We start from the raw sequence: 72,089 nt of genomic DNA on the forward strand, positions 1-72,089 counted from the left end.
CGACGCCAGCACACGAGAGAAGGAGCGCTGGGCTGAGGGGAGGAGCCGCTAAACCAGGGAAGGCTGCCTCCTCTGGCTAGTGATTAACCCCCAGGGATGGACAGATGGACAGTCTGATGCTGCCGCTCTGAAGATAGTAAAAAAAGAATAAATAAAATCTTAAAAAATTAAAAAAACAAGAGATATGGTATCTCTGTTTCTACGAAGTCCATTGGGTCCACAGGGTTGACCTTGGGGTATAGGTTGGGAACCAAATCCGGGCACCACGCAGTTAAAGCTTTTAGCTCCCAGGATGCACTTGGGTCCACTCTCCCTATAACCCCACCCCCCAGCCAGAGGCACCTCAGTTTGTAAGTAGCCAAAGGCCGGAGGAGAGAAAAAGAGAGAGAAAACTGGAACACTCTAGAACCATACTCACAGAAAAGGAGACGGGAAACCGGTGACCAGTAACACAGCCCATATGAAGCCAGGTGCGTCAGGGTGGGCGCCCTGTGGACCCTATGGACTTCGTAGAAACAGAGATAACAAAGGTAAGTTCTTACCATATCTCTTGTTTTCTACTTCAGGGTCCATAGGGGGTCCACAGGGTTGACCTTGGGGATGTCCCAAAGCAGTTCAACCAAGGGTGGGGACGCTCCTGTGCTGAGAGGAGAATCCGTCGCCAAAAAGGAAGCATCCTGAGAGGCAAAGGAAACCAATGCCTAGAACCTTAAAAAGGTATGGACAGAAGACCACGTGGACACCTAGTAAGGCAAAACAGCCGAGGCGCCACAACGAGCCGCCCACGAGGGTTACATGGCCCGAGAAAAAACAAGCCTCAACGACAGAAATGCCTACCCATGGGTAGGCCCCTGAGGAAGACATACGAGGCCATCCAGCCAACATTTCATTATAGGCCGGCCATCGTTTCCTGTGAAAACCAGAAACCGCAGACCACCAATAAGGAGTCCGATTACCATAATGAACTTGAACGGATCATATAAAGCCAAAGAGGCCGGACCACAGTCAATGAGGCCACACCAGCCGAGAAGACTGGGGACTGAATGGCCGTACCATAAGTTCCAGAATAATATGGAACCTAAAAACCACTCTGAGAAGAAATACAGGGCGAGAGCAACTCACAACCCTGACATGATGCCCTCCAGAAGAGGGAGCCACATGAGAACGCTCCCAATTCAGACACTCTCCTGGTTGATTTAAACACACAGAGAGAGAGAGCTTAAACAATAGACCATGTAATGGCTATCACAACCAGCGGTTCCATTGACTGTCCCCGGAGGGAACAAAGAACCACTACTAACTCCCCAGGAGTCCCTAGGGAGGACAAGTGGAGGCATAATCCAGAAAACACTCCAAAGGATGAACTGGATACCAGAGCGGAGCAATTCCATATCTTAACCATACCGACAGTGTAGAGATCCGCCCTGTCAGGAAGGCCAGGCCAAGGGTGAAACCCAAGCCAGCTGGAAGGAATGCCAGAATATCTGAAAATCCTGGACACCGGAGGATCGTATCGACAGGTACGATACCATAAGAATTATGTATGCCACAGTCCGTGGCAGATCCCAGCAAAGTCTGGCCTATCTGCTCTAAACATCTCAATGAAGACAGAGCCAGGGAAGCCCTAGGACCACAGTAGGGGCGCATTCAAAGACAAACGATCCAGGTCCAGGGAAAAACAAGGACCCTGAGACAACAGGTCCAGATAGTGAAGCAGTAGGAACGGAGTATCGATGAGGAGACTCCGAAAATCTTAGTACCAGTGATGTCTGGGACGAACTGGAGCCCCCAGAAGGAAAGCCCCTCCGTCTCGAATTAAACTTCCGAAGACCTCGAGGAAGAAGGGAGACCGGAGGACACAGGTACACAAAGTGGAAGGAACACTTCACTGACAAAGAGTCACTGAAGGTAGCTTCAGTACTCCTGGAGCTGGACTGTAACACCGGTAATGTGTGATCAAGCCAGAAGGCCATGAGGATCAATCCCCTCAGGGAGGCCCCCTCTGCTCACCAGGAGTTGAAACCTCTCTTGGAGAAGAGACTAGTCCCCGGGATGCACGTCGCGACGGCTGAGGAAGCCCGCTTCCCAATGGAGAGCTCCGGGAATAAACACTGCAGAGTTGGCCAGGAGAAGACCCTTGGACTATGTCGGAATGGATGACATACCTGACATTGCCACCCAACTACCAGTGTTGCCTAGATGGAAGTCACTGTTGTGACACTGTCGGACTGAACCTATTCAGGTTTACCGTGACATATGTGTTAGGCCAGAGTGAAGGTCCAAGACAGCCTAAAGTATCAACAAGTTAAGTGGCAGGGCAGAAACGACAGACGTCCAACTGCCCCGAAACGAATGCGGACCAGACACTGTCTGTAGCAAAGAACACCCTGGACGAGATGGCCATAGCCACCCGGACAGAGACCAACTCGCCTCCGGAGAAAGTATCATCGTTCGAACAGCGATCCGATGGGAAAAACTCGATCCATCTGGAGGGGAGTCAATTATGGCAAGGCCTGGAATGGAACTGAGCACATTCCACCCTACCAAAAGGTAGACACTCTGGTAGACCGCGCATCACAAAGAGTAATGACATATGTCGAATGCGTAGATATCCGCACACTCCAAGTTGAAGAGTGGAGATCTTGTCTTACGCCAGAAAAATTCTCAGAGTCTGAGTATCCAGCAGTGCTCCCAGATGAAGAAAACCCTGTGAGGGATGTAGGGAGGACTTTTTCTCCGTTGACTAATTATCTGTGCCGAGAAGAAGCCACGGTTATCCTGACCCGCGGGTAAAGTACCTTGGTGATCCTGCTAAAAGCAGGAGACCGTCCAGAGAAAGGAGCATTCGGATACCCTGAACAGGTGAACTGTCAGAAAATCCATAAGGCTGGTAAACCCCGGTGGAGTTGAGGACAGTCCCGAAACTTACAAGTGTTGCTGTGGCACAGCAAACCTGAACCCATGCTGATGAGAGGTCTCTGTACGTACCTGTAGGTACGTATCCTGAATACTCAGATATACCCTAAAATCCCCAGGTTCCAAACGTCGGATGATGGAGCATGGACGATTCCACCCGAGTCCAGGCACCGTTGGAATCTGATTCAGGGATTTGAGACAGAGTATAGGCAAAGGAGGACCAGTCGGTCACCGCCCCAGAAAGAAAGTAGAACAACCAGTCCCTCACTGAGATAGTGAGGTTGGCCGAAATAGCTCTGCTTACCACAAAGACTGTATAGCTTTCTGGGATTGTAAGGCCCTGATCAGTTCTGAAGAAGGGCCCGTGTAACAATGCCTGTGAGGAGGCTGCCTGAGCAATGAGGCCGTTGAGAATCAGTACCTCACTCTGGAAATTCCCCAGATGTAGACCTGTCCCGTCAGGCTGAGGGTATATCCTCAGGTGTAGAAACAGGGTCGTCCGGAAGTCCAGGACTGCTCGGTACTGGATATGGTGGCCCCCATGGAGGCTGACAGCCTAGGAAAAAACAGGCCTTTAGGCTGACCCTGAGGACAAAAAGACTTAACAGAGTTAGTCCGAATGTATTGGGAGTAGCTAAAGACGGTATCTCCCCATTAGTGATACTGCCAATGATGCAACGATCTTGTCAAGGTCAGGACCAAACAAGATCTTCCCCATGGAAGGAGTGTGCACCTCTGCTTTCCCATAACGCAGCCATAGGGTACTGCGGCGGATACAGACGCCGCCGAAACCCTGAAAGTTAGAAGACCGGCATCCCATGAGGTAATCCCACATATTACCACTGCATATTTTATGTGAGCGGCAAAAGATATTTGAACCTCAGACGTGTTGGAGGGGAAAAACGTCACAAAAGCATCACCATGCGATGGCCATGGTAGAACGGGCAACAGGCCCTGAAAACGAGTACATTGATTTCAGGCAAAGTTACCACCTACGGATCCGTAAAATCCGTCCAGGCCGGGATGGGAGGCGTATTAATGCCTGTAACCCGATGATTAACATACAAATCCATCCCAGAAGGGGATTTCCATTACTTGTGAGGACCCTCAGGGAATGGGAAACAGGAGGCCTTTGTGACTCCTCGTATCTGGCGACAGCCAGACTCCCGCTATGAGATCCACCCTTGGGCAGAAAACGGGAGATGTATGATACAGGTGCAGGATCGACTTTCTCTATATCCAGAATGAACCTGGCTACCAGCCCCAAAGCAGGGATAATAATACTTGAAATCGGCTCCCCCCATGTGAGAGGGAAAGAGTCGAATACACCATCCAGTTCACAGCAGAGCCACTGGGAAGTAACCACAGGGCGTATATCACGCCATTTAGTATTTCGTATAAAACGACATCCACCAGGGTGGCCGTTGTGGTAATCCCTGCAAGGGGAATGACAGACCGATGTGGTATCGGAGGTAATTCATGTACTGTGAAAAACCCCGGCGGGGAGCGACAGTCTGTTGCACAGGGGTAAATTGCAAGAAATTGCGAGATACCCCGAGTTCAAAAGGGCAGCATGGTGAAGTAACTCCAAGCGAGTGACGACAATGGGGCCCGCCTGGCGATCCTCAAAGGAGAGGATCCTGAGAAATAAACCGCCCTTTAAGGGGGTCGTGCAAGGGGCCCCGCACCAGATGGTGCCGCATACAGAAACCTTTCTGAGTTAAAATCCTCCGCACTAATTCCTGCAGGCTATGACTTGCAGGATAGCAATAATGGGTGCAGTATCGTGTGCAATCTCCTGGTCAGATATATCTGACTATCTTGACGGAAATATTAAGCAGCGCCATACCGGTCCTGACTGACGCTAAGATTAGCTGCAGGGAACCATTATCAGCGCATGCAACTCACAGTTCCATCTAAAATATGGCAACGTGCAGCACGCAACAGTATGTGACAAACCTCACAAATATTAACAAATATATATATGTGAGGTCTCAGAACCACCCCAGGTACACCTGTATTAGGGCAGATAAAGAAAAGGGATAGATATACACTGACAGGTGAGAGAAAAAGCAGACAGTCAGCACTAGCATAAGTCACATACAATGCAGACATATATACTGTACATACATTTGCATGACATATAATATACTGCACAATGTCGCTACATTCAACTGCCCAGATTCAGTGTCTGGGAAGGCTATAGCGCTGTGTACACTCACCAAATGGTCAGGTACGCAGGGGGACTGGGCTCACTGACATCCTAGGAGTTCTGCAGCACCACCGAGAGATAATGGCCGCTGGAGACCTCAGAAGAAGCGTGGCCCGCGGAGGAAGCAGCTCAGCGACGCCAGACTGTAGTATTGAAAGGCGCGCTGAGCTGAGGGGAGGAGCCGCTAGACAGGGAAGGCTTCCTCCCCTGGCTAGCAATTAACCCCCCGGGATGCCGGCTCCCGCTGCCGCTATAATCCCTGGTGGGCTGTGGACACGCGGGGTATGCCTCCATGGAGGGGGAGCCCGCCGCCACCACTAGCGACTCCGGTCTGTCCCCAGAGACCGGAGGCATAAGGCTGCATATTCACACGTGGATCACCGCAAGCAGTGACCACGCGACTTACCTGTCCCCGTCGATCCGGCAGCAGCCCAGGGATTCCTCCAGAGCCCGGCTAGTACAGACTCTGGGGTCCAGCTGCGATCCCCAGATCTGTACTGGCGTCGCAGCGCCGGCGGGGTGTAGGAGCGGCAGCTCAGACGTCCATTGGACAGTCTGATGCTGCCGCTCTGAAGAGTAGTAAAAAATAATAAAATAAAACTCTTTTAAGCTTAGGGGCTGCTAAGCAGCCCCCCTGCAGTAACGGTGACCCAACTCCGGCCGGGCACCAACTTAAACTGAGGTGCCTCTGGCTGGGGGGTGGGGTTATAGGGAGAGTGGACCCAAGTGCATCCTGGGAGCTAAAAGCTTTAACTGCGTGGTGCCCGGATTTGGTTCCCAACCTATACCCAAAGGTCAACCCTGTGGACCCCCTATGGACCCTGAAGTAGAAATAAAGCTTAGGGGCTGCTTATGCAGCGCCACTGCCCAGGGTGACCTGACTCCAGCCGGGCACCAACTAAAACTGAGGTGCTTGTGGCTCGGGGGCAGGGTATAGATGAGGACAGACCCAAGTGCATCCTGGGAGCAGCAAAGCTTTAACTGCGTGGTGCCCGTGGATCCAGATCCAGCTACACCCCAAGGTCAACCCAGTGGACCCCCTATGGACCCTGAAGTAGAAATATAGTTTTCATTATTATGTTCATCTTCAATAGAGTAAGGTTAGGTTTGGGCTGTGCCAGAGCCACAGGGATGGAGCAACATTAATTGGTGAAATGAACGGAAAAACCTAAATGTACAGGGAGTTCAGGCATTTCTGTTACATCAATACATTCAGTTGTATTCCCAGCGGCCGTTTGACGGCACAGACACTCTCCAAGCTTTCCACGCGGCCACATCGTGACATTATACAGCGTCCGGCAGGAGCCAATAAGGCCAATGACCCCAGGGCCAGTAACAGACCAGGCAGCAGCCAATTGACACCTGCGGAACAAAGTCTCTCTTTATTTTTCCTCTGTTACAGATAAATAATTTGCTTAAAAAAACAAAACAAAGAAACATACTCCATATATGTCGCATCAGATGAGGCGCGCGCAGGAAGATAAAGACATGGCACCCCGGTGGAAGAAGAGTGTTCGCCACGTCTCTCCCGATAGGCCTCAGAGCGCCTGGAACGGCGACAAGCTCTCACTGGCCACCAAGTGTCCGGTCTCACAGAGCAACGCATTGTACGGGTCAGACAGGAGTCTTTAGCTGATGACTATGGCGACACTTTATTATCCGTAAGCTCCCTCTAATACTCCGCTTATGGGGAGCGCGGCGGCTCAGTTCCCCTTGCGCGGCGGCTCGTCATCGCTTAGTCTGGATTTCAGATGCTGTTTGTAGGATAAGATGTCTCCCGTCCACTTGGTTACCGCTCGTTTCTCACACACCCAGATCTCCTGAGCCACCTGTCACAATACGGAAAGAAAACAAATTAGTGTCACCTCCTGGTCAGCCGGGCGATTCCCACCGACCCGTCACCAATCGGCACCTCACCTGCTGAATCAGCCGGAAGTCGTGGCTAACTAGCATCATTCCTCCCTCAAACTCATTGATGGCATCTGCCAAGGCATCGATGGTCTCAATGTCCAAATGATTGGTCGGTTCATCCAGGAAAAGCATGTGAGGATTCTGCCAGGCCAACCAAGCAAAGCAGACTCGGCACTTCTGTCCATCTGAGAGGTTGCGGATGGGACTCACCTACACACAAAACACAGAAGACGAGATGTGGATGTAACTATCTGTAGGGCTGCTAATCCCATAACGGGGTGATAGGGTCAGTACCAGGACTGCTAATCCCATAACAGAGTGATAGGGTCAGTACCAGGACTGTTGGGCTGCTAATCCCATAACGGTGTGATGGGGTCAGTACCAGGACTGTTGGGCTGCTAATCCCATAACGAAGTGATAGGGTCAGTACCAGGACTGTAGGGCTGCTAATCCCATAACGGAGTGATAGTGTCAGTACCAGGACTGTAGGGACCGCTAATCCCATAACGGAGTGATAGGGTCACTACCAGGACTGCTAATCCCATAACGGAGTGATAGTGTCAGTACCAGGACTGTAGGGCCGCTAATCCCATAACATAGTGATAGGGTCAGTACCAGGACTGCTAATCCCATAACGGAGTGATAGGGTCAGTACCAGGACTGCTAATCCCATAACCGAGTGATAGGGTCAGTACCAGGACTGTTGGGCTGCTAATCCCATAACGGTGTGATGGGGTCACTACCAGGACTGTAGGGCTGCTAATCCCATAACGGAGGGATAGGGTCAGTACCAGGACTGTAGGGCCGCTAATCCCATAACGGAGTGATAGGGTCACTACCAGGACTGCTAATCCCATAGCGGAGTGATAGGGTCAGTACCAGGACTGTAGGGCCGCAAATCCCATAACAGAGTGATAGGGTCAGTACCAGGACTGCTAATCCCATAGCGGAGTGATATGGTCAGTACCAGGACTGTAGGGCTGCTAATCCCATAACGGAGTGATAGGGTCAGTACCAGGACTGTAGGGCCGCTAATCCCATAACGGAGTGATAGGGTCAGTACCAGGACTGCTAATCCCATAACGGAGTGATGGGGTCAGTACCAGGACTGTAGGGCTGCTAATCCCATAGCGGAGTGATAGGTCCAGTACAAGGACTGTATGGCCGCTAATCCCATAACGGAGTGATAGGGTCAATACCAGGACTGCTAATCCCATAACGGAGTGATGGGGTCAGTACCAGGACTGTAGGGCTGCTAATCCCATAACGGAGTGATAGTGTCAGTACTGCTAATCCCATAACGGAGTGATATGGTCAGTACCAGGACTGTAGGGCTGCTAATCCCATAACGGAGTGATAGTGTTAGTACCAGGACTGTAGGGCTGCTAATCCCATAACGGAGTGATTGGGTCAGTACCAGGACTGTAGGGCCGCTAATCCCATAACGGTGTGATGGGGTCAGTACCAGGACTGTAGGGCTGCTAATCCCATAACGGAGTGATAGGGTCAGTACCAGGACTGTAGGGCCGCAAATCCCATAACGGAGTGATAGGGTCACTACCAGGACTGTAGGGCCGCTAATCCCATAACGGAGTGATAGGGTCAGTACAAGGACTGTATGGCCGCTAATCCCATAACGGAGTGATAGGGTCAGTACCAGGACTGTAGGGCCGCAAATCCCATAACGGAGTGATAGGGTCAGTACCAGGACTGCTAATCCCATAACGGAGTGATGGGGTCAGTACCAGGACTGTAGGGCTGCTAATCCCATAGCGGAGTGATAGGTCCAGTACAAGGACTGTATGGCCGCTAATCCCATAACGGAGTGATAGGGTCAATACCAGGACTGCTAATCCCATAACGGAGTGATAGGGTCACTACCAGGACTGTAGGGCCGCTAATCCCATAACGGAGTGATAGGGTCAGTACAAGGACTGTAGGGCCGCTAATCCCATAACGGAGTGATGGGGTCAGTACCAGGAATGTAGGGCCGCTAATCCCATAACGGAGTGATAGGGTCAGTACCAGGACTGTAGGGCCGCTAATCCCATAACGGAGTGATAGGGTCAGTACCAGGACTGTAGGGCTGCTAATCCCATAACGGAGTGATAGGGTCAGTACCAGGACTGTAGGGCTGCTAATCCCATAACGGAGTGATAGGGTCAGTACAAGGACTGTATGGCCGCTAATCCCATAACGGAGTGATAGGGTCAGTACCAGGAATGTAGGGCTGCTAATCCCATAACGGAGTGATAGGGTCAGTACCAGGACTGTAGGGCCGCTAATCCCATAACGGAGTGATAGGGTCAGTACCAGGACTGTAGGGCTGCTAATCCCATAACGGAGTGATAGGGTCAGTACCAGGATTGAAGGGCTGCTAATCCCATAACGGAGTGATATGGTCAGTACCAGGACTGTAGGGCCGCTAATACCATAACGGAGTGATAGGGTCACTCCCAGGACTGCTAATCCCATAACGGAGTGATAGTGTCAGTACCAGGACTGTAGGGCCACTAATCCCATAACGGAGTGATATGGTCAGTACCAGGACTGTAGGGCTGCTAATCCCATAACGGAGTGATAGTGTTAGTACCAGGACTGTAGGGCTGCTAATCCCATAACGGAGTGATTGGGTCAGTACCAGGACTGTAGGGCCGCTAATCCCATAACGGTGTGATGGGGTCAGTACCAGGACTGTAGGGCTGCTAATCCCATAACGGAGTGATAGTGTCAGTACCAGGACTGTAGGGCCGCTAATCCCATAACGGAGTGATAGGGTCACTACCAGGACTGCTAATCCCATAACGGAGTGATTGGGTCAGTACCAGGACTGTAGGGCCGCTAATCCCATAACGGTGTGATGGGGTCAGTACCAGGACTGTAGGGCTGCTAATCCCATAACGGAGTGATAGTGTCAGTACCAGGACTGCTAATCCCATAGCAGAGTGATAGGGTCAGTACCAGGACTGTAGGGCCGCTAATCCCATAACGGAGTGATAGGGTCACTACCAGGACTGCTAATCCCATAGCGGAGTGATGGGGTCAGTACCAGGACTGTAGGGCTGCTAATCCCATAACGGAGGGATATGGTCAGTACCAGGACTGCTAATCCCAAAACGGAGTGATAGGGTCAGTACCAGGACTATATGGCCGCTAATCCCATAACGGAGTGATATGGTCAGTACCAGGACTGTAGGGCCGCTAATCCCATAACGGAGTGATAGGGTCAGTACCAGGACTGTAGGGCTGCTAATCCCATAACGGAGGGATATGGTCAGTACCAGGACTGCTAATCCCATAACGGAGTGATTGGGTCAGTACCAGGAGCATCCAGGCATTGCGGTAATCACCGGTGATTGTGGCCCCACCCCCGTGTGAAGTCATGTGGTGGGGGTGTGGCCTGCACCGCGACCGCAAATACTGTTATATAAACGGTTCCCCAACCCTGCTCTATGTACACCATACATCTTCCATCTTGGACAAATTGGCATCGAGAGCCCTGAGGTCCAAGTGAGTGGGTTAGAAAACAGCCTTATTGGGAACTAGAAATAAAAGTGCACAGAAGCCCCAGTGTCTCTATGGGGGACAGAGATTACCAAGAGACCTCAGACAAGTGCACAGAAGCCACAGTGTCTCTGCGAGGGACAGAGATTACCAAGAGACCTCAGACAAGTGCACAGAAGCCCCAGTGTCTCTATGGGGACAGATATTACCAAGAGACCTCAGACAAGTGCACAGAAGCCCACAGTGTCTCTATGGGGACAGATATTACCAACAGACCTCAGACAAGTGCACAGAAGCCACAGTGTCTCTGCGAGGACAGAGATTACCAAGAGACCTCAGACAAGTGCACAGAAGCCCCAGTGTCTCTATGGGGACAGATATTACCAAGAGACCTCAGACAAGTGCACAGAAGCCCACAGTGTCTCTATGGGGGACAGAGAGAGAGACCTCAGACAAGTGCACAGAAGCCACAGTGTCTCTATGGGGGACAGAGAGAGAGACCTCAGACAAGTGCACAGAAGCCCCAGTGTCTCTATGGGGGACAGAGATTACCAAGAGACCTCAGACAAGTGCACAGAAGCCACAGTGTCTCTGCGAGGGACAGAGTACCAAGAGACCTCAGACAATTGCACAGAGGCCAGTGTCTCTGCGAGGGACAGAGATTACCAAGAGACCTCAGACAAGTGCACAGAAGCCACAGTGTCTCTGTGAGGTACAGAGAAAGAGACCTCAGACCAGTGCACAGAAGCCACAGTGTCTCTGCGAGGGACAGAGATAGAGACCTCAGACAAGTGCACAGAAGCCACAGTGTCTCTGCGGGGAACAGAGATTACCGAGACCTCAGACAAGTGCACAGAAGCCACAGTGTCTCTGCGGGGAACAGAGATTACAGAGACCTCAGACAAGTGCACAGAAGCCACAGTGTCTCTGCGAGGGACAAAGAGAGAGACCTCAGACAAGTGCACAGAAGCCACAGTGTCTCTGCGAGGGACAGAGAAAGAGACCTCAGACCAGTGCACAGAAGCCACAGTGTCTCTGCGAGGAACAGAGATTACAGAGACCTCAGACAAGTGCACAGAAGCCACAGTGTCTCTGCGGGGAACAGAGATTACAGAGACCTCAGACAAGTGCACAGAAGCCACAGTGTCTCTGCGAGGGACAGAGAGAGAGACCTCAGACAAGTGCACAGAAGCCCACAGTGTCTCTGCGGGGAACAGAGATTACAGAGACCTCAGACAAGTGCACAGAAGCCACAGTGTCTCTGCGAGGGACAGAGAGAGAGACCTCAGACAAGTGCACATAAGCCACAGTGTCTCTGCGAGGGACAGAAATTACCAAGAGACCTCAGACAAGTGCACAGAAGCCACAGTGTCTCTATGGGGGACAAAGAGAGAGACCTCAGACAAGTGCACAGAAGCCACAGTGTCTCTGCGGGGACAGAGATTACCAAGAGACCTCAGACAAGTGCACAGAAGCCACAGTGTCTCTGCGGGGACAGAGATTACCAAGAGACCTCAGACAAGTGCACAGAAGCCACAGTGTGTCTGCGGGGGACAGAGATTACCAAGAGACCTCAGACAAGTGCACAGAAGCCACAGTGTGTCTGCGGGGGACAGAGATTACCAAGAGACCTCAGACAAGTGCACAGAAGCCACAGTGTCTCTGCGGGGGACAGAGAGAGACCTCAGACAAGTGCACAGAAGCCACAGTGTCTCTATGGGGGACAGAGAGAGAGACCTCAGACAAGTGCACATAAGCCACAGTGTGTCTGCGGGGGACAGAGATTACCAAGAGACCTCAGACAAGTGCACAGAAGCCACAGTGTGTCTGCGGGGGACAGAGATTACCAAGAGACCTCAGACAAGTGCACAGAAGCCACAGTGTCTCTGCGGGGGACAGAGAGAGACCTCAGACAAGTGCACAGAAGCCACAGTGTCTCTATGGGGGACAGAGAGAGAGACCTCAGACAAGTGCACAGAAGCCACAGTGTCTCTATGGGGGACAGAGAGAGAGACCTCAGACAAGTGCACAGAAGCCACAGTGTCTCTATGGGGGACAGAGAGAGAGACCTCAGACAAGTGCACAGAAGCCACAGTGTCTCTGCGGGGACAGAGAGAGAGAGACCTCAGACAAGTGCACAGAAGCCACAGTGTCTCTATGGGGGACAGAGAGAGAGACCTCAGACAAGTGCACAGAAGCCACAGTGTCTCTGCGGGGACAGAGAGAGAGAGACCTCAGACAAGTGCACAGAAGCCACAGTGTCTCTGCGGGGACAGAGAGAGAGACCTCAGACAAGTGCACAGAAGCCACAGTGTCTCTGCGGGGACAGAGATTACCAAGAGACCTCAGACAAGTGCACAGAAGCCACAGTGTCTCTGCGAGGGACAGAGAGAGACCTCAGACAAGTGCACAGAAGCCACAGTGTCTCTGCGGGGGACAGAGAGAGACCTCAGACAAGTGCACAGAAGCCACAGTGTCTCTATGGGGGACAGAGAGAGAGACCTCAGACAAGTGCACAGAAGCCACAGTGTCTCTATGGGGGACAGAGAGAGAGACCTCAGACAAGTGCACAGAAGCCACAGTGTCTCTATGGGGGACAGAGAGAGAGACCTCAGACAAGTGCACAGAAGCCACAGTGTCTCTGCGGGGACAGAGAGAGAGAGACCTCAGACAAGTGCACAGAAGCCACAGTGTCTCTGCGGGGACAGAGAGAGAGAGACCTCAGACAAGTGCACAGAAGCCACAGTGTCTCTATGGGGGACAGAGAGAGAGACCTCAGACAAGTGCACAGAAGCCACAGTGTCTCTGCGGGGACAGAGAGAGAGAGACCTCAGACAAGTGCACAGAAGCCACAGTGTCTCTGCGGGGACAGAGAGAGAGACCTCAGACAAGTGCACAGAAGCCACAGTGTCTCTGCGGGGACAGAGATTACCAAGAGACCTCAGACAAGTGCACAGAAGCCACAGTGTCTCTGCGAGGGACAGAGAGAGACCTCAGACAAGTGCACAGAAGCCATAGTGTCTCTGCGAGGACAGAGAGAGACCTCAGACAAGTGCACAGAAGCCACAGTGTCTCTATGGGGGACAGAGAGAGAGACCTCAGACAAGTGCACAGAAGCCATAGTGTGTCTGCGGGGACAGAGAGAGAGACCTCAGACAAGTGCACAGAAGTCACAGTGTCTCTGCGAGGGACAGAGAGAGACCTCAGACAAGTGCACAGAAGCCACAGTGTCTCGGCGGGGGACAGAGATTGCTAAATATGAGGACATAAGAGACCTGGTTGTGGTTCCCTAGGCTGCGATAAATGGTGGAACAGCCCATGACCTCGTGGATCATCACCAGATTGCAGGGAGGGTGACACGACATCCATGCAGCCTGTAAGAGGAGGATCTGAACGCCGCCTGCTCCGGCTGACCACAAAGGTTTCTTCCATCATACTTAGTTCAGGGGCTTCTGCAATAAGCCAGATATAAAGCTGGACATAGTAACAGGGGAGGCGAGACACATTTTGGAGCACAATATTGTGCTGGCCACTATCTGAAGATCACTTACACTAGGGCCAATCTGTCGGCCACAGGGTCACCCAAGAGCTTCCCTATCAGATTACACATCACAGATGACTATAGTACGAGCTGCTCAGCCAGTGGGGACACCCTCAGGGGACGAGAAGACCTGACCAGCTGGGATCACATAGGTTATCGGGACGCTGCCCGGGTGCGGTGTATAGCTGGGTATGATGCAGCCTAGACTGGCACAAGTCACAGAGGTGCCTAGGACACTTACTGATACATTCCCATATGGTTTATTACCCATCACATTGTATAATCCTCTGACTTAGGTCACTTATGTTTCCTTACCATCTATTCCACCTCCACAATAAGAAACTTCCCAGCATACCACTGCAGACAGCATAATAGCTGTACAAAGGCCTGCGGCACCCCCGTATAACATGGGGTCTACACAGCTCTCACCTGCTGCACACCCGTATAACATGGGGTCTACACAGCTCTCACCTGCTGCACACCCGTATAACATGGGGTCTACATAGCTCTCACCTGCTGCACACCCGTATAACATGGGGTCTACACAGCTCTCACCTGCTGCACACCCGTATAACATGGGGTCTACATAGCTCTCACCTGCTGCACCCCCGTATAACATGGGGTCTACATAGCTCTCACCTGCTGCACACCCGTATAACATGGGGTCTACACAGCTCTCACCTGCTGCACACCTGTATAACATGGGGTCTACATAGCTCTCACCTGCTGCACCCCGTATAACATGGGGTCTACATAGCTCTCACCTGCTGCACACCCGTATAACATGGGGTCTACACAGCTCTCACCTGCTGCACACCTGTATAACATGGGGTCTACATAGCTCTCACCTGCTGCACCCCGTATAACATGGGGTCTACATAGCTCTCACCTGCTGCACCCCCGTATAACATGGGGTCTACGTAGCTCTCACCTGCTGCACCCCCGTATAACATGGAGTCTACGTAGCTCTCACCTGCTGCACCCCCGTATAACATGGGGTCTACGTAGCTCTCACCAGCTGCACCCCCGTATAACATGGGGTCTACGTAGCTCTCACCTGCTGCACCCCCGTATAACATGGGGTCTACGTAGCTCTCACCTGCTGCACCCCCGTATAACATGGGGTCTACGTAGCTCTCACCTGCTGCACCCCCGTATAACATGGGGTCTACACAGCTCTCACCTGCTGCACCCCCGTATAACATGGGGTCTACATAGCTCTCACCTGCTGCACCCCCGTATAACATGGGGTAACCGGCCAGAGGGTCTACGTAGCTCTCACCTGCTGCACACCCGTATAACATGGGGTCTACGTAGTTCTCACCTGCTGCACCCCCGTATAACATGGGGTAACCGGCCAGAGGGTCTACGTAGCTCTCACCTGCTGCTTTCCAGTCAATCCATATCTGCCAATGATCTTCCTCATCTCCTCCTTCTCCTTTATATCGGGGTAACACTTCATCATGTATTCCAGGGGAGAGAGGTCCAGTTCCAGCTGCTCCGTTAAGTGCTGATGGTATCGGCCGATCTTCACGTGAGAATGTTTTCTGATCATTCCATCTGTTGGCAGCAACTGTACAAAGCAAAGAAGATGAGAAAGGACAATAGGAGTGACCGGTCGCTGCCATACTATAACGTGGTGGGATCACAGTGACCGGTCGCTGCCCGGCTATAGCGTGGTGGGATCACAGTGACCGGTCGCTGCCCGGCTATAGCGTGGTGGGATCACAGTGACCGGTCGCTGCCCGGCTATAGCGTGGTGGGATCACAGTGACCGGTCGCTGCCCGGCTATAGCGTGGTGGGATCACAGTGACCGGTCGCTGCCCGGCTATAGCGTGGTGGGATCACAGTGACCGGTCGCTGCCCGGCTATAGCGTGGTGGGATCACAGTGACCGGTCGCTGCCCGGCTATAGCGTGGTGGGATCACAGTGACCGGTCGCTGCCCGGCTATAGCGAGGTGGGATCACAGTGACCGGTCGCTGCCCGGCTATAGCGAGGTGGGATCACAGTGACCGGTCGCTGCCCGGCTATAGCGTGGTGGGATCACAGTGACCGGTCGCTGCCCGGCTATAGCGTGGTGGGATCACAGTGACCGGTCGCTGCCCGGCTATAGCGTGGTGGGATCACAGTGACCGGTCGCTGCCCGGCTATAGCGTGGTGGGATCACAGTGACCGGTCGCTGCCCGGCTATAACGTGGTGGGATCACAGTGACCGGTCGCTGCCCGGCTATAACGTGGTGGGATCACAGTGACCGGTCGCTGCCCGGCTATAACGTGGTGGGATCACAGTGACCGGTCGCTGCCCGGCTATAACGTGGTGGGATCACAGTGACCGGTCGCTGCCCGGCTATACCGTGGTGGGATCACAGTGACCGGTCGCTGCCCGGCTATACCGTGGTGGGATCACAGTGACCGGTCGCTGCCCGGCTATAGCGTGGTGGGATCACAGTGACCGGTCGCTGCCCGGCTATAGTGTGGTGGCATCACAGTGACCGGTTGCTGCCCGGCTATAACGTGGTGGGATCACAGTGACCGGTCGCTGCCCGGCTATAGCGAGGTGGGATCACAGTGACCGGTCCTCACATACAGGATTAGAATGTGATTTTTGGTTTTGTCGGCCTCCTTGGTTACTATGGGGTAGAATGGTTTTGGTTACCGGTGGAGGGCGGGAATACTCATTACATAAAATATCCTCACCTCTCCTGTGAGTAGTTTCAATAAGGTGGATTTTCCTGCCCCGTTGGGACCCACAAGGGCCACACGAGTATCCAGGTCTATTCCAAACTCCAGGTTCTTGTAGATGAGAGGCTACATGGAGGGAGAGGGAGAGGGTCATACGTGGTCTATCCTACATCAGGGAAAGAGCCGCCATCTCTCAGGGACTTACCCCGTCCGGAGTATAGCGGAAGCTGACGTTCTGCACCATGATCACTGGAGGAGGAATCTTTCCACAGGACGGGAAGAAGAACGAGAGCGTCTGCAAACAGAAGAGGAATCCGGTTCGGTCACACGAGGCAGAGAAAGGATTATAAATTACTATATACAACCCTGATCTTGTGACATAATCCTGTGTCTATAGCTCAATATACGGTAAGAAGTCATGTTACATGTAACGGTCACTGTCTCCATATGTAGAAGACATGAGGATAACATGTTCCTCCAACAGCACGTGTGACAGAATCAGATGTCATTAGTAATTATATCATCGTATACAGGTAGCATCACATAGGAAACCTGACACGGCCGCCAGCTGTTTCATCCAATACAGACTTCTGGTAAACTACAAGGTGTCCGATTGTTTCCTTTCCTAAATCTCCATAAATCAGGTGGAACGTCATAAAATGCCGAGATGGAGCTTACACTCTATGGGCCTGATTCAGACCCACTCGCGAGCGGCTGTCCGCTCGCAAGTGGGTCGATGTTATGGACTGAGCATGCGCACGACGGAGGGAGCTCCGTCGTGCGCATGCGCCAGACGCGACGAGCGAAGGAAAGTCCTTCGCTCGTTGTGTCCGATCAAAGGGGGCGTGCTGTCAATGTTGATTGACAGCACGCCCCCTTTGGTGGGCGTGCCGGGGGCGTGCCTCCCTGACGGGGGCGTTCCCACGGGAACGCCTCCCGTCAGAAGCCGGCCCACTGACATCACTAGTGATGTCAGTGGGAGTGATTTTGGCTCTGATAGAGCCAAAATCACTCCGGAGCTTGCGGTTGAAAACCTCAACCGCAGGCTCCGGCTCGCAAATTCGATGGTCGCAATGGTCTAGACCATCGCGACCATCACAATGCACGCTCGTATAGCCTGTGGGTGGTGACCCACAGCTATACGAGCGTCCAGGAGGACGCTCCATGAAAATGGAGCCCGGCCCTCATTCAGAGCGTGCGCTCTGCTCAGAGCGTACGGCTCTGAATGAGGGCCTATGTTCCCTATCACATGCTTACACACATACACACACACACACACACACACACACACTATGGTCAATTTTTTTTTTTATGGGGAGCCAATAACCTACCAGTATATTTTTGGAGTGTGGAAGGAAACCGGAGTCCCCGGAGGAAACCCACGCAAACACAGGGAGAATATACAAACTCCACACAGTTAGGGCCATAGTGGGAATCGAACCCATAACCTCAGCGCTGTGAGGCAGTAATGCATTACTGCCCCCCAATATCCAAACACTGAGGTCCTAGTGTGATCCCTACACATCCCTCAGACCATCCCCCCCATCCATACACTGAGGTCCTAGTGTGATCCCTACACATCCCTCAGACCATCCCCCCCATCCCTACACTGAGGTCCTAGTGTGATCCCTACACATCCCTCAGACCATTCCCTCCATCTAAACACTGAGGTCCTAGTGTGATCCCTACACATCCCTCAGACCATCCCCTCCATCCATACACTGAGGTCCTAGTGTGATCCCTACACATCCCTCAGACCATCCCCTCCATCCATACACTGAGGTCCTAGTGTGATCCCTACACATCCCTCAGACCATTCCCTCCATCCAAACACTGAGGTCCTAGTGTGATCCCTACACATCCCTCAGACCATTCCCTCCATCCAAACACTGAGGTCCTAGTGTGATCCCTACACATCCCTCAGACCATCCCCCCATCCATACACTGAGGTCCTAGTGTGATCCCTACATATCCCTCAGACCATCCCCTCCATCCATACACTGAGGTCCTAGTGTGATCCCTACACATCCCTCAGACCATCACCCCATCCCTACACTGAGGTCCTAGTGTGATCCCTACACATCCCTCAGACCATCCCCCCCATCCATACACTGAGGTCCTAGTGTGATCCCAACATATCCCTCAGACCATCCCCTCCATCCATACACTGAGGTCCTAGTGTGATCCCTACACATCCCTCAGACCATCACCCCATCCCTACACTGAGGTCCTAGTGTGATCCCTACACATCCCTCAGATCATCACCCCATCCCTACACTGAGGTCCTAGTGTGATCCCTACACATCCCTCAGACCATCACCCCATCCCTACACTGAGGTCCTAGTGTGATCACTACACATCCCTCAGACCGTATGTCCTATCCATATACCGAGGTATCACTGTGATCACTACACACCCTCAGACCGTATGTCCTATCCATATACCGAGGTATCACTGTGATCACTACACATCCCTCAGACCGTATGTCCTATCCATATACCGAGGTATCACTGTGATCACTACACATCCCTCAGAGCGTATGTCCTATCCATATACCGAGGTATCACTGTGATCACTACACATCCCTCAGAGCGTATGTCCTATCCATATACCGAGGTATCACTGTGATCACTACACATCCCTCAGAGCGTATGTCCTATCCATATACCGAGGTATCACTGATCACTACACATCCCTCAGACCGTATGTCCTATCCATATACCGAGGTATCACTGTGATCACTACACATCCCTCAGACCGTATGTCCTATCCATATACCGAGGTATCACTGTGATCACTACACATCCCTCAGACCGTATGTCCTATCCATATACCGAGGTATCACTGTGATCACTACACATCCCTCAGAGCGTATGTCCTATCCATATACCGAGGTATCACTGATCACTACACATCCCTCAGACCGTATGTCCTATCCATATACCGAGGCATCACTGTGATCACTACACATCCCTCAGACCGTATGTCCTATCCATATACCGAGGTATCACTGTGATCACTACACATCCCTCAGACCGTATGTCCTATCCATATACCGAGGTATCACTGTGATCACTACACATCCCTCAGACCGTATGTCCTATCCATATACCGAGGTATCACTGTGATCACTACACATCTCTCAGATCATTGCGAGCCAGACACTGGAATAAACACAATAATGGAGAAGAGGATGGGGAGCACAGGATGGGAGGCTACCTTGTCATTGACAACCTTCTCCGTCAGCCCAGAGGACATCATCTTCTGCAGCGTCTTCTCTTTACTCTGTGCCTGACGAGCTAATTTAGCGCTACCGTGACCAAACCGTGCAATGTAATTCTATATACACCAGGGAAAAGAAAAGTGAGTTAATTGATATAGCTCCAGTTTCTTCCCAGGCATACCCCAAGTCACATGCATGAAACCCCACCTTCATATGTCCCCAAGCAACATGCATGAAGAACCCACATGTACCCGTGTCCCCCGCACAGCGTGCATGCAGACCTGCCTTCCCGTGTCCCCCGCACAGCGTGCATGCAGACCTGCCTTCCCGTGTCCCCCGCACAGCGTGTATGACCTGCCTTCCCGTGTCCCCCGCACAGCGTGTATGACCTGCCTTCCCGTGTCCCCCGCACAGCGTGTATGACCTGCCTTCCCGTGTCCCCCGCACAGCGTGTATGACCTGCCTTCCCGTGTCCCCCGCACAGCGTGTATGACCTGCCTTCCCGTGTCCCCCGCACAGCGTGTATGACCTGCCTTCCCGTGTCCCCCGCACAGCGTGTATGACCTGCCTTCCCGTGTCCCCCGCACAGCGTGTATGACCTGCCTTCCCGTGTCCCCCGCACAGCGTGTATGACCTGCCTTCCCGTGTCCCCCGCACAGCGTGTATGACCTGCCTTCCCGTGTCCCCCGCACAGCGTGTATGACCTGCCTTCCCGTGTCCCCCGCACAGCGTGTATGACCTGCCTTCCCGTGTCCCCCGCACAGCGTGTATGACCTGCCTTCCCGTGTCCCCCGCACAGCGTGTATGACCTGCCTTCCCGTGTCCCCCGCACAGCGTGTATGACCTGCCTTCCCGTGTCCCCCGCACAGCGTGTATGACCTGCCTTCCCGTGTCCCCCGCACAGCGTGTATGACCTGCCTTCCCGTGTCCCCCGCACAGCGTGTATGACCTGCCTTCCCGTGTCCCCCGCACAGCGTGTATGACCTGCCTTCCCGTGTCCCCCGCACAGCGTGTATGACCTGCCTTCCCGTGTCCCCCGCACAGCGTGTATGACCTGCCTTCCCGTGTCCCCCGCACAGCGTGTATGACCTGCCTTCCCGTGTCCCCCGCACAGCGTGTATGACCTGCCTTCCCGTGTCCCCCGCACAGCGTGTATGACCTGCCTTCCCGTGTCCCCCGCACAGCGTGTATGACCTGCCTTCCCGTGTCCCCCGCACAGCGTGTATGACCTGCCTTCCCGTGTCCCCCGCACAGCGTGTATGACCTGCCCTCCCGTGTCACCCGCACAGCGTGTATGACCTGCCCTCCCGTGTCCCCCGCACAGCGTGTATGACCTGCCTTCCCGTGTCCCCCACACAGCGTGTATGACCTGCCATCCCGTGTCCCCTGCATAGCGTGTATGACCTGCCATCCCGTGTCCCCCGCACAGCGTGTATGACCTGCCTTCATATGTGATATCTGATCCTGCTCCCAATTAAATCTCTTCATCTGATTCTCCTCCAGCTCCACGCGGGTTTTCACGTACTGATCGTAATTGCCCTGTGAGGATTATAAGATAAAGGGACCATTTATCAAAGTATATTTCAGGTATCGTCCTTTAAAACACTCATTTTTGGGGGTTTACCTCAAATATTAAGTATCCTCTGGATGTATGAAGGATGGACCACAGCTCCGATACCGGCTGTATACATTACCGCTGGCAGCCGCCTTTCCCATAGGTCTCTATGGGGGATGCGATGCTGCCAAATGTATCAATATCCGAAATGTGCTGCACCCAGATACCGGCTGTATACATTACCGCTGGCAGCCGCCTTTCCCATAGGTCTCTATGCGGGATGCGATGCTGCCAAATGTATCAATATCCGGAATGTGCTGCACCCAGATACTGGCCCCCGCAGCTGTCATCTGAAGATGGCGTTAGCCGCTGTAGCCTGTGCGCTACACCACGCATAATCAGCCGGCGGAGAGATCGTCCAGAACCCTGCCCGGCTGTGGTGGCTGTGCATTCGCAGCACCGCCGCACAGCTCTCCAGAGACATCGCAGGGGCGGGCGCCTTTCGGAGCCCGTGTCTCTGCATGCCTCGGATGATACATCCGGCCGATAGGATCGTTCCTGGCATGCGATCAGGGGCGGCGTTACAGGCACGCGATCAGGGGCGGCGTTACAGGCACGCGATCAGGGGCGGCGTTACAGGCACGCGATCAGGGGTGGCGTTACAGGCACGCGATCATTGACCATTTTACGGAATATCAGGACATTTATCCTTAAGGAATATAACTAATTAATCCATCATTCATACTTGTTTTTACTATAGTTTTGTGTTTATATATTTAATTTTATCTCCTTTTTCTTTATTTTATGTATAGTATATATTTGTTTCTGTGGAATATGAGACATATTTGTATATATATATATTTTATGTATGTTTTGAACTGCGTGCCTTTTTCTAATTGCCTAGAATGCACAGAGACTAGTGCAGCAGGTGTATAATAATTACTTGATGAAATGTGTTGCAATTACAGACCCTATATAACCCTGATAAGCACGGCACAATACTCGTGCCCTCCTTCTGATGAAACTGGGAGTGATTGTCCCGGAGAAACGCGTTAAGACATATGGACTTCCATTTATGCATCTACCACGCTGCTATTTGAGACGCTGTGTCCTTGGTTAATCCCCTTCCCTTCCTCCGATCGGGCACTAGCATTTTGGATAAACCTAGCCGCTACCACCGGCTGCCGTCCACGAAGATTACCGGACAGCTGGCTCTCGCTATTTATGCATTGAACCCTGCTGTTCACAGACGGAATCATACGGAGGCAGGCCGCATTACACGGAGGCAGCCCGGCAGGCCGCATTACACGGAGGCAGCCCGGCAGGCCGCATTACACGGAGGCAGCCCGGCAGGCCGCATTACACGGAGGCAGCCCGGCAGGCCGCATTACACGGAGGCAGCCCGGCAGGCCGCATTACACGGAGGCAGCCCGGCAGGCCGCATTACACGGAGGCAGCCCGGCAGGCCGCATTACACGGAGGCAGCCCGGCAGGCCGCATTACACGGAGGCAGCCCGGCAGGCCGCATTACACGGAGGCAGCCCGGCAGGCCGCATTACACGGAGGCATTCCATCTGGTGGGTTGCAGATCCCATTACGTGTAGCAGCTCAGTAGTACAACTGATTCTCACACAGAAGCCATTGCACACCTAATTCTTATTATCTATGCGATCATTGATAACTGGGGGCAATAGAGAGGACTATAAACATACAATGATTACTGCACCGATGCGCTGTCGCCACCTACAGGCTGATATGTGAAACACACTCACCGTGTAATATTTCAGTTTCCGGTTGTGCAAGTGCATAATGTTCGTACAAACTCCATTAAGGAAATCCTGAGAATGAGACACAAGGACCAGGATTCTGCGGAAACTGGATATAAGAGGAGAACTGGTCTGTATACTGCACTGCTATACATCCTCAGGGTTATGGTGTATATATATATAATCATCCTGTATACTGCACTGCTATACATCCTCAGGTCTATGGTGTGTATATATAATCATCCTGTATACTGCACTGCTATACATCCTCAGGGCTATGGTGTGTATATAGTCATCCTGTATACTGCACTGCTATACATCCTCAGGGCTATGGTGTGTATATAATCATCCTGTATACTGCACTGCTATACATCCTCAGGGCTATGGTGTATATATATATATATATATATATATATATATATATATATATATATATATATAGTCATCCTGTATACTGCACTGCTATACATCCTCAGGGCTATGGTGTATATATATAGTCATCCTGTATACTGCACTGCTATACATCCTCAGGGCTATGGTGTATGTATATAGTCATCCTGTATACTGCACTGCTATACATCCTCAGGGCTATGGTGTATGTATATAGTCATCCTGTATACTGCACTGCTATACATCCTCAGGGCTATGGTGTATATATAGTCATCCTGTATACTGCACTGCTATACATCCTCAGGGCTATGGTGTATATATAATCATCCTGTATACTGCACTGCTATACATCCTCAGGGCTATGGTGTATATATAGTCATCCTGTATACTGCACTGCTATACATCCTCAGGGCTATGGTGTATGTATATATAGTCATCCTGTATACTGCACTGCTATACATCCTCAGGGCTATGGTGTATGTATATATAGTCATCCTGTATACTGCACTGCTATACATCCTCAGGGCTATGGTGTATATAGTCATCCTGTATACTGCACTGCTATACATCCTCAGGGCTATGGTGTATGTATATAGTCATCCTGTATACTGCACTGCTATACATCCTCAGGGTTATGGTGTATATATAGTCATCCTGTATACTGCACTGCTATACATCCTCAGGGCTATGGTGTATGTATATATAGTCATCCTGTATACTGCACTGCTATACATCCTCAGGGTTATGGTGTATATATAATCATCCTGTATACTGCACTGCTATACATCCTCAGGGCTATGGTGTATATATAGTCATCCTGTATACTGCACTGCTATACATCCTCAGGGCTATGGTGTGTATATAGTCATCCTGTATACTGCACTGCTATACATCCTCAGGGCTATGGTGTATATATAGTCATCCTGTATACTGCACTGCTATACATCCTCAGGGCTATGGTGTATATATAGTCATCCTGTATACTGCACTGCTATACATCCTCAGGGTTATGGTGTATATATAGTCATCCTGTATACTGCACTGCTATACATCCTCAGGGTTATGGTGTATATATAGTCATCCTGTATACTGCACTGCTATACATCCTCAGGGTTATGGTGTATATATAGTCATCCTGTATACTGCACTGCTATACATCCTCAGGGTTATGGTGTATATATAATCATCCTGTATACTGCACTGCTATACATCCTCAGGGCTATGGTGTGTATATAGTCATCCTGTATACAGCACTGCTATACATCCTCAGGGCTATGGTGTGTATATAGTCATCCTGTATACTGCACTGCTATACATCCTCAGGGCTATGGTGTATATATATAGTCATCCTGTATACTGCACTGCTATACATCCTCAGGGCTATGGTGTATGTATATAGTCATCCTGTATACTGCACTGCTATACATCCTCAGGGCTATGGTGTATATATATATAGTCATCCTGTATACTGCACTGCTATACATCCTCAGGGCTATGGTGTATGTATATATAGTCATCCTGTATACTGCACTGCTATACATCCTCAGGGCTATGGTGTATATATAGTCATCCTGTATACTGCACTGCTATACATCCTCAGGGTTATGGTGTATATAGTCATCCTGTATACTGCACTGCTATACATCCTCAGGGTTATGGTGTATATATAGTCATCCTGTATACTGCACTGCTATACATCCTCAGGGTTATGGTGTATATATAATCATCCTGTATACTGCACTGCTATACATCCTCAGGGCTATGGTGTATATATATAGTCATCCTGTATACTGCACTGCTATACATCCTCAGGGCTATAGTGTGTATATATAATCATCCTGTATACTGCACTGCTATACATCCTCAGGGCTATGGTGTATGTATATATAGTCATCCTGTATACTGCACTGCTATACATCCTCAGGGCTATGGTGTATATATAGTCATCCTGTATACTGCACTGCTATACATCCTCAGGGCTATGGTGTATATATAGTCATCCTGTATACTGCACTGCTATACATCCTCAGGGCTATGGTGTATATAACAAGAGATATGGTAAGAACTTACCTTTGTTATCTCTGTTTCTACGAAGTCCATAGGGTCCACAGGGTTGACCTTGGGTTATAGCTGGAACAGGATCCATGGGCACCACACAGTTAAGCTTTTAGCTCCCAGGATGCACTTGGGTCCTCCTCTATACCCCGCCCCCGAGCCACAGGCACCCCAGTTGGTAAGCAGCCTAGGCCGGAGGAGAATATGGAACAGAGAGAAGGAAGACTGGAACACACAAGAAACCATACTCACAGCAATAGGAGACGGAAAACCGGTGACCAGCCACACAGCCCATTTGAAGCCAGGTGCGTCAGGGCGGGCGCCCTGTGGACCCTATGGACTTCGTAGAAACAGAGATAACAAAGGTAAGTTCTTACCATATCTCTTGTTTTCTACTTCAGGGTCCATAGGGGGTCCACAGGGTTGACCTTGGGGATGTCCCAAAGCAGTACAACTAAGGGCGGGGACGCTCCTGTGCTGAAAGGAGTACCCGGCGCCCAAAGGATGCATCCTGAGAGGCAAAGGTGTCAAACGCATAGAACCTCAAAAACGTTTGAATTGAAGACCAAGTGGCCGCCCTACACAGCTGAACAGCAGAAGCGCCACGTCTAGCAGCCCAAGAGGGACCCACAGAACGAGTGGAATGAGCCTTAACAGAGGCTGGCACAGGTAAGCCCTCCTGTGCATAAGCCTCACAAATAACGGAACGAAGCCAACGGGCTAACGTTTGTTTGTTGGCAGGCCAACCCCTGGGCAAAAACTCAGGACGAGTGCGGAGCACCGCTCTGTCCTGGTGAAAAATTAGGAAAGGAGGGCGACAGGAAAGCGCCCCCAATTCAGACACCCTCCTGGCCGAAGCAATTGCCAGGAGAAAAACCGTCTTAAATGTCAGCCACTTGAGCTCCACCGCCTCAAGAGGCTCAAACGGAGGACCCTGCAGGACCCGTAGCACCACCGCCAAGTCCCAAGGAGCCACCGGAGGCACAAAGGGAGGCTGGATCCTGATAACACCTTGGAAAAAGGTGTGAACGTCTGGTAGTATTGCAATCCGCCGTTGAAACCACACGGACAAGGCGGACACATGAACCTTCAGAGATGCAAGGCGTAAGCCGAGATCCAATCCTGACTGAAGAAATTCCAAGATCCTAGAAACTCGGAACACCTGAGGATCATAAAGTCTGGACTCACACCACTGAAAGTAAGTGTGCCACACTCTGTGATAAATCCGTGCTGAAGCAGGCTTGCGTGCCCTGAGCATCGTACCAATAACCGAACTGGAGAAGCCCCGAGACCTCAAGACGGCTGTCTCAAGAGCCACGCCGTCAAAGACAGCCGACCCAGATCCGGGTAAAGGCAGGGCCCCTGAGACAACAGGTCCCGACGTTGAGGAAGAAGGTACGGAACGTCGATGGAGAGGCTCCTCAGATCGGAGTACCAAGGACGTCTGGGCCAGGCCGGAGCTACCAGCACGAGCATGCCGCCGTCCTGCTTGAATTTCCGCAGAACCCGAGGAAGCAGGGATATCGGAGGAAACAGATACGCCAGGTGAAACGTCCATGTCAGCGACAGCGCGTCCACCAGACTTGCACCTGCGTCTCTTGTCCTTGACCCGTAAACGGGCAACTTGTGATTGTGACGGGAGGCCATCAAGTCCAGCTCCGGCAGCCCCCACCTGTCCACGAGTAGCTGAAACACCTCTGGGTGAAGCGACCATTCCCCGGGATGCACGTCGTGACGGCTGAGGAAGTCCGCCTCCCAATTGAGGACTCCGGGGATGAAGACCGCCGAGATCACTGGAATGTGACCCTCCGCCCAAGACAGGATACGAGACACCTCCGACATCGCTGCCTGACTGCGAGTTCCGCCTTGGTGATTGATATACGCCACCGTGGTGGCGTTGTCGGACTGCACCTGTACCGCCCTTCCGTGAAGAGCGGGGCCGGACGACTGCAGGGCCTTGTATACTGCCCGCAGTTCCAGGATGTTGATGGGGAGAAGTGCTTCTTCCGCTGACCAACGACCCTGAAGCGACAAAGAGCCGGTCACTGCCCCCCAACCCCGGAGACTGGCATCCGTCGTGAGCAGGACCCAGTCCGGGACCCAAAATGGGCGCCCCTCGACCAGATGAGCTGTCTGAAGCCACCAAGCCAAAGATAGCCGAACGTCCGGAGACAACACCAGCACCTGAGAGCGGATCCGGTGAGGTAACCCGTTCCATTCTGATAGAATCAGCCCCTGCAGGGGCCGGGAATGGAACTGGGCAAATTCCACCATGTCGAATGTCGACACCATGGACCCCAGAACTCTCATAGCCGAATGGACCGACAGGCGGCAACGGCTCAGGCAACTGCGTATCCGCAGCTGTAGTGAGGCGACCTTCTCCGGAGTCAGGAAGATCCTTTGCTGACGCGAATCCAGCAGGGCTCCCAAATGAACCATCCGCTGTGATGGAATCAGGGAGGACTTTTTCCAATTTATCAACCACCCGTGTGCTTGCAGGCAAGCGATCGTCAGGTGGAGATGTTGAAGCAGTACCTCCGGGGAGCTCGCCAGCAACAGGAGGTCGTCCAGGTACGGCAGCAGCCGTACATTCTGGTTCCGAAGATGTGCGGCCATGACCGCCATAATCTTCGTGAACACCCTCGGTGCCGTGGAGAGACCAAAGGGTAGCGCCCGGAACTGATAGTGGTGTTGAAGGATAGCGAACCTCAGATACCGCTGGTGTGAAGATGCTATCGGAACATGGAGGTAGGCGTCCTGGATGTCCAGGGACACCATGTAATCCCCCGGTTCCATCGCCAGAATGATGGAACGTAACGTTTCCATCCTGAACTTGGGAACTCTGAGGAATTTGTTCAGAGACTTCAAGTTGAGGATAGGGCGATGAGAACCATTGGGTTTCTGCACCAGAAACAGAGACGAATAATACCCCGTCCCTCGTTGTGATAGAGGAACGGGAACAATGACCCCTGCTTTCAGCAAGGACTCTATAGCCTCCTGAACCTGTAACGCCTTGGTCTTGTCCTGAGAAGGACTTGTGCAGAAAAACTGGTGGGGTGGTCTGTGCCGAAAAGACAGGGCGTACGCCTGGGAGACCACTTCTCGCACCCAGGCATCCGTGGTGGTATTGTGCCAGCACTGGGCAAATAGAAGAAGTCGGCCTCCCACTCTGAGGTCCCCCAGAGGGAGGCCCGTCCCATCAGGCCGCAGGTTTATCTTCCTGCTTGGAAGAAGGGCGCCGAGCACTCCAGGCTTGCTTCTTGGGTTTAGAGGCCGTCTTACTCGCAGACTGTCTCGGGAAGGACTGACCTTTCGCCTTACCCTGAACCCGAAAGGAACGAAAAGCCGAACTCCGAACCTTAGCAGGCAGTGCCGCCGAAGGGAGGAAGGCCGACTTGGATTTAGCCAGGGTGTCCACTATTTTGTCCAAGTCCGGACCAAATAGTAATTCCCCATTGAAAGGTAAGGCCTCCAGACCTTTCTTTGAATCAGAGTCCGCTCTCCAGGACCGCAACCATAAGGATCGGCGGGCAGACACCGCTGCAGCCGATACCCGCGAGGTCAGCAGACTAGCATCTAAAGAAGCTTCTCCAATGTAAGAAGCGGCGTCCCTCATTTGTCCCAACAACGCCCGCTGGACATCCGGAGCGTCGTCCGGGAAGGTATCTTCCAATGCATTGGCCCACCCCTCAATGGCCTTGGCCACCCAGGAAATGGCCATGGACGGTCGGGCCACCGCCCCGGAGAGGGAGTAAATAGACTTTAAGCAAGTCTCAACTTTCCTGTCCGTGGGATCCTTCAGCGAGGATATCGACGGTAATGGTAAGGTGGCGCCCCGAGTTAAACGGGTGACATGGGAATCCACCGCCGGTGGAGTTTCCCATTTTTTACAATGTGCCTCAGGGAAGGGGTAATTAGAAGCCAACCGCTTCTGAGGAAGGAATCTCTTACTGGGCGCCTGCCAAGCTACCGCCATATGATCCGTCAACTGATCAGACAGGGGAAACACCGCAGAAGCCACCTTAGTTTTTTTGAAACTAGGAAACTTCGACCTAGGAACCGGTGCCTCATCCTCTATAAGAAGAATAGCTCGCACCGCCCTAACTAGTGCTCGCACATTAATGGACGACTTGGTATCCATTTCCTGGACCGAGGCGTCCGAGTCAGTGTCATCAGGGACCTCCCCATCATCTGAGGAACCCTCTGAGTCCGATACCTGAGCAGCCCGTGTCATGAGTGGGCGTTTAGAAATCCTAGAAGGCATGTCAGTCTGCAACATTGACTGAAAAGCCGAGGAAGCGGCCGCCAAATTTTGCACGGAGTTGGAGAGCACATCCACCCATGGTGGAGGCGTCGCCATAGGGGCCTGAAAAGGTACCACAGGCTGCTGCGGCACAGGGGAAGCCTGTATATACATAGGCAACCCCGCATAGGGACCAACTGATTGAGACCCAGGAGGACTCCGCAATAACTGCGGGACACCCGGGGAATGGGGGATGGTCGGCTGGGGCACCGCCCTAGTAGGGAGAGCAGTCGGGACCGACAGACGGTCCGCAATAGACACCAGCACTTGAGAAAACATCGCCCACGGTGGTTCCTGCGCCAGAGAAGGTCTGGATGGGCCAGGAGCCACCTGGCATCGACTACACAGGCCATCCTGTGACAAATCCTCCCTATCTACTCCTGCAGAACAGCGTCCGCAGGAGGCCAACACCGGAGCCACTGAGCGCTCAACCTCCTCGTCTGACATGACAGAATATATTATATATCTGGCACCAGGGTAGAAGTAAAACGCACTCACCGGTGTGCTGAACAACAGCCCACAATATGGCACTGAGTAGCACACAACTGTATGTGACGGACCTCACAAATACGTGATCTATATAAGTGAGGTCAGTAGAAACGCCCCTCCCCCACACACCTGCAGGGCTTGTAGGAGAAGTAAAGGGATAGGTATAAGCTGACAGTAAGCGGAAAATAAGCACAGACAGGCAGCACTAGCAAAAAGTCACATACCATGCAGGAAGATATACTCACTGCACCTTTACACTACAATCAACCTGCCCAGATTCAGTGTCTGGGAGGGCTATAGTGCTGTGTACGCTGTCCTTAATCAGGGGAGAGGTACACAGGGGGACCGGTCCGCGTGCTCCCTGAGATCTGCGCTGCCACTGGGAAAATGGCCGCTGGAGACCTCAGAGGAGGAGTGGCCGAGGAATCTGCAGCTCAGCGACGCCAGACTGCGTGCTGAAAGGCGCGCTGAGCTGAGGGGAGGAGCCGCTGACAGGGAAGGCTTCCTCCCCTGGCTGGCCATTAACCCCAGGGATGCTGGCTTCCCGCTTGCCGGTTATCCCTGGTGGTCTAGTGGTCCCACGGGTTATGGGGGGGGGCCCGCCGCCACTGCCAGCAGCCTCCGGTCTGTCCCCAGGACCGGAGGCTAAAGGACTGCATTTAAGGTATTCCGCGCGCCGCTGCTAGCCAGCGACGCGCGGCTTACCTGAATCCCCGGCGACTCCGGCAGCAGTCCTGGGAGGTAGACAGAGTCCGGCTAGTACGGACTCTGCCCTCCCGCCGCGATCCCCAGATCAGTACTGGCGTCGCGGCGCCAGTCGGGGATCAGAGCGGCAGCGTGGGCGTCTGTACAGACAGCCCTTCGCTGCCGTCTGTAGTAAAAATAGATTAAAAATAAATAAAATTTAACTTAAAATAAAAGCTTTTGGGGGCTGCTCCTGCAGCCCCCCTGCGCGGTGACCGACTCCGGCCGGGCACCAGCTTACACTGGGGTGCCTGTGGCTCGGGGGCGGGGTATAGAGGAGGACCCAAGTGCATCCTGGGAGCTAAAAGCTTAACTGTGTGGTGCCCATGGATCCTGTTCCAGCTATAACCCCAAGGTCAACCCTGTGGACCCCCTATGGACCCTGAAGTAGAAAAGTGTAATAACGGTGCTGTGACGTCACCAATCAGTAAACGGCTAGAAAGCGCAGTGAGTCCCCTGTATAAGCCGCGGGGAGCGGCTCAGGCGGATCACGTTACAGAAAGGACACGTATGGTTACTAACGATTTGAGTTCTTCCTCCAGCCAGACACAGGCCTCCAGGTCCAGGTGATTCGTCGGCTCATCGAGAAGTAACATGAAGGGGCGGATGAAGAGGGCTCTGAAGAAGGGAGGACAGAACACGAGTGACACAATGCTTGCATGGTATAACAGCGGCAGAAGTAAGAGACCAGTACCTGGCAAGGGCCACCCGCATCCGCCAGCCTCCACTGAAATCCTTCAGCTTCTTCCGCTGCATGGCTGGGGTGAAGCCGAGGCCATGCAGGATCCGAGATGCCCGCACCTCAGCCTTGGCAGCATCCAGTTCTTCCAGCCGTTCGTAGAGCTCCAGTAGCTTCTCGCACTCAGCTGGTGAGAAACGCGCAGGGTCAGAACATGAAGGTCGGGGAACAGAAAGGCATTTCTAATGGAGATACCTCCTACCGTCTACATGCGCCAGCCGCTCAGCCTCCTTCTCCAGCATGGTCCGCTCCGTGTCCACCTCCATCACACAATGCAGAGCAGTCTTGTCACTGGGGGGCATCTCCCGTGTCAGGTGATATATATCGATGTGTTCTGGTATCGGCACCTCACGGCCGCCCACCGCTGACAGCAGCATCGATTTTCCTGGGGAGGAGGAGAGGGGCAGTGATGAGATTATATGGTTTGTGACGAGATGGGCACAATGCGGCAGAGGGTCATTGTCTCCAGTAGTAGGAGGGTATCACTGCCAGCACCAAGCTCCTGCTCCTCAGACACTTTACTTGCTGGGCAGCATTCAGCTGCTGGCTTCCCTAAACCTTTCCTGAGCACTAACTATGGAGCTAACACAGGAACATGGTTCTCACCAGTGCCATTGAGCCCGATCAGCCCGTATCTTCTGCCGGAATTCAGCTCCAATGTGGTGTCACTCAGCAGCTCCTGCCCGTGGAAAGTCAGGGACATATTGATGATGTGGACATCGGTACTATTCGGGTGTGAGGCAAGAACACCAGTAACTGCCCGGGCAGCGGCCTTCCGAAGCTCAAACTCCTCCACCTGAGGAGCCTCATCATATCCATCTGGGAAGAGAACGTTGATATAAGCAGCAGCCAGCAGGATTCCAAGTGTGCAGTATCGCTCATTGAGAGAACTAACATAGGCACACAATACCCCCCTGTACAGGTCCCAGCTGCTCTAACCCAACCTGCACCACCCACAGGACCTACAGAGGAGCATCCGGAAGTATCGCTCATTGAGAGAACCCACATAGGAGCACAGTACCCCCATGTACAGGTCCCAGCTGCTGTAACCCAACCTGCACCACCCACAGGACCTACAGAGGAGCATCGGGAAGTATCGCTCATTGTGAGAACTAACATAGGCACACAGTACCCCCATGTACAGGTCCCAGCTGCTCTAACCCAACCTGCACCACCCACAGGATCTACAGAGGAGCATCCGGAAGTATCCCTCATTGAGAGAAGCCGCATAGGAGCACAGTACCCCCATGTACAGGTCCCAGCTGCTCTAACCCAACCTGCACCACCCACAGGATCTACAGAGGAGCATCCGGAAGTATCCCTCATTGAGAGAAGCCGCATAGGAGCACAGTACCCCCATGTACAGGTCCCAGCTGCTCTAACCCAACCTGCACCACCCACAGGACCTACAGAGGAGCATCCGGAAGTATCGCTCATTGAGAGAGACCGCATAGGCACACAATACCCCCATGTACAGGTCCCAGCTGCTCTAACCAAACCTTCACCACACACAGGACCTACAGAGGAGTATCCGGAAGTATCGCTCATTGAGAGAAGCCGCATAGGAGCACAGTACCCCCATGTACAGGTCCCAGCTGCTCTAACCCAACCTGCACCACCCACAGGACCTACAGAGGAGCATCCGGAAGTATCGCTCATTGAGAGAAGCCGCATAGGAGCACAGTACCCCATGTACAGGTCCCAGCTGCTCTAACCCAACCTGCACCACCCACAGGACCTACAGAGGAGCATCCGGAAGTATCGCTCATTGAGAGAGACCGCATAGGCACACAATACCCCCATGTACAGGTCCCAGCTGCTCTAACCCAACCTGCACCACCCACAGGACCTACAGAGGAGCATCGGGAAGTATCGCCGAGTAGTGACCAGGTCCAAGGTAAGAGGCGTAAACAGGTTGTGTAGATTCTATATAGATAGAGGAGAGAGTTCTAGCGATCAGGGTTCGGTGCAGCAACATAAAGATGCTCAGAGCACAGGTGCATCACAAACTCACCGCTGCCTACGGGGACAATACACCACCCCCCCGCCACCTGTCTCCAGATCACATCAAGCGCTCCATACAGGGTCTCCTGCCTCTCACCACTCTGGTGGAGGAGTGCGCCGACGCCATTTAGAAGTGCCCGCCACTGTCACTGTATGGGGCAAGCAAGAGGACACTCACCGGCAGCCAGGGTGCCATTGGACGGCTGCACATCTGGCCTCCTCTGGGACGCACTCTCCATTCTCCTTCTTGGGCCTCTGACGAGCTTTTGCCGCTTCCTTCTTCTTAGCTGCCTTCTTCTTTGCCAGGTCAGAGGGCATGTCTGCGGTGCCGGGGTCAGATGATAGAACAACCTGCAGATGGCATACAGAGACCACTGCTCATACCGGGAGCAACCACCTGACTCAGAGGTCAGAGGTCACTCTGCCCCCCCCTCATACACGTCACCCGTTACACTCTGACCCACCCTCATACACGTCACCCGTTACACTCTGCCCCCCCATACACGTCACCCGTTACTCTGCCCCCCCCATACACGTCACCCGTTACTCTGCCCCCCCCATACGTCACCCGTTACTCTGCCCCCCCATACGTCACCCCGTTACACCTCTGCCCCCCCCATACACGTCACCCGTTACACTCTGCCCCCCCCCCTCATACACGTCACCCGTTACACTCTGCCCCCCCATACACGTCACCCGTTACACTCTGCCCCCCCCTCATACACGTCACCCGTTACACTCTGCCCCCCCCCTCATACACGTCACCCGTTACACTCTGCCCCCCCATACACGTCACCCGTTACACTCTGCCCCCCCATACACACGTCACCCGTTACACTCTGCCCCCCCATACACGTCACCCGTTACTCTGCCCCCCCCCCATAGCTCACCCCAATACCCGTCACCCACCCTACTCTCCCCCAATACCCGTCACCCACCCTACTCCCCCCCCCCAATACATGTCACCCACCCTACTCTCCCCCCGTATCCGTCCCTTCCCCCGCACCCGGCCTCAGTCGGTCCCTGCTGCCGGTTTCTCACCTCTCTCTCCCGGCGTCTGCCTCACACTATCCCCCACGTGCCGCCGGCTCTCTGACCAATCAGCGTCCTCCTTACTTCAGAGCCAGCGCAGTAGGCGCTCTGCATTCTGGGAGCTGTAGTTTTATTTTCCTTCTCACTAATCAGGATAACTGTGACGTCACTACAACTCCCAGCACCCACCGCGACTGTAAGGCTAAGTACGTCATGGCTGTGGCGGGAGTGTGTGCATCCAGAATATTGTCCCTCTCACTGTCACTCACACCAGTCCCAGCCCCCCTCTCCCAGTGTCACACCAGTCCCAGCCCCCCTCTCCCAGTGTCACACCAATCCCAGCCCCCCTCTCCCAGTGTCACCCTAATTACAGCCCCCCTTAGTGTCACCAATCCCAGCCCCCCCCTCTCCCAGTGTCACACTTATTACAGCCCCCACTCTCCCTGTGTCACACCAATCTCAGCCCCCCTCTCCCAGTGTCACCAATCCCAGCCCCCCTCTCCCAGTGTCACACTAATTACAGCCCCCCTCAGTGTCACACCAATCCCAGCCCCCCCCTCTCCCAGTGTTACAGCCCCCACTCTCCCTGTGTCACACCAATCCCAGCCCCCCTCAATGTCACACCAATCCCAGCCCCCCTCTCCCAGTGTCACACCAGTCCCAGCCCCCCTCTCCCAGTGTCACACCAATCCCAGCCCCCCTTAGTGTCACCAATCCCAGCCCCCCCTCTCCCAGTGTCACACTTATTACAGCCCCCCTCTCCCAGTGTCACACCAATCCCAGCCCCCACTCTCCCAGTGTCGCACTTAATTACAGCCCCCCCTCAGTGTCACACCAGTCCCAGCCCCCCTCTCCCAGTGTCACACCAATCCCAGCCCCCCCTCTCCCAGTGTCACACTTAATTACAGGCCCCCCCCTCAATGTCACACCAATCCCAGCCTCCCTCTCCCAGTGTCACACCAAGCCCAGCCCCCCTCTCCCAGTGTCACACCAATCCCAGCTCTTCCTCTCCCAGTGTCACACCAATCCCAGCCCCGCCTCTCCCAGTGTCACCCCAATCCCAGCTCCCCCTCTCCCAGTGTCACACCAATCCCAGCCCCCCCTCTCCCAGTATCACACTAATCCCAGCCCCCCTCTCCCAGTGTTACACTAATCCCAGCCCCCCTTCTCCCAGTGTCACACTAATCCCAGCCCACCTCGGTGTCACACCAATCCCAGACCCCCTCTCCCAGTGTCACACTAATTACAGCTCCCCCTCTCCCAGTGTCACACCAGTCCCAGCCTCCCTCTCCCAGTGTCACACCAATCCCAGCCCCCCTCTCCCAGTGTCACACTAATTACAGCCCCCCTTAGTGTCACCAATCTCAGCCCCCCCTCTCCCAGTGTCACACTTATTACAGCCCCCACTCTCCCTGTGTCACACCAATCTCAGCCCCCCTCTCCCAGTGTCACACTAATTACAGCCCCCCTCAGTGTCACACCAATCCCAGCCCCCCCCTCTCCCAGTGTTACAGCCCCCACTCTTCCTGTGTCACACCAATCCCAGCCCCCCTCAATGTCACACCAATCCTAGCCCCCCTCTCCCAGTGTCACACCAATCCCAACCCCCTCTCCCATTGTCACACTAATTACAGCCCCCCTCTCCCAGTGTCACACCAATCCCAGCCCCCCCTCTCCCAGTGTTACAGCCCCCATTCTCCCTGTGTCACACCAATCCCAGCCCCCCTCTCCCAGTGTCACACCAATCCCAGCCCCCACTCTCCCAGTGTCACAATTACAGCCCCCCCTCAGTGTCACACCAGTCCCAGCCCCCCTCTGACAGTGTCACACCAATCCCAGCCCCCACTCTCCCAGTGTCGCACTTAATTACATCCCCCCTCAGTGTCACACCAGTCCCAGCCCCCCTCTCCCAGTGTCACACCAATCCCAGCCCCCCCTCTCCCAGTGTCACACTTCATTACAGGCCCCCCCTCAATGTCACACCAATCCCAGCCTCCCTCTCCCAGTGTCACACCAAGCCCAGCCCCCCTCTCCCAGTGTCACACCAATCCCAGCTCTCCCTCTCCCAGTGTCACACCAATCCCAGCTCCCCCTCTCCCAGTGTCACACCAATCCCAGCCCCCCTCTCCCAGTGTCACACAAATCCCAGCCCCCCTCTCCCAGTGTTACACTAATCCCAGCCCCCCTTCTCCCAGTGTCACACTAATCCCAGCCCCCCTCGGTGTCACACCAATCCCAGCCCCCCCTCTCCCAGTGTCACACTAATCCCAGCCTCCCTCTCCCAGTGTCACACTAATTACAGCCCCCCTTCTCCCAGTGTCACACTAATCCCAGCCCCCCTCGGTGTCACACCAATCCCAGACCCCCTCTCCCAGTGTCACACTAATTACAGCTCCCCCTCTCCCAGTGTCACACCAGTCCCAGCCTCCCTCTCCCAGTGTCACACCAATCCCAGCCCCCCTCTCCCAGTGTCACACCAGTCCCAGCCTCCCTCTCCCAGTGTCACAAACGTGGAATTTAGGAGCTGTGTTCCCGGACTGGGCCTTGGATCTGTATTATTTGGCGCAGACGCTCGCTGGAGGAGGCTTGGCTTAATGAAGTTTCTCCGCATGAGAGGGTGCAGCGAACTGACAGGAGTTTGAGGAATGCGGCAGTAATGAGATAGCTAGGAAGCTACGTGGAGCGGCTGGATAGCCTAGGGTAGACGTTGGTAGCTGAGTGGCTATGTGGAGCGGCTGGATAGCAGTGGGTAGACGTAGGTAGCTGAGTGGCTACGTAGAGCGGCTGGATAGCCGTGGGTAGACGTTGGTAGCTGAGTGGCTACGTGGAGCGGCTGGATAGCCGTGGGTAGATGTTGGTAGCTGAGTGGCTACGTGGAGCGGCTGGTTAGCCGTGGGTAGACGTTGGTAGCTGAGTGGCTACGTGGAGCGGCTGGATAGCCGTGGGTAGACGTTGGTAGCTGAGTGGCTACGTGGAGCGGCTGGATAGCCGTGGGTAGACGTTGGTAGCTGAGTGGCTACGTGGAGCGGCTGGATAGCCGTGGGTAGACGTTGGCAGCTGAGTGGCTACGTGGAGAGGCTGGGTAGACGTTGGTAGCTGAGTGGCTACGTGGAGCGGCTGGATAGCCGTGTGTAGACGTTGGTAGCTGAGAGGCTACGTGGAGCGGCTGGATGGCCGTGGGTAGACGTTGGTAGCTGAGCGGCTACGTGGAGAGGCTGGAGCGCAGTGGGAAGGCTACTTAGCTAAACTAAGAAACTAGTTGCACTGGCAACTTGTGTGAGCATTGGGGATCCTTTTATAGTGGACACTGGGAGCTGACAGGCTGAGAGAGAAGGAGAAGGCTCCTCATTGGTGGAAGTGGGGTCACATGGGCAATCCAAGATGGCCGCGCCCATGGACCGGAGGACAGCGCTTCCTGGAGGTAGTCAGCGGGGACCAGCGGTGAGCAGGAGCCGGCGTGGGAGCAGCACAGCAGCGGGACCCTCCAGAGGACAACAGCGTACAGCGCGGGAGCCGGAAGACAGCGCGGGTCAGCGCCCGCACAGGTAAGCGACGGGGTCTGATTCTGGGGTCTCCAGGCCGGCGTGTGACAGTACCCCCTTCTTGGTTTATGAGGAAATTTCACATGGAACGCTTTGACCAGACGGGGTGCATGGACATCGGAGGCATTTATCCAGATTCGTTCCTCCGGACCATAATTCTTCCAGTCGATAAGGTATTGAAGACGGTTGTATCGACAACGGGAATCTAAGATTCTGTCAACTTCGAACTCCTCTCCCTGCTGTGTTTGAACACTAGAAGCTTTAGGCAGGACCTTCTGAAATCGGTTTAAGACTAGTGGTTTTAAAAGAGAAATATGGAAGGAACTTGGAATGCGAAGAAATGGAGGAAGCTTTAACTTGTAAGCCACAGGATTCAGGACTTTGATGATTGGGAATGGACCAATGAATCGCGGAGCAAATTTCATCAAGGGTACTCGGAGTCTTAGGTTTCGGGTAGAGAGCCAGACCATATCCCCAGGTCGGAAATTTGGAATCGCTCGTCTTTGGCGGTCAGCAAATCTCTTGTACCGGGCTGACGTTTTAGTCAGAGAGGAACGAACCTTTTCCCTGATGTTGGAGAATCGTTGAAGGGACATTTTGGCCGCAGGCACATCTAATGTGGGAAGAAGAGGGAAATCTGGCACTCAAGGATGTTGACCAAAAACTGTAAAAAAAGGAGTTGAGCTGGTGGATGTGTGATAATGATTATTGTGGGCAAATTCGGCCCAAGGAAGAAGTTCAATCCAGTCATCTTGGGAGGAGGAGACAAAAGTGCGCAGGAACTGTTCCAGGTCTTGATTGACCCTTTCGGTCTGACCGTTGGTCTGGGGATGATAAGCGGTAGAAAATTTGAGTTTTACCTGAAGGGCTGAGCAGAGTGACCTCCAGAACTTCGCTACGAACTGTACTCCCCTGTCGGAGATGATCTCTTGAGGAAGGCCGTGGAGCTTGAAGATCTCTTTTATAAAGCTCTGGGCGAGTAGAGGTGCAGACGGAAGCCCAGTAAGTGGTACGAAATGAGCCATTTTAGAAAAACGATCCACGATAACCCAAATTGTGTTGTGGCCCCGAGATGGAGGAAGATCAGAGATGAAATCCATAGATAGGTGAGTCCATGGCTTAGAAGGAATTGCAAGAGGTTGGAGTTGACCGTGTGGAACCCGCCGAGGTATCTTGTGTTGGGCACATTTGATGCATGAAGACACATAAGACCTGACGTCCTTTTTCATCGAAGACCACCAATAGGACCGCTGGATAAATTCTAGGGTTTTATCCATACCCAGGTGACCAGAGAACCGGGAAGCATGAGCCCAATGCAGTAACCTCTTGCGGAGTTCCGGAGCGACGAAAGTCTTCCCAACCGGGGGTATAGAAGATAGTTGAGTAGAGGCGAAGGAAGCGGAATTCAAGATTGGTTGGGGCTGCTCCATGGGTAGATCAGGGTTGCTCGTCATGGAACGGGAGAGTGCGTCGGTTTTGAGGTTTTGTGAACCGGGGCGATAGGAGACTTTGAAATTAAATCTGGAGAAAAACATTGCCCACCGGGCTTGACGAGGGTTCAAGCAATTTGCAGATTTAAGATAAAGGAGGTTCTTATGGTCAGTAAAAATGGTAATGGGGTAATGAGCTCCTTCTAGAAGATATCGCCATTCTTCGAGGGCATGTTTCATGGCGAGTAACTCTTGATCTCCAATGGTGTAGTTCTTCTCTGCAGGCAAAAACTTCCGGGAAAAGAAACCACAGGGATGAAGTTTTTCATCTTTAAATCGCTGGGAAAGCACTGCACCGACACCTTCAGAGGATGCGTCCACCTCCAGGATAAAGGGCCGGGTGGAGTCTGGTTGCTTTAAGATGGGAGCGGAGATGAAGGCTTGCTTAAGAAGTTGAAATGCAGAGGTAGCTTCGACGGGCCATATAGTTGGATCTGCTCCCTTGCGGGTGAGGGCTGTAATCGGAGCTACCAGAGTCGAGAAACCTTTTACAAACTTGCGATAGTAATTGGCAAATCCTAGGAATCTTTGTATGGATTTTAAGGAAGAAGGAAGAGACCAATCAAGAATGGCTTGTAGTTTTGACTAATCCATTTGAAGGCCTGTTCCGGAGATAATGTATCCCAGGAATGGTACACTTGAGACCTCAAACAGACACTTCTCTAATTTGCAAAACAGTTGATTGGACCGCCACCTCAGAAGGACTTGTTTGACCTGGTCTCGATGAGTTTGGAGGTCTTGAGAAAAAATCAAAATGTCGTCTAAGTAAACGACCACACACTTGTACAAGAGGTCCCGGAAGATTTCATTGACGAAAAACTGGAAGACGGCCGGAGCATTACAGAGGCCGAAGGGCATAACGAGATACTCGTAGTGCCCATCCCTGGTGTTGAAGGCCGTTTTCCATTCATCGCCTGGACGGATACGAATTAAATTATAGGCTCCTCTTAGGTCGAGTTTGGAAAAAACTGTGGCTCCCTTGACTCTATCAAATAACTCTGTAATGAGAGGAAGAAGGTAGCGATTCTTAATAGTTATTTCATTAAGACCCCGGTAGTCAATACACGGGCGCAAGCCACCATCTTTTTTTTTTACGAAGAAAAATCCAGCCCCTGCTGGAGACGTGGAAGGTCGAATGAAGCCTTTATTTAAGTTTTTCGTAATGTACTCCAACATGGCCTGAGTCTCAGGGAGAGATAGAGGATAGGTTCGGCCCCTAGGAGGATTCTTCCCGGGAATCAGATCTATGGGACAGTCCCAATCACGATGGGGAGGTAACAGGTCTGCGCTCTGTTTGCAAAAGACGTCCTGAAACCCATCGTAGGCTTTGGGCAGGTCTGTAGAATCCCGTACAACGGAAGATCTGATAAGTATTACCCGCTGAAGGCAACCTTTGAAGCAATTGGAACCCCAGGAAATTATTTGCATGGTGGTCCAATTGATTTGAGGTGAATGTCTCTGTAGCCAGGGTAATCCGAGGACTAAAGAATGAGAGGCTTTGGGAATCACTAGGAAGGATAGTTGTTCGGAATGGAGCACCCCAATGGTAAGTTTAAGTGGTGTTGTACGATGGGTGATGGTTCCACTAGAAATGCGACTACCATCGATGGCGGTTAAAGTGATGACTCGAGGCAACGCTTCCATGGGGATTTGATGCTTCTGGACAAATTCAGTAGTGACAAAGTTCTCTGCCGCTCCGGAATCCAGGAGAGCTAATACAGCTTTGGAACCTCGAGGACACTTTAAATGAGCCTGGATGGTGGAATCAGACTTCCTTTGTGATTCAATGGCAACTCCTAACTTAACCTCTCTTTCATAAGTTAGGAGGAGGCGTTTCCCGGACGAATGGGACAAGTTTTAACTAAATGTTGAGGAGATCCGCAGTACATACAGAGGTTCTGCCTCCGCCTTTTCTGACGCTCCTCAGCCGATAAATGAGAGCGGTTGACCTGCATGGGTTCTTCGCCCAGAGGAGGAGAGGGTAAGCGGGAAACTGGACGTGGCCTTCCACGATCAAATCTGCCTCTTTCCAAGGCACGCTCCCTGTGACGGAGATCCACCTTGTTGCAGAGGGAGAGTAACCCATCCAAACTGGTTGGAAGGTCACGGGAAGCTAGGTCGTCTTTGAGCCTTTCAGAAAGGCCACTCTAGAAGGCAGCGATGAGGGCATCCTCGTTCCAATTGAGTTCTGAAGCCAGAGTCTGGAACTGGACTACGTATTGGCCGACGGTCCTGCTGCCCTGACGGAGGCGTAGAATATCAGCTGATGCGGAGGTGGTTCTTCCGGGTTCATCAAGGATTTTGCGAAATGTAGCAACAAATTCGGGGTAGTTGGAGAGCAGGGAATCCGACTTCTCCCAAAGGGGCGAGACCCAATCGAGTGCTTGGCCACAGAGTAGAGAGATGATATATGCCACCCTGGTTCTGGCCATCGGAAAGTTGGCGGATTGTAGCTCGAATTGGATTTCGCATTGATTTAAAAAACCCCTGCATAATTTGGGGTTGCCATCGAACTTGCTCGGAGGGGAGAGCTGAAGACGAGCAGGAGGTAGAACCGGAGGAGCAGGTGACACCACAGGAGGAGAGGCTGCTTGGGAGCCAGCGGGAGCGGGATGAGCCAGTAAGGACTGGATGTTGTCCAGGCGTGACGACATATCTTGGATAAATTGAGAGGTCTCCTGTCTTTCCAGACGGGATAGTACATCCTGCGAGGCTTCTATCCCAGATCCTTGACCACTTGCCGAGTCCATCTGGCCAGTGCAAGCTGTCACAAACGTGGAATTTAGGAGCTGTGTTCCCGGACTGGGCCTTGGATCTGTATTATTTGGCGCGGACGCTCGCTGGAGGAGGCTTGGCTTAATGAAGTTTCTCCGCATGAGAGGGTGCAGCGAACTGACAGGAGTTTGAGGAATGCGTCAGTAACGAGATAGCTAGGAAGCTACGTGGAGCGGCTGGATAGCCTAGGGTAGACGTTGGTAGCTGAGTGGCTATGTGGAGCGGCTGGATAGCAGTGGGTAGACGTAGGTAGCTGAGTGGCTACGTAGAGCGGCTGGATAGCCGTGGGTAGACGTTGGTAGCTGAGTGGCTACGTGGAGCGGCTGGATAGCCGTGGGTAGACGTAGGTAGCTGAGTGGCTACGTGGAGCGGCTGGTTAGCCGTGGGTAGACGTTGGTAGCTGAGTGGCTACGTGGAGCGGCTGGATAGCCGTGGGTAGACGTTGGTAGCTGAGTGGCTACGTGGAGCGGCTGGATAGCCGTGGGTAGACGTTGGTAGCTGAGTGGCTACGTGGAGCGGCTGGATAGCCGTGGGTAGACGTTGGTAGCTGAGAGGCTACGTGGAGCGGCTGGATAGCCGTGGGTAGACGTTGGTAGCTGAGAGGCTACGTGGAGCGGCTGGATAGCCGTGGGTAGACGTTGGTAGCTGAGTGGCTACGTGGAGCGGCTGGATAGCCGTGGGTAGACGTTGGTAGCTGAGTGGCTACGTGGAGCGGCTGGATAGCCGTGTGTAGACGTTGGTAGCTGAGAGGCTATGTGGAGCGGCTGGATAGCCGTGGGTAGACGTTGGTAGCTGAGCGGCTACGTGGAGCGGCTGGAGTGCAGTGGGAAGGCTACTTAGCTAAACTAAGAAACTAGTTGCACTGGCAACTTGTGTGAGCATTGGGGATCCTTTTATAGTGGACACTGGGAGCTTACAGGCTGAGAGAGAAGGAGAAGGCTCCTCATTGGTGGAAGTGGGGTCACATGGGCAATCCAAGATGGCCGCGCCCATGGACCGGAGGACAGCGCTTCCTGGAGGTAGTCAGCGGGGACCAGCGGTGAGCAGGAGCCGGCGTGGGAGCAGCACAGCAGCGGGACCCTCCAGAGGACAACAGCGTACAGCGCGGGAGCCGGAAGACAGCGCGGGTCAGCGCCCGCACAGGTAAGCGACGGGGTCTGATTCTGGGGTCTCCAGGCCGGCGTGTGACACCCAGTGTCACACCAATCCCAGCCCCCCTCTCCCAGTGTCGCACCAGTCCCAGCCTCCCTCAGTGTCACACCAATCCCAGCCCCCCTCTCCCAGTGTCACACTAATTACAGCCCTCCCACCCAATGTCACACCAATCCCAGCCCTCCTCCCAGTGTCACAATTACAGCCCCCCAACCAGTGTCACACCAATCCCAGCCCTCCTCCCAGTGTCACACTAATTACAGCCCCCCCACCCAGTGTTACTCCAATCCTAGCCCCCCTCCCAGTCTCACACTAATCCCAGCCCCCCTCCCAGTGTCTCACCAATCACAGCCCCCCCTCACCTAGGACACATTAATCACATACTTCCCTTCTCACCCAGTGTCACACTAATTACAGCCCCCCCCTCACCCAGTGTTACACTAATTACAGCCCCCCCTCACCTAGTGACACATTAATCACATACGTCCCTTCTCACCCAGTGTCACACTAATTACAGCCCCCCCTCACCCAGTGTCACACTAATTACAGCCCCCCCTCACCCAGTGTCACACTAATTACAGCCCCCTCATTCAGTGTCACACTAATTACAGCCCCCCTCACCCAGTGTCACATTAATTACAGCCCCCCCTCACCCAGTGTCACACTACTTACAGCCCCCTCACTCAGTGTCACACTAATTACAGCCCCCTCACTCAGTGTCACACTAATTACAGCCCCGTCACCCAGTGTCACATTAATTACAGCCCCCCTTACCCAGTGTCACATTAATTACAGCCCCCCTCACTCAGTGTCACACTAATTACAACCCCCCTCACCCAGTCTCACATTAATTACAGCCCCCCTCACTCAGTGTCACACTAATTACAGCCCCCCTCACCCAGTCTCACATTAATTACAGCCCCCCTCACTCAGTGTCACACTAATTACAGCCCCCCTCACCCAGTCTCACATTAATTACAGCCCCCTTTTCGCTCAGTGTCACATTAATTACAGCCCCCTTTTTGCTGTGTCACACTAATTACAGCCCCCTTTTCGCTCAGTGTCACATTAATTACAGCCCCCCTCACCCAATGTCACATTAATTACAGCCCCCCTCACTCAGTGTCACACTAATTGCAGCCCCCCTCACCCAGTCTCACATTAATTACAGCCCCCTTTTCGCTCAGTGTCACATTAATTACAGCCCCCTTTTCGCTCAGTGTCACACTAATCACAGTGTCCTCATGCAGTGTCACACTAATCACAGTGCCCTCATGCAGTGTCACACTAATCACAGTGTCCTCATGCAGTGTCACACTAATCACAGTGCCCTCATGCAGTGTCACACTAATCACAGTGCCCTCATGCAGTGTCACAGTGTCCTCATGCAGTGTCACACTAATCACAGTGTCCTCATGCAGTGTCACACTAATCACAGTGCCCTCATACAGTGTCACACTAATCACAGTGTCCTCATGCAGTGTCACACTAATCACAGCGTCCTCATGCAGTGTCCCACTAATCACAGCGCCCTCATGCAGTGTCCCACTAATCACAGCGTCCTCATGCAGTGTCACACTAATCACAGCGCCCTCATGCAGCGTCACACTAATCACAGCGCCCTCATGCAGCGTCACACTAATCACAGCGCCCTCATGCAGCGTCACACTAATCACAGCGCCCTCATGCAGCGTCACACTAATCACAGCGTCCTCATGCAGAGTCACACTAATCACAGCGTCCTCATGCAGCGTCACACTAATCACAGCGTCCTCATGCAGCGTCACACTAATCACAGCGCCCTCATGCAGCGTCACACTAATCACAGCGCCCTCATGCAGCGTCACACTAATCACAGTGTCCTCATGCAGCGTCACACTAATCACAGTGCCCTCATGCAGCGTCACACTAATCACAGTGCCCTCATGCAGCGTCACACTAATCACAGTGCCCTCATGCAGTGTCACACTAATCACAGCGCCCTCATGCAGTGTCACACTAATCACAGTGTCCTCATGAAGTGTCACACTAATCACAGTGTCCTCATGCAGCGTCACACTAATCACAGCGCCCTCATGCAGCGTCACACTAATCACAGTGCCCTCATGCAGCGTCACACTAATCACAGTGTCCTCATGCAGCGTCACACTAATCACAGTGTCCTCATGCAGCGTCACACTAATCACAGCGCCCTCATGCAGTGTCACACCAATAACAGTGCCCTCATGCAGTGTCACACTAATCACAGTGTCCTCATGCAGTGTCACACTAATCACAGTGCCCTCATGCAGTGTCACACTAATCACAGTGTCCTCATGCAGCGTCACACTAATCACAGTGTCCTCATGCAGCGTCACACTAATCACAGCGCCCTCATGCAGCGTCACACCAATAACAGTGCCCTCATGCAGTGTCACACTAATCACAGTGTCCTCATGCAGTGTCACACTAATCACAGTGTCCTCATGCAGTGTCACACTAATCACAGCGTCCTCATGCAGCGTCACACTAATCACAGTGCCCTCATGCAGCGTCACACTAATCACAGTGCCCTCATGCAGCGTCACACTAATCACAGTGTCCTCATGCAGCGTCACACTAATCACAGCGTCCTCATGCAGCGTCACACTAATCACAGCGCCCTCATGCAGTGTCACACTAATCACAGCGCTCTCATGCAGTGTCACACTAATCACAGCGCCCTCATGCAGTGTCACACTAATCACAGTGCCCTCATGCAGTGTCACACTAATCACAGTGTCCTCATGCAGTGTCACACTAATCGCAGTGTCACACTAATCACAGCGTCCTCATGCAGTGTCACACTAATCACAGTGCCCTCATGCAGTGTCACACTAATCACAGTGCCCTCATGCAGCGTCACACTAATCACAGTGTCCTCATGCAGTGTCACACTAATCACAGTGTCCTCATGCAGCGTCACACTAATCACAGCGCCCTCATGCAGTGTCACACTAATCACAGCGCCCTCATGCAGTGTCACACTAATCACAGCGCCCTCATGCAGTGTCACACTAATTACAGTGCCCTCATGCAGTGTCACACTAATCACAGTGTCCTCATGCAGTGTCACACTAATCGCAGTGTCACACTAATCACAGTGTCCTCATGCAGTGCCACACTAATCACAGTGCCCCTATCACTTCATGTGACATGACTTGCTGTCTCCACCTCCTCCAGTGTTACATGACAGAGAGATTGCTGGACAGCGGTTTGTACAGTCTATAAGGTTTATTGATATTCACTTTTTAGTGATGCTGATTTCTGTGGATAGTTTCACGTATATTTGACACGCAGACCCATTGTACATAGCATACAACATTGTGCCCCCTTTCCTGTCACATTTAGGCCATCACACCATCATCTTTGGAGCTGTATATCATACCTCCTAACTGTCCTGCATTCAGCGGGACAGTCCTGTATTTTTGGTACTGTCCTGCTGACCCACTTGCGGTGGGGGGGAATTTGGGGGGAGCATGCATAGCAGAGCAGCGGGTGAGCAGAGAGAGAATAGATGCCGTGCGCAATAGATACAGTGATGGGAGGAATCCCGTGGGCAGCCCGGCATCTCGGAGATGCTGGGCACTCCTATTAGTGATGTAAAAGGGGGAGGGCGTGCCACTAGGCTGCGTCCCCTTTATGGACAGGCCACGCCCCTTTTCCGGGAGCACATGCGCCTTCGATGCGCGGAAGTCCCGCCCTCGGAGACTCAAATGTTGGGAGGTATGGTATATCATACCTGCTGATCACTCAAGTGACACGGAGGGTTAAATTTACTAAGAAACGTTTGTGTCCCGATTTGTCCATTTTCACGGATAGGATCAATCAAATACTGCTGTTTTTTCACTTAAAAATCGTGAATTTACCAAGTACCCAGTTTTGCCCGGATCGAGTTGTTTGATGGTGTATTTGATCAATCCTGTCTGTGTTGAAGCCCCGAGTTCCCTGCCCGACTTTCTCTCCCGAACAAGCAGCCTGCACATACTGTATGTATCAGTGAAATATGTGCAGGCTGTTTTTTTTTTGTCCCTGTTAAGGGTTAATCGTTTTAAATAAATGACGTGGGGTCCCACACCGAAAGCATAACCAGCCCCGGACTGGTCAGCCAGTCCTGGTTCCTAAAATTACGGGCAAAAAAACGTGTAGGGATCCCCCGCTCCCCCGCAATTTAGGAACCAGCACCTGGCTGCAGGGCCAGTCCTGGTTTTAAATATAGGGGGCAAAAAAATGCGTAGGGGTCCCACTATATTTAAAAGTAGCACCAGACTCAAACCAACTGGAATGTAATGACACAGCCAGGAAACTCTATCACTGGGTCCAAAGCATTCACATCCCAAGATGTAAATCTTAAGGTAGGTGGGAACCCCCCAAAGAAGGGGTCCCCCCCGCTCCCGAAACTCCAGGCTTAGGATGAAGCCCCGGGCTCTTCTCCGCACCCCTGGGCTGTGGGTACGTGGGTAATAATGTGGTATATAGTTCAAAACTATTGTAATTTACAGTGGAACTACAGGTTCCAGCATGCCTGCCCTTTGGCACTTGTGGAATTACAAGTGCCAGCAGGCGGCTGGCACCGGTACCCCCACTGTAAATTAAATAGTTAAAAAACACATGACACACCCACCGTATACAGTACAACTTTATTACATACATACCTGCCTCACTCACACATACTTTTTCCAAAAATGAACCCTTAAAACAATGGTTCCAATATTAAACATACACAAATCGCACTGGTCTGTGGATGATTGATGGAAACTGGCAGCTCAGGAGATGGTGCATTTGCAACTTCTATTTAGTCCCCGATTTGGCATAAAAAAAACCCAGAATACAGCAAAACAATTAATGGTAATTATGCTGAGTAGTTCCGATTTAAGTCGATGGTGTATTCATTTCTATAAAAAAAAAACGCCCGAATTTGCGATAATAACAAACACGATTTCACCCCCAAAAAATGAAAAAAAATCACCCGAGTTTAATAATATTAAATTCCCGATAAGCAAAAAAGTGATATATATTCATCTGAGATTGCAACCTCAGACCAACACGAATCTTAGTAAATTTACCCCCTAGTCTCTGCCAAGAGGGTGTCTAGCCTGTAACAGGTCCTGCAACACCATCCAAAGTCAGATGTATTTATCAGCCAGTGGAGTAAGTTCATCCCAGATGCCCGGAGGTTATAGTATGGTGCCCACCTCCGTCACAGCCGCTGACACTGTAATGTAGAAATTCGCATGCAGACAGGCTATAGATAGACAAAGGCAGCTTCCATTGTCTCCCATAGTTCTGCCCCTGCTATCAGCATAGCCCACACTACTGCCTACATGCCCACAGCATACGTGCCTACTTTTGAAAAAGCATATCAGAGAGAATGTGATAGTACCACTTATGAGCGCAGCGGTAAAGTGGACGTGTACTGCTACATCTGAGAGGAGTGTCATACATGTGATAGGCGTGTACTGCTACATCTGAGAGGAGTGTCATACATGTGATAGGTGTGTACTGCTACATCTAAGAGGTGTGTCATACATGTGATAGGCGTGTACTGCTACATCTGAGAGGCATGTCATACATGTGATAGGCGTGTACTGCTACATCTGAGAGATGTGTCATACATCTGAGAGGCGTGCACTGCTACATCTGAGAGGTGTGTCATACATGTGATAGGCGTGTACTGCTACATCTGAGAGGTGTGTCATACATGTGATAGGCATGTACTGCTACATCTGAGAGGTGTGCAATACATGTGATAGGCGTGTACTGCTACATCTGAGAGGTGTGTCATATATGTACTGCTATATCTGAGAGACGTGTCATACATGTGATAGGCATGTACTGCTACATCTGAGAGGTGGGTCATACATGTGATAGGCGTGTACTGCTTCATCTGAGAGGTGTGTCATACATGTGATTGGCGTGCACTGCTATATCTGAGAGGTGTCATACATGTGATAGGCGTGTACTGCTACATCTGAGAGGTGTCATACATGTGATAGGCGTGTACTGCTACATCTGAGAGGCTTGTCATACATGCAATAGGCGTGTACTGCTACATCTGAGAGGCATGTAATACATGTGATAGGCGTGTACTGCTACTTCTAAGAGGCATATCATATATGTGATAGGCGTGTACTGCTACATCTGAGAGGTGTGTCATACATGTGATAGGCGTATACTGCTACATCTGAGAGGTGTGTCATATATGTACTGCTATATCTGAGAGGCATGTCATACATGTGATAGGCATGTATTGCTTCATCTGAGAGGTGTGTCATATATGTACTGCTACATCTGAGAGGCAGGTCATACATGTGATAGGCGTGTACTGCTTCATCTGAGAGGTGTGTCATACATGTTATAGGCGTGTACTGCTACATCTGAGAGGTGTTATACATGTGATAGGCGTGTACTGCTACATCTGAGAGGTGTCATACATGTGATAGGTGTGTACTGCTACATCTAAGAGGTGTGTCATACATGTGATAGTCATGTACTGCTACATCTGTGAGGCGTGTAATACATGTGATAGGCGTGTATTGCTACATCTGAGAGGTATGTCATATATGTGATAGTCATGTACTGCTACATCTGTGAGACGTGTAATACATGTGATAGACGTGTACTGGTACATCTGAGAGGTGTGCAATACATGTGATAGGCGTGTATTGCTACATCTGAGAGATGTGCAATACATGTGATTGGCGTGTACTGCTACATCTGACAGGTGTGTCATACATGTGATAGGCGTGTACTGCTACATTTGAGGTGTCATACATGTGATAGGCGTGTACTGCTACATCTGAGAGGTGTGTCATATATGTGATAAGAGTGTACTGCTACATCTGAGAGGTGTGTCATACATGTGATAGGCGTGTACTGCTACATCTAAGAGGTGTCATACATGTGATAGGCGTGTACTGCTACATCTGAGAGGTGTCATACATGTGATAGGCGTGTACTGCTACATCTGAGAGGCTTGTCATACATGCAATAGGCGTGTACTGCTACATCTGAGAGGCATGTAATACATGTGATAGGCGTGTACTGCTACTTCTAAGAGGCATGTCATATATGTGATAGGCGTGTACTGCTACATCTGAGAGGTGTGTCATACATGTGATAGGCGTATACTGCTACATCTGAGAGGTGTGTCATATATGTACTGCTATATCTGAGAGGCATGTCATACATGTGATAGGCATGTATTGCTTCATCTGAGAGGTGTGTCATATATGTACTGCTACATCTGAGAGGCAGGTCATACATGTGATAGGCGTGTACTGCTTCATCTGAGAGGTGTGTCATACATGTTATAGGTGTGTACTGCTACATCTGAGAGGTGTCATACATGTGATAGGCGTGTACTGCTACATCTAAGAGGTGTGTCATACATGTGATAGTCATGTACTGCTACATCTGTGAGGCGTGTAATACATGTGATAGGCGTGTATTGCTACATCTGAGAGGTATGTCATATATGTGATAGTCATGTACTGCTACATCTGTGAGACGTGTAATACATGTGATAGACGTGTACTGGTACATCTGAGAGGTGTGCAATACATGTGATAGGCGTGTATTGCTACATCTGAGAGATGTGCAATACATGTGATTGGCGTGTACTGCTACATCTGACAGGTGTGTAATACATGTGATAGGCGTGTACTGCTACATCTGAGAGGTGTGCAATACATGTGATAGGCATGTACTGCTACATCTGAAAGGTGTGTCATACATGTGATAGGCGTGTACTGCTACATTTGAGGTGTCATACATGTGATAGGCGTGTACTGCTACATCTGAGAGGTGTGTCTTATATGTGATAGGAGTGTACTGCTACATCTGAGAGGTGTGTCATACATGTGATAGGCGTGTACTGCTACATCTGAGAGGTGTGCAATACATGTGATAGGCGTGTACTGCTACATCTGAGAGGTGTGTCATATATGTACTGCTATATCTGAGAGACGTGTCATACATGTGATAGGCATGTACTGCTACATCTGAGAGGTGGGTCATACATGTGATAGGCGTGTACTGCTTCATCTGAGAGGTGTGTCATACATGTGATTGGCGTGCACTGCTACATCTGAGAGGTGTCATACATGTGATAGGCGTGTACTGCTACATCTGAGAGGCTTGTCATACATGCAATAGGCGTGTACTGCTACATCTGAGAGGCATGTAATACATGTGATAGGCGTGTACTGCTACTTCTAAGAGGCATGTCATATATGTGATAGGCGTGTACTGCTACATCTGAGAGGTGTGTCATACATGTGATGGGCGTATACTGCTACATCTGAGAGGTGTGTCATATATGTACTGCTATATCTGAGAGGCATGTCAATAAATGTGATAGGCGTGTATTGCTTCATCTGAGAGGTGTGTCATATATGTACTGCTACATCTGAGAAGCAGCTCATACATGTGATAGGCGTGTACTACTTCATCTGAGAGGTGTGTCATACATGTTATAGGCGTGTACTGCTACATCTGAGAGGTGTCATACATGTGATAGGCGTGTACTGCTACATCTGAGAGGTGTCATACATGTGATAGTCATGTACTGCTACATCTGAGAGGCGTGTCATACATGTGATAGGTGTGTACTGCTACATCTAAGAGGTGTGTCATACATGTGATAGTCATGTACTGCTACATCTGTGAGGCGTGTAATACATGTGATAGGCGTGTATTGCTACATCTGAGAGGTATGTCATATATGTGATAGTCATGTACTGCTACATCTGTGAGACGTGTAATACATGTGATAGACGTGTACTGGTAAATCTGAGAGGTGTGCAATACATGTGATAGGCGTGTATTGCTACATCTGAGAGATGTGCAATACATGTGATTGGCGTGTACTGCTACATCTGACAGGTGTGTAATACATGTGATAGGCGTGTACTGCTACATCTGAGAGGTGTGCAATACATGTGATAGGCATGTACTGCTACATCTGAAAGGTGTGTCATACATGTGATAGGCGTGTACTGCTACATTTGAGGTGTCATACATGTGATAGGCGTGTACTGCTACATCTGAGAGGTGTGTCATATATGTGATAAGAGTGTACTGCTACATCTGAGGTGTGTCATACATGTGATAGGCGTGTACTGCTGCATCTGAGAGGTGTCATACATGTGATAGGCGTGTACTGCTACATCTGAGAGGTGTCATACATGTGATAGGCGTGTACTGCTACATCTGAGAGGCTTGTCATACATGCAATAGGCGTGTACTGCTACATCTGAGAGGCATGTAATACATGTGATAGGCGTGTACTGCTACTTCTAAGAGGCATGTCATATATGTGATAGGCATGTACTGCTACATCTGAGAGGTGTGTCATACATGTGATAGGCGTATACTGCTACATCTGAGAGGTGTGTCATATATGTACTGCTATATCTGAGAGGCATGTCATACATGTGATAGGCATGTATTGCTTCATCTGAGAGGTGTGTCATATATGTACTGCTACATCTGAGAGGCAGGTCATACATGTGATAGGCGTGTACTGCTTCATCTGAGAGGTGTGTCATACATGTTATAGGTGTGTACTGCTACATCTGAGAGGTGTCATACATGTGATAGGCGTGTACTGCTACATCTAAGAGGTGTGTCATACATGTGATAGTCATGTACTGCTACATCTGTGAGGCGTGTAATACATGTGATAGGCGTGTATTGCTACATCTGAGAGGTATGTCATATATGTGATAGTCATGTACTGCTACATCTGTGAGACGTGTAATACATGTGATAGACGTGTACTGGTACATCTGAGAGGTGTGCAATACATGTGATAGGCGTGTATTGCTACATCTGAGAGATGTGCAATACATGTGATTGGCGTGTACTGCTACATCTGAGAGGTGTGCAATACATGTGATAGGCATGTACTGCTACACCTGAAAGGTGTGTCATACATGTGATAGGCGTGTACTGCTACATTTGAGGTGTCATACATGTGATAGGCGTGTACTGCTACATCTGAGAGGTGTGTCATATATGTGATAGGAGTGTACTGCTACATCTGAGAGGTGTGTCATACATGTGATAGGCGTGTACTGCTACATCTGAGAGGTGTGCAATACATGTGATAGGCGTGTACTGCTACATCTGAGAGGTGTGTCATATATGTACTGCTATATCTGAGAGACGTGTCATACATGTGATAGGCATGTACTGCTACATCTGAGAGGTGGGTCATACATGTGATAGGCGTGTACTGCTTCATCTGAGAGGTGTGTCATACATGTGATTGGCGTTTACTGCTATATCTGAGAGGTGTCATACATGTGATAGGCGTGTACTGCTACATCTGAGAGGTGTCATACATGTGATAGGCGTGTACTGCTACATCTGAGAGGCTTGTCATACATGCAAAAGGCGTGTACTGCTACATCTGAGAGGCATGTAATACATGTGATAGGCGTGTACTGCTACTTCTAAGAGGCATGTCATATATGTGATAGGCGTGTACTGCTACATCTGAGAGGTGTGTCATACATGTGATAGGCGTATACTGCTACATCTGAGAGGTGTGTCATATATGTACTGCTATATCTGAGAGGCATGTCATACATGTGATAGGCGTGTATTGCTTCATCTGAGAGGTGTGTCATATATGTACTGCTACATCTGAGAAGCAGCTCATACATGTGATAGGCGTGTACTGCTTCATCTGAGAGGTGTGTCATACAAGTTATAGGCGTGTACTGCTGCATCTGAGAGGTGTCATACATGTGATAGGCGTGTACTGCTACATCTGAGAGGTGTCATACATGTGATAGTCATGTACTGCTACATCTGTGAGGCGTGTAATACATGTGATAGGCGTGTATTGCTACATCTGAGAGGTATGTCATATATGTGATAGTCATGTACTGCTGCATCTGACAGGTGTGTAATACATGTGATAGGCGTGTACTGCTACATCTGAGAGGTGTGCAATACATGTGATAGGCATGTACTGCTACATCTGAAAGGTGTGTCATACATGTGATAGTCGTGTACTGCTACATCTGAGAGGTGTCATACATGTGATAGGTGTGTACTGCTACATCTGAGAGGCGTGTCATACATGTGATAGGTGTGTACTGCTACATCTAAGAGGTGTGTCATACATGTGATAGTCATGTACTGCTACATCTTTGAGGCATGTCATACATGTGATAGGCGTGTACTGCTACATCTGAGAGGTGTGCAATACATGTGATTGGAGTGTACTGCTACATCTGAGAGGTGTGTCATATATGTACTGCTATAGCTGAGAGGCGTGTCATACATGTGATAGGCGTGTACTGCTAAATCTGAGAGGCGTGTCATACATGTGATAGGTGTGTACTGCTACATCTGAGAGGTGACATACATGTGATAGTCATGTACTGCTACATCTGTGAGATGTGTAATACATGTGATAGGCGTGTACTGCCACATCTGAGAGGTGTGCAATACATGTGATAGGCGTGTACTGCTACATCTGAGAAGTGTGTCATACATGTGATAGGCGTGTACTGATACAGCTTTGAGGTGTCATACATGTGATAAGTGTGTACTGCTACATCTGAGAGGCGTGACATACATGTGATAGTCGTGTACTGCTACATCTGTGAGGCATGTAATACATGTGATAGGCGTGTACTGCTACATCTGAGAGGTATGTCATACATGTATAATAACATGTATACCCCAGTATACAAGACACCCAGTATATAATAATCCCAGCATACAAATACCCCAATATACAAGACACCCAGTATATAATAATCCCAACATACAAATACCCCAATATACAAGACACCCAGTATATAATAATCCCAACATACAAATACCCCAGTATACAAGACACCCAGTATATAACAATCCCAGCATACAAATACCCCAGTATACAAGACACCCAGTATATAATAATCCCAACATACAAACACCCCAATATACAAGACACCCAGTATATAATAATCCCAACATACAAATACCCCAGTATACAAGACACCCAGTATATAACAATCCCAGCATACAAATACCCCAATATACAAGACACCCAGTATATAACAATCCCAACATACAAATACCCCAATATACAAGACACCCAGTATATAATAATCCCAGCATACAAATACCCCAGTATACAAGACACCCAGTATATAACAATCCCAGCATACAAATACCCCAATATACAAGACACCCAGTATATAACAATCCCAGCATACAAATATCCCAATATACAAGACACCCAGTATATAATAATCCCAACATACAAACACCCCAATATACAAGACACCCAGTATATAATAATCCCAACATACAAACACCCCAATATACAAGACACCCAGTATATAATGATCCCAACATACAAATACCCCAATATACAAGACACCCAGTATATAATAATCCCAACATACAAACACCCCAATATACAAGACACCCAGTATATAACAATCCCAGCATACATATACTCCAATATACAAGACACCCAGTATATAATAATCCCAGCATACAAATACCCCAGTATACAAGACACCCAGTATATAACAATCCCAGCATACAAATACCCCAGTATACAAGACACCCAGTATATAACAATCCCAGCATACAAATATCCCAATATACAATATACAAGACACCCAGTATATAACAATCCCAGCATACAAATATCCCAATATACAATATACAAGACACCCAGTATATAACAATCCCAGCATACAAATACCCCAGTATATAATAATCCCAGCATACAAATACCCCAATATACAAGACACCCAGTATATAATAATCCCAACATACAAATACCCCAATTTACAAGACAGCCAGTATATAAAGATGCAACTCCGGGATGGTATGGACACTGTACAGATATGAAGAGGCAGCAGTGGGCGTCCCTTTGTTGGGCTGTGATTACACTGTATGTATATGAGAAGACAGCAGTGGGTGTCCCTATGCTGGGCTGTGCTTACACTGTATGGATATGAGGAGGCAGCAGTGGGTGTCCCTATGCTGGGCTGTGATTACACTGTACGGATATGAGATGGCAGCAGTGGGCGTCCCTATGCTGGGCTGTGATTACACTGTATGGATATGAGGAGGCAGCAGTGGGTGTCCCTATGCTGGGCTGTGCTTACACTGTACAGATATAAGAAGGCAGCAGTGGGCGTCCCTATGCTGGGCTGTGATTACACTGTACGGATATGAGGAGGCAGCAGTGGGTGTCCCTATGCTGGGCTGTGCTTACACTGTACAGATATAAGAAGGCAGCAGTGGGTGTCCCTATACTGGGCTGTGCTTACACTGTATGGATATGAGGAGGCAGCAGTGGGCGTCCCTATGCTGAGCTGTACTTACACTGTCCGGATATGAGAAGGCAGCAGTGGGTGTCCCTATGCTGGGCTGTGCTTACACTGTACGGATATGAGAAGGCAGCAGTTGGCGTCCCTATGCTGTGCTGTGATTACACTGTACGGATATGAGAAGGCAGCACTGGGTGTCCCTATGCTGGGCTGTGATTACACTGTACAGATATGAGAAGGCAGCAGTGGGCGTCCCTATGCTGGGCTGTACTTACACTGTACGGATATGAGAAGGCAGCAGTGGGCGTCCCTATGCTGGGCTGTGCTTACACTGTATGGATATGAGAAGGCAGCAGTGGGCGTCCCTATGCTGGGCTGTGCTTACACTGTACGGATATGAGGAGGCAGCAGTGGGTGTCCCTATGCTGGGCTGTACTTACGCTGTACGGATATGAGAAGGCAGCAGTGGGTGTCCCTATGCTGGGCTGTACTTACACTGTACGGATATGAGGAGGCAGCAGTGGGTGTCCCTATGCTGGGCTGTACTTACACTGTACGGATATCAGAAGGCAGCAGTGGGCGTCCCTATGCTGTGCTGTGCTTACACTATACGGATATGAGGAGGCAGCAGTGGGTGTCCCTATGCTGGGCTGTGATTACACTGTACGGATATGAGGAGGCAGCAGTGGGTGTCCCTATGCTGGGCTGTACTTACACTGTATGGATATGAGGAGGCAGCAGTGGCGTCCCTATGCTGAGCTGTGATTACACTGTCCGGATATGAGAAGGCAGCAGTGGGTGCTGGGCTGTGCTTACACTGTACAGATATAAGAAGGCAGTAGGGGGCGTCCCTATGCTGGGCTGTGCTTACACTGTATGGATATGAGGAGGCAGCAGTGGGCGTCCCTATGCTGAGCTGTACTTACACTGTCCGGATATGAGAAGGCAGCAGTTGGCGTCCCTATGCTGTGCTGTGATTACACTGTACGGATATGAGAAGGCAGCAGTGGGTGTCCCTATGCTGGGCTGTGCTTACACTGTAAGGATATGAGAAGGCAGCAGTGGGTGTCCGTATGCTGGGCTGTACTTACACTGTACGGATATGAGAAGACAGCAGTGGGTGTCCCTATGCTGGGCTGTACTTACACTGTACAGATATGAGAAGGCAGCAGTGGGTGTCCCTATGCTGGGCTGTACTTACACTGTATGGATATGAGATGGCAGCAGAGGGCGTCCCTATGCTGGGCTGTACTTACACTGTATGAATATGAGAAGGCAGCAGTGGGCGTCCCTATGCTGGGCTGTGATTACACTGTACGGATATGAGGAGGCAGCAGTGGGTGTCCCTATGTTGGGCTGTGCTTACACTGTATGAATATGAGAAGGCAGCAGTGGGCGTCCCTATGCTGGGCTGTGATTACACTGTACGGATATGAGGAGGCAGCAGTGGGTGTCCCTATGTTGGGCTGTGCTTACACTGTATGAATATGAGAAGGCAGCAGTGGGTGTCCCTATGCTGGGCTGTGATTACACTGTAAGGATATGAGAAGGCAGCAGTGGGCGTCCCTATGCTGGGCTGTGCTTCCACTGTACGGATATGAGAAGGCAGCAGTGGGCGTCCCTATGCTGGGCTGTGCTTACACTGTAAGGATATGAGGAGGCAGCAGTGGGCGTCCCTATGCTGGGCTGTGCTTACACTGTATGAATATGAGAAGGCAGCAGTGGGCGTCCCTATGCTGGGCTGTACTTACACTGTACGGATATGAGAAGGCAGCAGTGGGCGTCCCTATGCTGGGCTGTGATTACACTATACGGATATGAGGAGGCAGCAGTGGGCGTCCCTATGCTGGGCTGTGATTACACTGTACGGATATGAGAAGGCAGCAGTGGGCGTCCCTATGCTGGGCTGTGATTACACTATACGGATATGAGGAGGCAGCAGTGGGTGTCCCTATGCTGTGCTGTGCTTACACTGTAAGGATATGAGGAGGCAGCAGTGGGCGTCCCTATGCTGGGCTGTGCTTACACTGTATGAATATGAGAAGGCAGCAGTGGGTATCCCTATGCTGGGCTGTACTTACACTGTACGGATATGAGAAGGCAGCAGTGGGTGTCCCTATGTTGGGCTGTGCTAACACTGTATGAATATGAGAAGGCAGCAGTGGGCGTCCCTATGCTGGGCTGTGATTACACTGTAAGGATATGAGAAAGCAGCAGTGGGCGTCCCTATGCTGGGCTGTGCTTCCACTGTACGGATATGAGAAGGCAGCAGTGGGCGTCCCTATGCTGTGCTGTGCTTACACTGTAAGGATATGAGGAGGCAGCAGTGGGCGTCCCTATGCTGGGCTGTGCTTACACTGTATGAATATGAGGAGGCAGCAGTGGGCTTCCCTATGCTGGGCTGTGCTTACACTGTATGAATATGAGAAGGCAGCAGTGGGCGTCCCTATGCTGGGCTGTGATTACACTGTACGGATATGAGGAGGCAGCAGTGGGCGTCCCTATGCTGGGCTGTACTTACACTGTACAGATATGAGCAAAGCAGCAGTGGGTGTCCCTATGTTGGGCTGTGCTTACACTGTACAGATATGAGAAGGCAGCAGTGGGTGTCCCTATGCTGGGCTGTGCTTACACTGTACGCTTATGAGAAGGCAGCAGTGGGTGTCCCTATGCTGGGCTGTGCTTACACTGTACGCATATGAGAAGGCAGCAGTGGGTGTCCCTATGCTGGGCTGTGCTTACACTGTATGGATATGAGAAGGCAGCAGTGGGTGTCCCTATGCTGGGCTGTACTTACACTGTATGGATATGAGAAGGCAGCAGTGGGTGTCCCTATGCTGGGCTGTGCTTACACTGTACGAATATGAGAAGGCAGCAGTGGGTGTCCCTATGCTGGGCTGTGCTTACACTGTACAGATATAAGAAGGCAGCAGTGGGTGTCCCTATGCTGGGCTGTGCTTACACTGTACGGATATGAGAAGGCAGCACTAGGTGTCCCTATGCTGGGCTGTGCTTACACTGTACGGATATGAGAAGGCAGCAGTGGGTGTCCCTATGCTGGCCTGTACTTACACTGTATGGATATCAGAAGGTAGCAGAGGGCGTCCCTATGCTGGGCTGTACTTACACTGCATGAATATGAGAAGGCAGCAGTGGGCGTCCCTATGCTGGGCTGTGCTAACACTGTACGAATATGAGGAGGCAGCAGTTTGTGTCCCTATGCTGGGCTGTGCTTACACTGTACGGATATGAGAAGGCAGCAGTGGGCATCCCTATGCTGGGCTGTGCTTACACTGTACGGATATGAGAAGGCAGCAGTGGGCGTCACTATGCTGGGCTGTGCTAACACTGTACGGATATGAGGAGGCAGCAGTTTGTGTCCCTATGCTGGGCTGTGCTTACACTGTATGGATATGAGAAGGCAGCAGTGTGTGTCCCTATGCTGGGCTGTGCTTACACTGTAGGGATATGAGAAGGCAGCAGTGGGTGTCCCTATGCTGGGCTGTACTTACACTGTACGGATATGAGAAGGCAGCAGTGGGCGTCCCTATGCTTGGCTGTGCTTACACTGTACTGATATGAGAAGGCAGCAGTGGGTGTCCCTATGCTGGGCTGTGCTTACACTGTAGGGATATGAGAAGGCCGCAGTGGGTGTCCCTATTCTCGGCTGTACTTTCACTGTACGGATATGAGAAGGCAGCAGTGGGCGTCCCTATGCTGGGCTGTACTTACACTGTACGGATATGAGATGGCAGCAGTGGGTGTCCCTATGCTGGGCTGTGCTTACGCTGTAGGGATATGAGAAGGCAGCAGTGGGTGTCCCTATGCTGGGCTGTGCTAACACTGTACGGATATGAGAAGGCAGCAGTGGGCGTCCCTATGCTGGGCTGTACTTACACTGTACGGATATGAGAAGGCAGCAGTGGCGTCCCTATGCTGGGCTGTGCATACACTGTACCGATATGAGGAGGCAGCAGTGGGCGTCCCTATGCTGGGCTGTGCTTACACTGTACGGATATGAGAAGGCAGCAGTGGGCGTCCCTATGCTGGGCTGTGCTTACACTGTACGGATATGAGGAGGCAGCAGTGGGTGTCCCTATACTGGGCTGTACTTACACTGTACGGATATGAGAAGGCAGCAGTGGGTGTCCCTATGCTGGGCTGTGCTTACACTGTACGGATATGAGAAGACAGCAGTGGGTGTCCCTATGCTGGGCTGTGCTTACACTGTAGGGATATCAGAAGGCAGCAGTGGGTGTCCCTATGCTGGGCTGTGCTTACACTGTACGGATATGAGAAGGCAGCAGTGGGCGTCCCTATGCTGGGCTGTGATTACACTGTAGGGATATGAGAAGGCAGCAGTGGGTGTCCCTATGCTGGGCTGTGCTTACACTGTACGGATATGAGAAGGCAGCAGTGGGCGTCCCTATGCTGGGCTGTGCTTACACTGTACGGATATGAGGAGGCAGCAGTGGGCATTCCTATGCTGGGCTGTGCTTACACTGTACGGATATGAGGAGGCAGCAGTGGGCGTCTCTATGCTGGGCTGTACTTAAACTGTATGGATATGAGAAGGCAGCAGTGGGTCTCCCTATGCTGGGTTGTGCTTACACTGTACGGATATGAGAAGGTAGCAGTGGGGGTCCCTATGCTGTTCTGTGCTTACACTGTACAGATATGAGGAGGCAGCAGTGGGCGTCCCTATGCTGGGCTGTGCTTCCACTGTACGGATATGAGAAGGCAGCAGTGGCCGTCCCTATGCTGGGCTGTACTTACACTGTACAGATATGAGACGGCAGCAGTGGGTTCCCTGTGTTGGGCTCTTCTTACACTGTATGGATATGAGAAGGCAGCAGTGGCCGTCCCTATGCTGGGCTGTGCTTACACTGTACAGATATGAGAAGGCAGCAGTGGGTGTCCCTATGCTGGGCTGTGATTACACTGTACAGATATGAGGAGGCAGAAGTGGGCGTCCCTATGCTGGGCTGTGCTTACACTGTACGGATATGAGAAGGCAGCAGTGGGTGTCCCTATGTTGGGCTGTGATTACACTGTACGGATATGAGAAGGCAGCAGTGGCCGTCCCTATGCTGGGCTGTGCTTACACTGTACAGATATGAGAAGTCAGCAGTGGGTGTCCCTATGCTGGGCTGTGATTACACTGTACGGATATGAGAAGGCAGCAGTGGCCGTCCCTATGCTGGGCTGTGCTTACACTGTACAGATATGAGGAGGCAGCAGTGGGTGTCCCTATGCTGGGCTGTGATTACACTGTACAGATATGAGGAGGCAGAAGTGGGTGTCCCTATGCTGGGCTGTGATTACACTGTACAGATATGAGGAGGCAGAAGTGGGCGTCCCTATGCTGGGCTGTGCTTACACTGTACAGATATGAGAAGGCAGCAGTGGGTGTCCTTATGCTGGGCTGTGCTTACGCTGTATGTATATGAGGAGGCAGCAGTGGGTGTCCCTATGCTTGGCTGTGATTACACTGTACGGATATGAGAAGGCAGCAGTGGGCGTCCCTATGTTGGGCTGTGCTTACACTGTACAGATATGAGGAGGCAGAAGTGGGTGTCCCTATGCTAGGCTGTGATTACACTGTACAGATATGAGGAGGCAGCAGTGGGCGTCCCTATGGTGGGCTGTACTTACACTGTACGTATATGAGAAGGCAGCAGTGGGCGTCCCTATGCTGGGCTGTGCTTACACTGTACGGATATGAGAAGGCAGCAGTGGGTGTCCCTATGCTGGACTGTATTTACACTGTACGGATATGAGAAGGCAGCAGTGGGTGTCCCTATGCTGGACTGTATTTACACTGTACGGATATGAGAAGGCAGCAGTGGGTGTCACTATGCTGGGCTGTACTTACACTGCACGGATATGAGAAGACAGCAGTGGGCGTCCCTATGCCGGGCTGTGCACACACTGTACGGATATGAGGAGGCAGCAGTGGGCGTCCCTATGCTGGGCTGTGCACACACTGTACGGATATGAGGAGGCAGCAGTGGGCGTCCCTATGCTGGGCTGTACTTACACTGTACGAATATGAGAAGGCAGCAGTGGGGTTCCCTATGCTGGGCTGTGCTTACACTGTACGGATATGAGAAGGCAGCAGTGGGCGTCCCTATGCTGGGCTGTGCACACACTGTACGGATATGAGGAGGCAGCAGTGGGCGTCCCTATGCTGGTCTGTACTTACACTGTACGAATATGAGAAGGCAGCAGTGGGGTTCCCTATGTTGGGCTGTGCTTACACTGTATGGATATGAGAAGGCAGCAGTGAGCGTCCCTGTGCTGGGCTGTGATTACACTGTACGGATATGAGGAGGCAGCAGTGGGAGTCCCTATACTGGGCTGTGCTTACACTGTATGGATATGAGAAGGCAGCAGTGGGCGTCCCTATACTGGGCTGTGCTTACACTGTACAGATATGAGAAGGCAGCAGTGGGTGTCCCTATTCTGGGCTGTGCTTACACTGTACGGATATGAGAAGGCAGCAGTGGCCGTCCCTATGCTGGTCTGTGCTTACACTGTACAGATATGAGAAGGCAGCAGTGGGTGTTCCTATGCTGGGCTGTACTTACACTGTACGGATATGAGAAGGCAGCAGTGTTCGTCCCTATGCTGGGCTGTGCTTACACTGTACGGATATGAGAAGGCAGCAGTGGGCATCCCTATGCTGGGCTGTGCTTACACTGTATGGATATGAGAAGGCAGCAGTGGGCGTCCCTATGCTGGGCTGTGATTACACTATACGTATATGAGAAGGCAGCAGTGGGCGTCCCTTTGCTGGGCTGTGATTACTCTGTACAGATATAAGAAGGCAGCAGGGGGCGTCCCTATGCTGGGCTGTGATTACACTGTACAGATATGAGAAGGCAGCAGTGGGTGTCCCTATGCTGGGCTGTGATTACACTGTACAGATATGAGAAGGCAGCAGTGGGCGTCCCTATGCTGGGCTGTGATTACACTGTACGGATATGAAAAGGCAGCAGTGGGCGTCCCTATGCTGGGCTGTGCTTACACTGTACAGATATGAGAAGGCAGCAGTGGGCGTCCCTATGCTGGGCTGTGCTTACACTGTACGGATATAAGAAGGCAGCAGTGGGCGTCCCTATGCTGGGCTGTGCTTACACTATACGGATATGAGAAGGCAGCAGTGGGCGTCCCTATGCTGGGCTGTGCTTTCACTGTACAGATATGAGATGGCAGCAGTGGGTGTCCCTATGCTGGGCTGTGCTTACGCTGTTCGGAAATGAGAAGGCAGCAGTGGGTGTCCCTATGCTGGGCTGTGCTTACACTGTACAGATATGAGAAGGCAGCAGTGGGTGTCCCTATGCTGGGCTGTGCTTACACTGTACAGATATGAGATGGCAGCCTTGGGTGTCCCTATGCTGGGCTGTGCTTACACTGTACAGATATGAGATGGCAGCAGTGGGTGTCCCTATGCTGGACTGTGCTTACACTGTATGGATATGAGAAGGCAGCAGTGGGAATCCCTATACTGGGCTGTGTTTACACTGTTCGGAAATGAGAAGGCAGCAGTGGCGTCGCTATGCTGGGCTGTGCTTACACTGTACGAAAATGAGAAGGCAGCAGTGGCGTCGCTATGCTGGGCTGTACTTACACTCTACGGAAATGAGAAGGCAGCAGTGGCGTCCCTATGCTGGGCTTTGCTTACACTGTTCGGAAATGAGAAGGCAGCAGTGGCGTCGCTATGCTGGGCTGTGCTTACACTGTACGGAAATGAGATTGCGGCAGTGGCGTCGCTATGCTGGGCTGTACTTACACTTTACGGATATGAGAAGGCAGCAGTGGGCGTCCCTATACTGGGCTGTACTTACACTTTACGGATATGAGAAGGCAGCAGTGGCGTCGCTTTGCTGGGCTGTACTTACACTTTACGGATATGAGAAGGCAGCAGTGGGCGTCCCTATACTGGGCTGTGCTTACACTGTACAGATATGAGAAGGCAGCAGTGGGCGTCCCTATGCTGGGCTGTACTTACACTGTACGGATAAGAGAAGGCAGCAGTGAGCGTCCCTATGCTGGGCTGTGCTTACACTGTACCGATATGAGAAGGCAGCAGTGGGCGTCCCTATGCTGGACTGTGCTTACACTGTATGGATATGAGAAGGCAGCAGTGGGCATCCCTATGCTGGGCTGTGCTTACACTGTACAGATATGAGAAGGCAGCAGTGGGTGTCCCTATGCTGGGCTGTGCTTACACTGTACAGATATGAGAAGGCAGCAGTTGGTGTCCCTATGCTAAGCTGTGATTACACTGTACGGATATGAGAAGGCAGCAGTGGGCGTCCCTATGCTGGGCTGTGATTACACTGTATGGATATGAGAAGGCAGCAGTGGCCGTCCCTATGCTGGGCTGTGCTTACACTGTACAGATATGAGAAGGCAGCAGTGGGTCTCCCTATGCTGGGCTGTGATTACACTGTACAGATATGAGGAGGCAGCAGTGGGTGTCCCTATGTTGGGCTGTGCTTACACTGTACAGATATGAGGAGGCAGCAGTGGGCGTCCATATGTTGGGCTGTGCTTACACTTTACAGATATGAGAAGGCAGCAGTGGGTGTCCCTATGCTGGGCTGTGATTACACTGTACAGATATGAGGAGGCAGCAGTGGGCGTCCCTATGGTGGGCTGTGCTTACACTGTACGTATATGAGAAGGCAGCAGTGGGCGTCCCTATGCTGGGCTGTGCTAACACTGTACGAATATGAGGAGGCAGCAGTTTGTGTCACTATGCTGGGCTGTGCTTACACTGTACGGATATGAGAAGGCAGCAGTGGGTGTCCCTATGCTGGGCTGTGCTTACACTGTACGGATATGAGAAGGCAGCAGTGGGCGTCCCTATGCTCGGCTGTGCTTACACTGTACGGATATGAGAAGGCAGCAGTGGGCTTCACTATGCTGGGCTGTGCTTACACTGTACGGATATGAGGAGGCAGCAGTTTGTGTCCCTATGCTGGGCTGTGCTTACACTGTATGGATATGAGAAGGCAGCAGTGTGTGTCCCTATGCTGGGCTGTGCTTACACTGTATGGATATGAGAAGGCAGCAGTGGGCGTCCCTATGCTCGGCTGTACTTACACTGTACGGATATGAGAAGGCAGCAGTGGGCGTCCCTATGCTGGGCTGTGCTTACACTGTACGGATATGAGAAGGCAGCAGTGGGTGTCCCTATACTGGGCTGTGCTTACACTGTAGGGATATGAGAAGGCAGCAGTGGGTTTCCCTATGCTGCGCTGTGCTTACACTGTACGGATATGAGAAGGCTGCAGTGGGCGTCCCTATGCTGGGCTGTACTTACACTGTACGGATATGAGAAGGCAGCAGTGGGTGTCCCTATGCTGGGCTGTGCTTACACTGTAGGAATATGAGAAGGCAGCAGTGGGTGTCCCTATGCTGGGCTGTGCTTACACTGTACGGATATGAGAAAGCAGCAGTGGGCATCCCTATGCTGGGCTGTTCTTACACTGTACGGATATGAGAAGGCAGCAGTGGCGTCCCTATGCTGGGCTGTGCATACACTGTACCGATATGAGGAGGCAGCAGTGGGCGTCCCTATGCTGGGCTGTGCTTACACTGTAGGGATATGAGAAGGCAGCAGTGGGTGTCCCTATGCTGGGCTGTGCTTACAATGTACGGATATGAGAAGGCAGCAGTGGGCGTCCCTATGCTGGGCTGTGCTTACACTGTACGGTTATGAGGAGGCAGCAGTGGGCATTCCTATGCTGGGCTGTGCTTACACTGTACGGATATGAGGAGGCAGCAGTGGGCGTCCCTATGCTGGGCTGTGCTTACACTGTACGAATATGAGAAGGCAGCAGTGGGCGTCCCTATGCTGGGCTGTACTTACACTGTATGGATATGAGAAGGCAGCAGTGGGTCTCCCTATGCTGGGTTGTGCTTACACTGTACGGATATGAGAAGGTAGCAGTGGGGGTCCCTATGCTGTTCTGTGCTTACACTGTACAGATATGAGGAGGCAGCAGTGGGCGTCCCTATGTTGGGCTGTGCTTACACTGTACAGATATGAGAAGGCAGCAGTGACGTCCCAATGCTGGGCTGTGATTACACTGTACAGATATGAGAAGGCAGCAGTGGGTGTCCCTATGCTGGGCTTTGCTTACTCTGTACGGATATGAGAAGGCAGCAGTGGCCGTCCCTATGCTGGGCTGTGCTTACACTGTACAGATATGAGAAGGCAGCAGTGGGTGTCCCTATGCTGGGCTGTGATTACACTGTACAGATATGAGGAGGCAGCAGTGGGTGTCCCTATGTTGGGCTGTGCTTACACTGTACAGATATGAGAAGGCAGCATTGGGCGTCCTTATGCTGGGCTGTGCTTACGCTGTATGTATATGAGGAGGCAGCAGTGGGTGTCCCTATGCTTGGCTGTGATTACACTGTACGGATATGAGAAGGCAGCAGTGGGCGTCCCTATGTTGGGCTGTGCTTACACTGTACAGATATGAGAAGGCAGAAGTGGGTGTCCCTATGCTAGGCTGTGATTACACTGTACAGATATGAGGAGGCAGCAGTGGGCGTCCCTATGGTGGGCTGTGCTTACACTGTACGGATAAGAGGAGGCAGCAGTGGGCGTCCCTATGCTGGGCTTTGCTTACACTGTATGGATATGAGAAGGCAGCAGTGGGCGTCCCTATGCTGGGCTGTGCTTACACTGTACGGATATGAGAAGGCAGAAGTGGGTGTCCCTATGCTGGACTGTATTTACACTGTACGGATATGAGAAGGCTGCAGTGGGTGTCCCTATGCTGGGCTGTGCTTACACTGTAGGGATATGAGAAGGCAGCAGTGGGTGTCCCTATGCTGGGCTGTGCTTACACTGTACGGATATGAGAAGGCAGCAGTGGGCGTCCCTATGCTGGGCTGTACTTGCACTGTACAGATATGAGAAGACATCAGTGGCGTCCCTATGCTGGGCTGTGCATACACTGTACCGATATGAGGAGGCAGCAGTGGGCGTCCCTATGCTGGGCTCTGCTTACACTGTACGGATATGAGAAGGCAGCAGTGGGCGTCCCTATGCTGGGCTGTGCTTACACTGTACGGATATGAGGAGGCAGCAGTGGGTGTCCCTATACTGGGCTGTACTTACACTGTACGGATATGAGAAGGCAGCAGTGGGTGTCCCTATGCTGGGCTGTGCTTACACTGTAGGGATATGGGAAGGCAGCAGTGGGTGTCCCTATGCTGGGCTGTGCTTACACTGTACGGATATGAGAAGGCAGCAGTGGGCGTCCCTATGCTGGGCTGTGCTTACACTGTAGGGATATGAGAAGGCAGCAGTGGGTGTCCCTATGCTGGGCTGTGCTTACACTGTACGGATATGAGAAGGCAGCAGTGGGCGTCCCTATGCTGGGCTGTGCGTACACTGTACGGTTATGAGGAGGCAGCAGTGGGCGTCCCTATGCTGGGCTGTGATTACACTGTTGTGATATAAGAAGGCAGCAGTGGGTGTCCCTATGCTGGGCTGTGATTACACTGTACAGATATGAGAAGGCAGCAGTGGGTGTTCCTATGCTGGGCTGTGCTTACACTGTACGGATATGAGGAGGCAGCAGTGGGCGTCCCTATGCTGGGCTATGCTTACACTGTACGAATATGAGAAGGCAACAGTGGGCGTCCCTATGCAGGGCTGTACTTACACTGTATGGATATGAGAAGGCAGCAGTGGGTCTCCCTATGCTGGGTTGTACTTACACTGTACGGATATGAGAAGGTAGGAGTGGGGGTCCCTATGCTGTTCTGTGCTTACTCTGTACAGATATGAGGAGGCAGCAGTGGGCGTCCCTATGTTGGGCTGTGCTTACACTGTACAGATATGAGAAGGCAGCAGTGACGTCCCTATGCTGGGCTGTGATTACACTGTACAGATATGAGAAGGCAGCAGTGGGTGTCCCTATGCTGGGCTTTGCTTACACTGTACAGATATGAGAAGGCAGCAGTGGCCGTCCCTATGCTGGGCTGTGCTTACACTGTACAGATATGAGAAGGCAGCAGTGGGTGTCCCTATGCTGGGCTGTGATTACACTGTACAGATATGAGGAGGCAGCAGTGGGTGTCCCTATGTTGGGCTGTGCTTACACTGTACGGATATGAGAAGGCAGCAGTGGGCGTCCTTATGCTGGGCTGTGCTTACGCTGTATGTATATGAGGAGGCAGCAGTGGGTGTCCCTATGCTTGGCTGTGATTACACTGTACGGATATGAGAAGGCAGCAGTGGGCGTCCCTATGTTGGGCTGTGCTTACACTGTACAGATATGAGAAGGCAGAAGTGGGTGTCCCTATGCTAGGCTGTGATTACACTGTACAGATATGAGGAGGCAGCAGTGGGCGTCCCTATGGTGGGCTGTACTTACACTGTACGTATATGAGAAGGCAGCAGTGGGCGTCCCTATGCTGGGTTGTGCTTACACTGTACGGAAATGAGAAGGCAGCAGTGGGTGTCCCTATGCTGGACTGTATTTACACTGTACGGATATGAGAAGGCAGCAGTGGGTGTCCCTATGCTGGACTGTATTTACACTGTACGGATATGAGAAGGCAGCAGTGGGTGTCACTATGCTGGGCTGTACTTACACTGCACGGATATGAGAAGACAGCAGTGGGCGTCCCTATGCTGGGCTGTACTTACACTGTACGGATATGAGAAGGCAGCAGTGGGTGTCCCTATACTGGGCTGTGCTTACACTGTACGGATATGAGAAGGCAGCAGTGGGCGTCCCTATGCTGGGCTGTGCGTACACTATACGGTTATGCGGAGGCAGCAGTGGGTGTCCCTATGCTGGGCTGTGATTACACTGTTGGGATATAAGAAGGCAGCAGTGGGTGTCCCTATGCTGGGCTGTGATTACACTGTACAGATATGAGAAGGCAGCAGTGGGTGTTCCTATGCTGGGCTGTGCTTACACTGTACGGATATGAGGAGGCAGCAGTGGGCGTCCCTATGCTGGGCTGTGCTTACACTGTACGAATATGAGAAGGCAGCAGTGGGCGTCCCTATGCAGGGCTGTACTTACACTGTATGGATATGAGAAGGCAGCAGTGGGTCTCCCTATGCTGGGTTGTACTTACACTGTACGGATATGAGAAGGTAGCAGTGGGGGTCCCTATGCTGTTCTGTGCTTACTCTGTACAGATATGAGGAGGCAGCAGTGGGTGTCCCTATGTTGGGCTGTGCTTACACTGTACAGATATGAGAAGGCAGCAGTGACGTCCCTATGCTGGGCTATGATTACACTGTACAGATATGAGAAGGCAGCAGTGGGTGTCCCTATGCTGGGCTTTGCTTACACTGTACAGATATGAGAAGGCAGCAGTGGCCGTCCCTATGCTGGGCTGTGCTTACACTGTACAGATATGAGAAGGCAGCAGTGGGTGTCCCTATGCTGGGCTTTGCTTACACTGTACAGATATGAGAAGGCAGCAGTGGCCGTCCCTATGCTGGGCTGTGCTTACACTGTACAGATATGAGAAGGCAGCAGTGGGTGTCCCTATGCTGGACTGTGATTACACTGTACAGATATGAGGAGGCAGCAGTGGGTGTCCCTATGTTGGGCTGTGCTTACACTGTACGGATATGAGAAGGCAGCAGTGGGCGTCCTTATGCTGGGCTGTGCTTACGCTGTATGTATATGAGGAGGCAGCAGTGGGTGTCCCTATGCTTGGCTGTGATTACACTGTACGGATATGAGAAGGCAGCAGTGGGCGTCCCTATGTTGGGCTGTGCTTACACTGTACAGATATGAGAAGGCAGAAGTGGGTGTCCCTATGCTAGGCTGTGATTACACTGTACAGATATGAGGAGGCAGCAGTGGGCGTCCCTATGGTGGGCTGTACTTACACTGTACGTATATGAGAAGGCAGCAGTGGGCGTCCCTATGCTGGGTTGTGCTTACACTGTACGGAAATGAGAAGGCAGCAGTGGGTGTCCCTATGCTGGACTGTATTTACACTGTACGGATATGAGAAGGCAGCAGTGGGTGTCCCTATGCTGGACTGTATTTACACTGTACGGATATGAGAAGGCAGCAGTGGGTGTCACTATGCTGGGCTGTACTTACACTGCACGGATATGAGAAGACAGCAGTGGGCGTCCCTATGCTGGGCTGTACTTACACTGTACGGATATGAGAAGGCAGCAGTGGGCGTCCCTATGCTGGACTGTGCTTACACTGTATGGATATGAGGAGGCAGCAGTGGGTGTCCCTATGCTGGGCTGTGCTTACACTGTACGGATATGAGAAGGCAGCAGTGGGCGTCCCTATGCTGGGCTGTGATTACACTGTACGTATATGAGATTGCAGCAGTGGGCGTCCCTATGCTGGGCTGTGCTTACACTGTATGGATATGAGAAGGCAGCAGTGGGCATCCCTATGCTGGGCTGTGCTTACACTGTACGGATATGAGGAGGCAGCAGTGGGTGTCCCTATGCTGGGCTGTACTTACACTGTACGAATATGAGAAGGCAGCAGTGGAGTTCCCTATGTTGGGCTGTGCTTACACTGTATGGATATGAGAAGGCAGCAGTGGGCGTCCCTATACTGGGCTGTGCTTACACTGTATGGATATGAGAAGGCAGCAGTAGGCGTCCCTATACTGGGCTGTGCTTACACTGTACAGATATGAGAAGGCAGCAGTGGGTGTCCCTATTCTGGGCTGTGCTTACACTGTACGGATATGAGAAGGCAGCAGT

General features: G+C 51.8%; 1 protein-coding gene across 1 annotated transcript; it reads right to left on the bottom strand.

Annotated features, from left to right (window-relative positions):
- Nucleotides 1-6,491: 6,491 nt before the first annotated feature.
- ABCF2 (ATP binding cassette subfamily F member 2) lies at nucleotides 6,492-35,178 on the bottom strand. The gene is given in 15 exon segments (XM_088465589.1): nucleotides 6,492-6,957; nucleotides 7,046-7,249; nucleotides 15,466-15,657; nucleotides 16,784-16,894; nucleotides 16,974-17,063; nucleotides 19,988-20,107; nucleotides 21,435-21,530; nucleotides 23,319-23,421; nucleotides 31,816-31,911; nucleotides 31,988-32,159; nucleotides 32,235-32,417; nucleotides 32,639-32,851; nucleotides 34,215-34,248; nucleotides 34,250-34,387; nucleotides 35,078-35,178. Coding segments are annotated over 14 exon segments (1,845 nt in total). The 5' UTR covers nucleotides 34,355-34,387; nucleotides 35,078-35,178; the 3' UTR covers nucleotides 6,492-6,831.
- Nucleotides 35,179-72,089: the final 36,911 nt, after the last annotated feature.

Source organism: Taudactylus pleione, unplaced genomic scaffold (assembly GCF_031769625.1).
Source record: "Taudactylus pleione unplaced genomic scaffold, aTauple2 ptg002015l, whole genome shotgun sequence".
Lineage (NCBI taxonomy): Eukaryota > Metazoa > Chordata > Amphibia > Anura > Myobatrachidae > Taudactylus > Taudactylus pleione.